This window comes from Staurois parvus, unplaced genomic scaffold (genome assembly GCF_062004578.1).
Source record: "Staurois parvus isolate SC_StPar_1 unplaced genomic scaffold, SC_StPar_1.0 ptg001192l, whole genome shotgun sequence".
NCBI classification, from domain to species: Eukaryota; Metazoa; Chordata; class Amphibia; order Anura; family Ranidae; genus Staurois; species Staurois parvus.
In genome coordinates, this window is record NW_028318988.1 from 565,836 (window position 1) to 637,924 (window position 72,089).

General features: G+C 44.2%; 3 protein-coding genes across 3 annotated transcripts; all 3 read right to left on the reverse strand.

Annotated features, from left to right (window-relative positions):
- Positions 1-2,396: 2,396 nt before the first annotated feature.
- Positions 2,397-15,287, reverse strand: LOC149438351 (olfactory receptor 6N1-like). The gene is made up of 2 exons (XM_089659904.1): positions 15,147-15,287; positions 2,397-3,386 (listed from the first exon to the last, which is right to left on the reverse strand). The coding sequence occupies exons 1-2, from the start codon at positions 15,285-15,287 to the stop codon at positions 2,430-2,432; spliced, it is 1,098 nt and encodes a 365-aa protein (XP_089516030.1). The 3' UTR covers positions 2,397-2,429.
- A 16,827-nt stretch (positions 15,288-32,114) lies between these two features.
- On the reverse strand, positions 32,115-37,446 carry LOC149438352 (olfactory receptor 6N1-like). Its single transcript, XM_089659905.1, has 2 exons — positions 37,420-37,446; positions 32,115-33,071 (listed from the first exon to the last, which is right to left on the reverse strand). Exons 1-2 carry the CDS (start codon positions 37,444-37,446, stop codon positions 32,115-32,117), a joined length of 984 nt encoding a protein of 327 aa, XP_089516031.1.
- Positions 37,447-45,918: 8,472 nt separating this feature from the next.
- LOC149438353 (olfactory receptor 6N1-like) lies at positions 45,919-57,762 on the reverse strand. The gene is made up of 5 exons (XM_089659906.1): positions 57,668-57,762; positions 54,499-54,522; positions 53,827-53,867; positions 49,418-50,331; positions 45,919-46,062 (listed from the first exon to the last, which is right to left on the reverse strand). The coding sequence occupies exons 1-5, from the start codon at positions 57,760-57,762 to the stop codon at positions 45,919-45,921; spliced, it is 1,218 nt and encodes a 405-aa protein (XP_089516032.1).
- Between the last annotated feature and the right edge of the window lie 14,327 nt (positions 57,763-72,089).

Sequence of the window (72,089 nt, forward strand, 5' to 3'; positions counted from 1 at the left end):
AGCCACTGTGATCCTGGGGATTGGACCCCCCCCCCCGCCAGGACTTGACATTTCACCCCCCGCATGGCACGGCTATTCCTGGGGATGCAGGAGGGATGAGGAGCCCCGGTACCCGAGGAGAGGATGGAGGACACTCTGCTAGGATTAATGACAGCCACGGACAGCTCTTCTTTTCATTTTGGTGTCACCCCCAGGGGCGGACTGACCATTTGGAAACTCGGGCACTGCTCGAGGGCCCGGGGTCAGTAGGGGGCCCCAGGAGATGCCCCTGGTACCTTTTTCATAGGCTTTTTTGAGTTTGGGCAAGGACACAGGGGCTCCATGATCCCCTATTGCCCGGGGGCCCCATGAGTTGTCAGTCCGTCCCTGGTCACCCCTGTGATGGTGTCACCCGGTGCGGCCCACCCCCCCCTAGTGACGCCACTGCCTATCATTCTTAATAACATCCCAATGTTTATTCAATATTTTTCAGATCTTAGAATGTTATATTGAAAAACTTGTGGAGAAAGCCCACTCACATTTACAATTATCCTGTTTCCTAGGGGTTGGATTTAAAAGGTTCTCTGTTGTAATCTGGGAAATTTGTGTTGTTTCTAAATTTAAATCCTGTTCATTCTAACCATTTACCATAGATCTTTCTTTCAACATTTCTGCTTGTAGAAGGAAATCAGAAATATTGGAGCAGTTCCTGCATAAACGCATGAACTGTCCCCTAGGGATGCAGCATAACCATGAAAGATTATGACAACTGCTAAGTGGAATGTATTCATTTTTGTTAGTCTTTTTATAAAAAATGTTTTAGTGGCTAATGATTGTTTCTCTTAAAAACAGTGAGGTCTAAGATAGTTAATCTCTGTGTTACTCAGTTCACATGACCATTTTATCTCTAAATCATAATTATTCAAAGAAATCATAAATAATCATGTAATTTCATCTGTTCCCCACCATATTAAGAGGGCCTCATCGATGAATCTTTTCCAGATGACTACCTCAGCCATGTTTTTATTATACTGTACATAGCACCTTCCTCCCAGTGGGCCATAAACATGTTGACCACACTGGGAGAAAACCTACCCTCTTACTCATAGCTACTCCCATTTTCTGTAAATTGTACTGTTCAGTAGACAAAAAAAGTCCAAGAGATCTAAAATAAACTTCTTTTGTCTATCACATATAGAATTATGATTATCAATTGTAAGTAGTTTATATACACAATATTATACTCAGGGCTTTTTTTTCAGTGGGAACATGGGGAAATGCAGTGCCGGCACCTTCAGCACTGAATGCATGTAATGGCAAGGGGTGCTGGGGTTACATAGTTACATAGTTAGTCTGGCTGAAAAAAAACAAAAGTCCATCCAGTTCAACCATAAAAAAAAAAGTTAAGTTATAATCCTACATCCACAGTTGATCCAGAGGAAGGCAAAAAAAACCCAGCAAAGCATTATCCAATTTGCTCCTGCTGGGAAAAAAATGATTTCCTGATCCCCCGAGAGGCAATCAGAGATTTCCTGGATCAATTTACTGGATGTTAGTATCCAGTTATTTTCTGTTTATCTAAGGGTATGCTGGAGGGTCTATTGATGCTGACTGCTGGGGGATCTATTGTCACTGGATGGGGATCTATTTTTGCATGGTGGTCTATTGTTGCTGGGGTGGGTCAATTGTTTCCAGAAGGGATTTAATGTTTAGGGAGGGGTCTATTGTTGCTTGTTGATGGGAGATCTTTTGTTGCTGCCTGGGGTCTATTGTTGTTGGGGTGGTATTTAGCTGTAGGGGTCCATTGTTGCTGGGGGAGTTTTTGTTGCAGGGGATGTATTTTACTGCTATTACTGCTGTTATCATCAACAAATTCCATACAAAATGATACTTGGCTCTATATGCTCTAAAAGGAGCGGTAGTGGGAGGTGGGTAGGGGGTGGAACCAAAGAACAATGCTTGGAGGTGGGTAGGGGACAGAAACAAGGGGTGAATCAGAAGGGTGTGGGGTTCCTGCACCTATTCTCTGAGAAAAAAGCCATGATTATACTACAGAGGTTTATGCTTTCTTGCTTTGCCTCAAAATAATCTTCATTATATTACCTTTTTGATCTTGTGTTTAGATACACTTTAAGGCACATATGTGGTTTAGCATCAAATTTTGGATTCCAAGTAGTGTTTATATACTAGTGTTGCCTTTTTTTATTCTAAATGGGTATGGACTTTATATTGTGGGAATCAAGCTTTTCTAAATTAAATAGGTATACCTTCTATAAACATACTGATTACTTGAAGTGCACAGGTCCCTTTGTTTTCTATTTTCTTTCTGTCAAATGTGTCAAGGGCATGGAGAACCTTAATATGAGCAAACAAGACCTTGAAGAACGTGGCGGTAAATCAGGGAACATATACCTTCATTTTGTAAAGGCTTGATTTTATTTACATATATTCTAGGTGCAACATATTTGTTTTCTGAAAGAATCCTTAATATCTTTATTCCGTAAACTATACACAATTGGGTTTAGCATTGGCGGTAATACTGTGTAGAACATAGCCACCAGAGAGTCAATATCAGCTGAGTAAGAAGCAGTTGGCCGAACATACATGAAGATTGATGGCAGAAAGTACATGTTCACCACCACGAAATGGGAAGCACAGGTGGAAAATGCTTTCTTACGCCCTTTGGATGATGCTATCTTGAGCACAGACCTGATTATTTGAACATAGGATGTCACAATTAGAGAAAAACATAATGCAATTACAATGGCACTAAGAGTGGAACCTACTGCCACATTGAGTGAGGTGTCAGCACAAGCTAACTGAAGCAATGGTGGGTGATCACAGTAATAATGGTGAATAATGTTTGGGCCACAGAAAGGCAACCTAAAAGCCAGCGTGATCATTGCAATTGGAAATACTAAGCCTAGTATCCATGATGCCATAGCTAGGATGATATATACATGTCTGACCATGATGTTATGGTAATGGAGTGGAGAACAGATGGCCACATAGCGATCATAGGCCATCGCAGCCAGAAGAAAACACTCAACTGCTTGACAAACAATAAAGAAATACATTTGGAGGAAGCACCCCACAAAAGAGATAACTTCATTGTTCATTGAGAACTTGGCAAGCATCTTGGGGATGTTTACAGTGGTGGAACTCATGTCCAAGAATGAGAGATTGCTGACAAAGAAATACATTGGAGTGTGAAGTTTTTGATCAAAAATAATGAGGAGCAATATGATGCCATTTCCAGTGATAGCGAAAAGGTAGACATAGAGAAAAAAACAAAAAAGAAGAGTGTTGAGACTTTGAAGACTTGGAAAGCCAAAAATGATAAACTCAGTCACCAGTTTTGTAGAGACATTAGAAATGTCCACATCACGATAGAATACTGTATTCACCTACACATGAACAAGATTATAATGTTTAATAGAATATTTGGTACAGTTTTTTTCAAAAAGGTTACATTCATTTAATAGCACATGGACTTATAAAACATTGTAAATTCTTTACGGAGAAAGGAGGAATCTGTTCAGGACTGAGATTCTGCAACTGTAGGAAATCAGTCTAGGGCTTAGTACACAAACTATTGGCCAGAGCAATGTGGTCTAAATGCTACATAAACTGCTTTGATGGTCTTTGGTTTTCTACTGTTTCTCAGCATGGTCCAGCCATGGTTATAGCCCTGGCCAAAAATACCATGCTATATTGTGGGATGTTTTGCATCATATATAGTATGGACTTAGACATAGAGAATTTTTTTTTCTATTAGCTGACCAGACAAGTCTAGTAGACCTTTTAAAGTTGTTACATGTACTCCAATGTAAACTTTAAGAGTTCATTCAGACCTTTCAGTTTGCTAGCATTGTGCACCTTACCTAAACACATAGCAATGCAATAGTGTACTATGGTGCTCTATATTTTCAAAAGCATCCCAATGCACTAAGGCAACACACCTTTGATACAAATGAATTACAGTTCATCTCTATCCATGGTAATACCCTGCCATGCACTGTGATATGCTGCTTTGGAAAAAAATGCTATGTGTCAGATTTTTGGTGGGTTGAAAGCCTATTTCAAATGAATGGGCTACCTTAGCACAAGCCCCATTGGGTTGAAAGCCCATTTCAAATGAATGGGCTACCTTAGCACAAGCCACATTAAGACACATGCAAAACACAATGATCTGAAACATCATACTTGCTGTAACTATGTGATTGCTTATTAAAGCTTTGGACCCATAACTGGAGATCCTTGGTGTGCTGGTGACGTTCTTCTCACCTGAGTTTTTTCGGTTCCAGACATTGGTCGCTTCAGTACCCACTTACTCATACATCTATTTTTTAATAATAATCTGGGGTGGAGCTCAAGAGAGGGGCCTACCTGTTGGCAGGAACTGGAGAGGAGGATCTCTTAGCCTCACTGTCCCCTGAGTGAGGACCACCTGTGGAGAAAGGAAGGAGCCAGCCCAGCATAAGGCCTGAAGGCAACCACCAACCCAACAACCTCACAGGAGAGGACTGAGTGAGTAATCCTACACCCCCTGGGCCAGATAAGGGGATAGAGCAGTCAGGTGGCAAACCCAACTAGCTCCTCATCTGGAGCTGCTTTGCCAAAGTTGCAGTTTCTGGATCCCTTTGCCCAGGGATACCCAATGGCAGCTGGGTGAAGAGGAGGATTCATCTGGAGTCTGAGGTACCCCAGAAGGTCTGGAGAGCTGGAAATACTTTTATTTTTTTTTTGTTCACATCTGTACATAGTTGCTAAGGAGTTTGTCCTCAGGTTTCTACAGTTCCTTGGGCATCCCATGCACCCCTCAACCCCATCCAAGTTCAATACTCTTTAATATAACATAAAACCAAGCTCAAGGACTGTTTACTGCCTCCCGTGTGCAAGTGTGGAGGAAAATGTGTGTTGCCTGGCTGCGCAGGACTATAGGGGGACCCCAAAACTCCTAAGGGGGTAGTGCTACACCTATAAAAGTCTATTTAAAAAAAATAACATTGTACTGATTGAAGTCTCCTTGTATGAAACGGACTCCATCGTCTACAAAAATAAAATCCTGAGGAGATGTGGCTAGGAAGAAATATTTAATCTCATTCTGGTTAAAGTGTAATTGTGGAAAATATTTTGAGAAATGTGCAGAGGGAAATGCTGTAAAAGGGAACTTGGAGTGATATGCCACACACATAGTGGGTTATATACTAAAACTGGCAACTGCAAAATCTGGTGCAAATGTGCATATAAACCAATCAGCTTCCAGATTTTATTGCCAAAGCTTAATTGAACAAGCGGAAGTTAAAAGCTGACTAGCTACCATGCACAGCTGCACCACATTCTAAGTGTACTAGTTTTAGTAAATCAACCCCATCGAGTGCACAGTTTACAAAATGAAATTGTGTGGGGCAGAGAATGTACAGCACAGTGTGCAGTGTTGGATGGTGTGGTGCAGATAATGTACAGCAAAGTATATAGAGTTGGGTGGTGTGGAGCAGTAATGTATGCACAGTGTATAGAGTTGGATGGCATAGAGCAGATAACCTACACCACAGTGTATAGAGTTGGATTGCATGAAGCAGATAATGTACAGCACAGTGTATGAGTTGGATGGCGTGGAGCATATAATATATAGCACATTGTATAGAATTGTATGGCATGGAGCAGATACATTATAGCACAGTGTATAGAGCTGGATGGCATGGAGCAGATACATTATAGCACAGTGTATAGAGCTGGATGGCATGGAGCAGATAATGTACAGCACAATGTATAAAGTTGGATGACATAGAGCAGATAATGCACAGCACAGTGTATAGAGTTGAATGACATGGAGCAGATAAAGTATAGCACAAGGTATAGAGTTGAATGGCATAGAGCAGATAATCTACACCACAGTGTGTAGAGTTGGATGGTGTGGAGCAGTGAATGTACAGCAGCATACATAGAGTTGGATGGTGTGGAGCAGTAAGGTACAACACAGTGTATAAAGTTGGATGACATGGAGCAGATTATGCACAGCACAGTGTGGATGTAATTCCCTATTCAGTAAGGTGTGCTCCATATTTCTTGTACAGGCTATCACAGCATTTACAGCAACATCTAGTAAGGACGGTATCTATGCAGAGACCAAGATGTGGGACAAGTAATGGACATGCTGGCATAGATCCTTACCTTCATCTTCTGCCCTCTCTACCAGGATTATAGAGTCATAGTCAAAGTAAATGATGAGTTGGCCAGTACAGATTGTGCAGAAGAAAATAGAAATTCATCTGCATGTAGGAAGAGATCTCCATACAGAGACTGGGAGGATTGGATGATGGATGGGTTAGTGTCACTGTTGTCATTTTGCCTAAAACTACAAAAATCCTTTAATACATAAAAGTAAAAAGTACAGATGAGTACAATTTTATTGAATGTAGACAGAAAATTAAAACATAAACTAATATTTCCCAAACCCATTATGTCAAAAGGCTATATATTTTTGGTAAGAAAGCAGAAGAGGTCCAGAGCCGGCAATTACTTACATTTTCTAGGTGAACTCCCATAGCCAAAATGTAGTAGAAAATTACAAATAAAAAATGAAAAGTGGTAATTGGCAAATCCGATTTATGATTTTCAGTTCCTCATTAGTAGTTAGACAGAGGCTTGGCTTACATGCCTCGTATGCTTATGGAACTCATCAAATCAGAGAATGAACTTAAATGAATTTGTTTTGATCCTCAGGGACTGATTACATATATTGTTTGCAAATAATAAAAGACCTTACTAATTAAGTATTGTATTAATTGAACAACTCTTCAGGTAAGCAGCTGACGCAAATCTCCTGGGATGATCTGTGTATATATATATATATATATATATATATATATATATATATATATATATATATATGAAAATATTATAGTGTATCTCTAGCCAATACATATATTTTTTAGTTGATCCAGAGAATTCAACCAACCGCCCCTGTGGCCCTATGAATAGCAGGGAAGTAAGATTTAGGATGAACCCCAATGGCAATGTCATTGACCAAATATTGTCATGTGGCCATATCAGGTCAATTATGTCACCAGCATCCCTGCTGCTTTGTTACGGCTGATTGGGATGGTGGCCTGCTATCATGTACCAGCTGCTTGTAGGTTCGGTCCAAACCTTAGTTCATCAATACACTGCAAAAGGGATGATCTTCAGGTTCCTGCTTACTATGAGTTTGACCTGAATCATTTGCAGTTCAAGGAAATTGCGTACTATTGTGCCCATTTGCTCCCATAACAGTCACTTGGCCTTCCTGGCTTCCAAACTGGGGTTCAGTAGCTTAGAAGAGCCAGTCATGGGGTTTTTCTCATGTGTCAGAAGTGGAGAAGTAATGGAAAGATCATGGACTGCTGGGAAAAATACTAATGTTGGTGTTAATTGCTGAAAATGCCTATCTATATATACTGTACATTGAGTCAGAGAAAGACTAAGCTGTAGGCCATTGAAATTATATGTAAATTAATTGTGTGTAAATAGAGCAAAATCAAGTGTTCTTTGGCTACATTCACTGCAAATCACAAGTTATTCATTGAGAAATAACAGTGTGAAAAGGGAAAATACCACTAGATGGTGCTGAGTATCATAGAAAATAAGTATGCCCTTCATCTCCATCCAGTGGCCATAATGTTTATGTGTGGATCCTGTTCAAAATGTGGTCTACTAAAAGTGCTTAAATACAATGCATAAAGTCAGTACAATATTTATTACAGGTACTTATATAGAGCTGTCAATTTACACAGCACTTTATTTATATATATTGTACAATTACATCAGTACCTAACACTCAAGGAGCATACGATCTGAGGTCCCTAGCTCACATTCATACATACATATACTAGGACCAATTTAGATAGAAGCCAATTAACCTACCAGTATGTATTTGGAGTGTGGGAGGAAACCCATGCAGCCACAGGGAGAACATGCAAAATCCAGGCAGGTGGTGTCATGGTTGGGATTTGAACGAATGACTCTAGGGCTTCTGGGCAGAAGTGCTAAACACTTATCCACTGTGCTGCCTTTCTAACCACTTCCAGTCCAGACACTTTTACCCCCTTCCTGTCCAGGCCAATTTTCAGCTTTCAGTGCTATCACACTTTGAATGACAATTGCGCGGTCATGCAACACTGTACCCATATGAATTTTTTAGCATTTTTTGAGACAGATAATGCTTTATTTTGGTGGTATTTATTCACCACTGGGATTTTTTTTTTTTTGCTATGTAAATGAAAAATTCCAAAAAATTTTAGATAAAAGTGTTTTTCTTTTAAAATTTTGCAAATAAATAGTACTTCATCATAAATCTTGGCCAAAACTGATTCCATCATCTTTTTAGTAAAAAAATAAATAACCCAAATTAGTTTATAACCAAAAATTATAATTTTTAAACATTTTTTTTTACATTTTTTTTATATTATTTATTTATTTTCTTTTTTTACATACTGCCACTCTAGCAGTACAGTGTCACCATGGTGACACTGTACTACTTGTGGGGGGTGATGAAGATTTTTTTTTTTTTTTTTGTACACTGATTGCTTTTACACCCATAAAGGCTGTAAAAGCAATTATTTTTCCTTCTCTCTAGCTGCATTCTTGCAGCCATTGAGAACTACTGAGTGAGCTGTGATTGGTCACAGCTTGTCACATGGTACAAGGCTGTTGTGACTAGCCTTGTACCATGTGACCTCTGTGATCATTCACAGATTTCACACGTAGCAAGCAATGATGTCACAAGTGACATCTTGCTAACTACTCTGCATGTGATCACTGATTGGCCAATCAGTGATCACATGATTGGGACCTTTCACGGAGGTCCCGTCTGACGCTCGGTGTTCCACTGTGTCTGGAGGACACAGCGGGTACCGGATCGTGTTGCTGCGTGCTCCCTGGGAGCGCGCACAAGCAGGGTGCTGGGAGGCCGTTTATAAACAGCCACCCGCCCCTGCACTGCCACCGTCCAGCCATTTATATACAACTGCTGGACTGAAGGTGGCTAAAGTGAAATAAAACACTCTAATTTTAATTTTCTGAATTTAAACCTGCCTGTTGTCTCCCTGTGAAACTGCAGCTTTCTACAACACCTCACACAATGCACATGGACTGAGCAATTTTTCTTTCTTTTTTCAATGAAATAATAAATTCTCATTTTGTTTTTGTAAATGTAAACCTGGCTGGTAAGTGCTTACTTACTGTGAAACTGCACAATATTTTTGGCTGTTGTATCTAGAAAGTAAACTATATTTATAATCCATTCTATTTTAACCATATAATTGTATTCATTTTTTTATTACTTAAATTATAACTTTTACCTGTGTGTTGATTAGTCTGCATCAGGCAATGGTTGCTGATGGTCTTGTCAAGAGCTGCATTTATTGTTCAAGCATCTCATTGCATGAATCCTTTCAAAACCCCACCTCAAAATATTGAATAACACTTCACACCCCCCAAAAGACATGCAGTCTCACCCTCTGCATCTTCTCAGTCACAAACTCACTCTACTGTGCTGAAAGCCTTTTTTGACATGACATGTCAAAGAAGGCTTTCAACAGAGGGCAGGCTAGTTCTTCAAGAGCATGTTAGGCTGCCTCCAGAAAATAGTCAAATCTAGACACAACCAATAGATCATGATTTACAAAAAAAAACCTACCCAAAATATAATGATACAAATTTAAAGCGATAAACAAACGTTAATCTTGAATCTTTATTAGATCCTTCACTTCAGTCTTCACTTTTTTAAAGCAATTTGCTACATTTGTATCATTTTCCAATGAAGAAGACTGAGTCTCCAAGCACTATCAGGGGTTGCAGGTCCATGAGAGAAGGGTAATGTCAGGGATCGCAGCCCTGGAATCCGGGATCGCGGAGTCTTCCCCCGCGCATGCGCACTGGCGGCAGATCACGCCGGGACACAGGCACTAGGTCCCGGCGAGCCGCGGCTGACAGGACGCCGCGCATGCACAGTAGGAGCCGCGGGCGCGCCTCAGGCAGCCAATGACAGCCGGGGGCGTGTCCTAGCCGGCCAATGACAGTGCAGGGCGCACTATTTAAAGATGCCCTGCACTGTCACAGATTGCCGCAAGGTCTATCTGTGATCCTGAGTTCCTGTACCCGTTCTAGTGACCCTGATTGACCCTGACTACGCTGCCTTCTCCTGTGATTGACCCGGATTGCCCTGACTACTCTGCCTTCTCCTATTCTGACCCCTGGCTTGCCTGACCATTCTACGGACTGATTACCCTGCTGATCCTGCGTGTGACCTGACTACTCTTTGCCTGCCGATTCGGTACCCCGCTGACCCCCACGGGACCACGATCCGTTACCACCCTGCTAGGGCCACCGTCCTCTTCACATCTGGCTCTCCCAGTACCTGCATACGTCCCCGGAGGCTTCCTCAGCCACTGGTGGGCCTGCTCAGAGGTCGTGACCTGGCCCGGGACTATTACAAGTCCATCCCCACCATCAGGGGCCCTGGTGAAAGCACAGCCCGGGCTTGGACCCCACGCTCTGGGTAGGTCCGTCAGTTGACAGCCTGAGGCACCACCTGGCGGATCATAACAGGTAAGCTGTAAAATTTTCTACTTAATCTTGGAATACTGTTCCAAATGAACAACATAGTATAAAAAATACTGGGGGAAGGGAACATAGGTGGACCTGGACCATCGTTTGTCTCTCAGCACTACTACTTACTGCCCTGTGTATCTCTGTTGCAGAAACTGTGGGCCTCTCACTACTTGAATTTGAAGCCATAATCTGGTTCTATCTGCACTTCAAAAGCATTCTTTTTTAACATTTCAGAAATTCCTATCTCTACTTTCACTTGCAGGGTGGGATTTACTGAAGCAAACACCTGAGCTGGCAGCATTATTTTGCAAGGGATACCTTTTTCAAATGTTTGTGTAGCACCCCTCCTGCATGGAGGAGAGGAGCTGACTCAGCTCCAGGTAGCATTTACATCAGGGTGAGTACATGGCCACAGCGGAGAGCAGTACACGACAAGGAAGAGCGGCAGTCACTTTAGCCTTTTGAGTTTTATTGCTCAGACTAACGGGGAGTGAGGGTTAGGGTTAGGACTCCAGTAGCAACCAAGCTTCCAGACTCCATTACTCCAGAGTAGCCCAGGATTCTCTGAGAGCAAACATGCCAGTCCCCTACCAGTAGACATCCATCAGCTGAGAGGTGCCAGGATTCTCTGAGGGTGGCAATCGATCCCTCTCCAGTAGATATTCATCGAGCTCTTCTATCCCATAAGCATACCTTCTGCGACTAGGCAGGGCATCTCAGTCCACCTTGTGTTTGGCCACTTAGGACTGAGGCCTACACAGCACAACACTCTGCACACATTCTCCCTAGGCCGCAGCCTGTGGGAGAGAGCTCACCAGGTCACTCCCCAAGCTTTTATAGTCTCTCCCAGCATGCACCCCTGCATAAAGGTACTAGTGGGAGCCAGAAAGGACAAGACTCGCTTCTGCCCAATAATTATGGCCCTAAGTGTCATTGACACCTAGTAGCGACAGTACGGTACTACAACAATTCCAACACATAGGGGAAAAGTCAAACAAGAAACTAACAATTGTCACAGGCAAACTACTATCTAGGAAATAGGGTTGGACTTGATGTTCGAGTTGAACATACGTTCAACTCGAACATCGGCCGTTCATGTGTTCACCGAAAGGGCATTCGGATAGCTATTTGTCCGCCGCACTCCACAATGCATTATGTCCTGACAGTGCATTGTGATTGGCCAAAGCAATGCACCTTATCGCAGGTCAGGTGCAAAGCTTTGGCCAATCACAGCACATGATGGCATCACAAGGGGGTGGAGGCACCTGGTGACATCAGCCCAGTGACCCTGCCCCCTTATGATGTCTTTACAGAATTTAAAAACTGTCAGGCCGGTGAAGCTGCAACACAGCGGGAGCCACCTTCAAGAGTGGAACTTTTTTTCCTTACTTTGGGTCGATGGTGGTGGACTTTGGGGGGGACTCCCATGCCATTTAAAAAAAAAAGTTAATTGCTGGGCAATGCTGGTAATTTTTGTTACATTCAAGCTAAAACATTAAAGAATGTTTTCACTAATAAAATACTGCATTATTTAATAGTATAGCTCATGCTGTATTTTAGTAGATGTGTGCTATCTTACCGCATACTCAGATGCGGTAAGATACCGCTTAGTGAATTGTCCCTGTTCGAAAGTACGCGGTCAAATTTTTGTTAGGTTTGAATGTTCAACCACTAACCGAACAGGGGGTTGTTTGGTCCATCACTACTAGGAAAGATATATTTATACACTACTAGAATACAGGGTGGCTACACTTGAATAAGGACAAGGTGGTGTTTGGACCTATTGTGTAGCCAATCTAGGTAAATGACTGGGCGGGTGCTCTGTTTCTCCAGGGAATTAATAGATATGTTCTCAACCTTTTGCGCCTCAGTGTGATCTGTGACTGCTGTTTCAGTTTTTTTCTACATACTGTCACCAGTCCCTGTCTCAAATTACTGCCACCCACTCACGGTGTCCCTAATCACCACCACGCCAGTTACAGTGTCACCATAAGGACTTGTCACATGTGCTATACTCTCTGAAGAGCCATTCATGTTCAGATTGCTCTTTATAGAGCCTTTGACAAGCAGTAAGGAGGCATTGTTTTGCCTCATCACCTGCTTTAACCCCTTGGACTCTGCACAAGCAACCCCATTCACTTGAATAGGTCATGATTAGAGGACCAACAGGGAATGTAATTACTGCCACACATGTGAAGTAAAGCATAGCAACCATGACATGTGTACACTCCCAGCCGCTGCCTCTGCTGCTAAAGGGGGTTGTCGTTAAGGGATGTTAAAACTGCAGCCCACCTGCGGGGTCTTACCACCCCCAACCTCACATGCGAATAAGCCCTAATAGTGCAGCCAGTCACAGTTCTCCAATCTCTACCACACCATTCACAGTTTCACCAGACCAGTGTAGCTTGAATCAGTGTTCTTGATTTTGGTTATTGACCATGTTTCTGCCTGGAGCCTGGATCAATCCTTTGCCTGTTGTCTGTTTGCGCCTCAATTGACCCATCTTCATGTCCGAGTGACTATGTTCCTGCAAGACACCAGCCCCAGCCATCACCCGTGGACACCTGCACTCCTGGAACCACAGGAACTCTTTTGATGTGCCTTTCTTTAGCTTTCTGTGCATCCTGGGTAGTGAGCATGGCATTCCTGGGGGCAGCCTTGTACCAGTAGGCTAGACTTGGAACAAGGACTACTATAGGTGATGCAGCTATAGTGGTCAGCTATATTCCCTGACCACTTGTATAGAGGTGACCATTACAGTACATTGGTTGAATTGTGTGATACACAAGATACAATGTCCAGTATATAATCAGTGCAAACAGTGAAAAAATCTCACACATGTGGTATCGCCATACTCAGAAGGAGTAGCAAAATGTGATTGGGGTGTAATTCTAAGTATTCTCATGCTGTGTGTGAGAAATATCTTAAAATATTGACCTGCTTAATTGGCATCTTGTTTTAGAGTGTTTAAACTAGAAACCTAAAAGCCTAGAAGACTGATGGCAGAAAAAAGATCAAGTGGTCCAATGAGTCTGCCCTTTATATAATATGTTTTGTTTTGTTTTTTTTTGCTGGCAAATTGACAACTACCAGATGCTTTGTTCTGTTTGTAAACAAAGGAGCTGAGGATTCCATCCACTTATAACAGACCCTTATCCTAGATGAGGGTCTGCTATAGATGTTAATGGGGGACCCTAACCAAAAAAATTCATACCAGACCCTTCCATGCAAATACCAGTACTGAAGGACCAATATTTCTATACAACATCATTGACCAAATATAGTCTTGTCCACATATGGTCAATGATGTCATTTGGGGGATCCCCTTTTATTAAAATCAGCTGTCATCTACCAGATCTATCAGAAGTGGACAAGCAGGCATTGGGTAAGATTGGTGGCATTTTTTTTTCTGTTATATTAGTGGTTTGGCGGTTATCGGGCATCGTGATTGATGGACAATGGATATACAGTACATTGTGTGACTTTTTTTTTTTTTTTTTCAATTAAAGGACTTGTCAAAACCTGTGTTTTTTTCTGGGGGCTTACATATTACAATAAGTCCTCCATCTTCAGACCCGAACAACCACTAGGCCCTTGTCTCCATAAGCATGGTACCCTACTTTACCCACATCAACAGGGTACCCTGCATGCTGAAGGCATGTGTCCTGGTATGGTTCAGGAAGGGGGTGCGCACTTTTTTTGTTGCCTGCACCCATAAAAATTATTGACAGTGAGAAGATGTCATGCATAATACAGGATGTAATACTGCTATTATACATGATGTTTGGCTCCCATCAAACAGGTTTATGTTTAGGCATTCATCCAACCACCCAAACAGCCAAGGTTCAGAGCATACCTTAAGCTCATCCCTTTTACAGACATTTCACCACCAAAGAGTTCTACTTACCTTTAACATGTACAGTATATAACCCCTAACAGATACTTTATCAAATGAAAAGAACTAAGTTAGCATTATTCCCAGTATTCTTTGTAGATGACAGATCACCAGCCATACTACCAGATATAGTATGGTAAGAACAATGCTGGGAACAGAAAATAGTATTGTCTTTCTAATTCCAAGGAGGGGGCTTTGTATTGTGGGAATCAAGTATTTTTAAAATTAATAATTATACCTTTTGTAAAAATAATACTGATTACATAAATTGCACAGAACCCTTTATTTTTCAATTTCTGTTTGTCAAACATGCTGAAGAGTTTATAGCTAAGTAAGGGAACATATACCTCAGTTGCATTAACCTCAAATTACATACATTCAAAGTACAATATATGTGTTTTCTGAAAGTTTCTTAATAACTTTTTTCTGTAAGCTTTACATGATTGGGTTTAGCATATGTGGTAATACTATGTACAACATAGCTACCAGATAGTCAATATCAGCTGAGTAAGAAGCAGTTGGCCGAACATACATGAAGATCAAAGGCAGGAAGAACATGTTCACCACCACAAAATGAGAGGCACAGGTGGAAAATGTATTTCTTCATCCTTTGCATGATGCTATCTTGGGCACAGAACAGAAATATAATGGCACCAAGAGATGAACCTATTGTTACATTGAGCGAGGCGTCAGCAGAAGCTAGCTGAAGCAAAGGTGGATCATGAGCATAGTAATAATGGTGTATGATGTTTGGGCCACAGTAAGACATCTGATAAGCCATAATGTTGCAATTAGATGAGCTAAGTCTATTGTCCATGACGTCACAGCTAGAAAATAAAGAATTATCTGACCATGATGTTGTGGTAATGGAGGGGAGAAAAGATGGCCATATATCAATCATAAGCCATGACAGTCAGGAGAAGACAATTAACTGCTTGACAAGAGAAAAAGAAATACATCTGAGATAAAGAAGTTAGCAACTTCTGAGCACTGTGCGCTTCGACATGTGCTGACCGCACTCTTTTTTTTATCACTCTATCACTTTGTGCTGCTTCCACTTTGTTATAATCCCACTAACAGTTGACCGTGCAATATTTAGTAGCCAGGAAATGTCATGGATGGACTTATTGCACAGGTGGCAATCTATCACTGTACCACGCTTGAATTCACTGAGCTCCTGAGAGCGACCCATTCTTTCACAAATGTTTGTAGAAGCAGTCTGCATGCCTAGGTGCTTGATTTTATACACCTGTGGCCATGGAGGTGATTGGAACACCTGAATCCAATGATTTGGGGGGAGGTCCCAATACTTTTGGCAATATAGTGTATGTTCAGCATCATGCTGTTAGACCACACACACACACACACATACATAGTATATATATATTTAAAAATTTCAAGTCGTGAGCTACTAGCCAGGCCTTATGAGTTACTTTCCGACACCCCTAATTCTGCTTCTAAACACGCCCTGGTCAACATTAAACCTCATGTGCCACATTGCTGCCCAATTAAACAGTGCATCAAAGTTGGCTTGTAAGTTGGAGACATGTCATCTGCAAACATTGAAATTGTACTTATAATTCCAAACTCTGTATCATTAATAAATATATTTGTGACATACAAAACCAGGACAGGGGCTTTTGGAGGAGACTGCAGGCTAGCCTCTTGCCTACTGACCATGGGCCGTGGCATTTGAGTGGGCTCTATTCTTTGGGAGGTGTGTGCCTGGGGGGACCTTTGGAGTAGTTTTACTCTGGACACAAGTCCATGTCTCCCGAAACACACAGACTCTGAGAACTGGAGGACCTGGGTTCAGATTTGGGGACTCTGTGCCTAAACCAGCTTTGACTACTTCAAACCACCTCCTAGACTCAGAGACTCAGAGCAGATGTTAATATAATCAGCTCAAAACAACCTGATGCTGAGGTCTCTTGCTGTAATCTGCTTATCAAGGTGTGATGTGTTTACCGTTGTGTATTTGTTCCATTGGTAACTAGTTGGAGTTAGTTGAGTCACCTATTGTTTCTGTCTCTAGGCTAGTCCTGCTAGAGGTTCCTACATGATGGGATTAGTCTGGTGTCAACTTTACCTCATTATCTAATCAATGTGGGATGTTTATTCCATTGTCTAATATTTGTTTTTATTGTTCATGTGCGGGCTGCCCCTATTTCTGAAGTGTATAAAACCTGTATTTTTGTTCAATAAACAGTGACAGTTTGCACCTAAGCTAGTGTCATCTGTAATACCTTGTTCCTTGTTCCTGTGTTCCAGCGGTGAGAAAGCATTTCTCTGATGGAAGCACCCAGGTGGGATATCAGGAAGTCCACCTCATTTGTTGGCAAGCAGTGGGATTTGCTTCCTTCCTTCCTTCAGAGCATTCCAAACTACCACTGGGATTATGGGTGAAATTGGACAGGAAATGGCAGCTGAATTTCAGTGGAGACTGCAGAAAGCTCTGGCCCAGTTTGATAGCCCAGTCTTGGCAGAAGGCGATCTGGACTAGAAGGATGTGACTTGAAGAACTGTGAATGAGGCCCTCAAGGACGTTTAAATTCTTTGGGGAAAATCACTTCCAACCACAGAGCAGCTATTTTGTGATCAGCTGGCATTGAGGATTCCATTTCTTAGTAGAGCATCCACCGGAGGAATGGCTGACGGAGCTGGGTAGGCTGGTCCAGACAAAAATGATGCTGGATGATGGGTATCAGGCGCTGCAACAGTATGCTACCCAAATGTGTTTGCGGCTAAAGAACAGCAATCCAATAGAAGGCTATGACATTGGTGACCCGGGATTGATATTTGAGATACTTCAGGAGGATCCACATTTCGGTAGTGCAGCAGAGTGGAGATGAGAGGACATCCAAGATATTAGGAAGTTGAATTTCCCAGTGAGCTCGGATTGAGCTGTGACTTGGACTTTATAGTTACACAAAAATGGGAGTTGGAACAAGCATATAAAAGACTATTTGATTAATTCCATGCATTATGAGTCACCCGCTGTAGTGCTGGCACTGGGCCCAAGTGCCACCAGACCGTGCCCTGGATTTTCAGTAATTCCAGAGACTGTGTATTTAATAGACTTTTCTGCTGTTCTGAGGAACAACCCAGTGAGCCTCCAGCAGAAGAGCTGGCATCAAGGCAGAGTGCTGCTGACCTCTGCCCAACACCTACAGCAACACGGGAACCTCAGGAAAAAGTAGTCAGAATTTCTTCTCCCCATCAGCAGTTCCACAGTCTGGGAAAGGAGGTGGCTGTACTCCCTACCCAGCTGCAGATCCACAGTCAGGGAATGGAAGAAGCCGCCCACCCTCCCCAAAAGTCAGCCAGAGGAGAGGAAACTGTCTTCCGTTCCCAGCAAGGATCCGTGCACCTGGGAGACAGTACCAGAGAATGTCATCCCAGAAGCCGGATAAGGTGTGGGAGATGAAGCAGCCAGTTCATCTCCCCAGTGGCAGATCTACAGTCAGGGAGAGGAGGTGGTCATCCTCCCTTCCCAGTGGCAGATTCACAGTTCAGGAGAGGAGGTGGTCATCCTCCCTTCCTAGTGGCAGATTCACAGTACGGGAGAGGAGGTTGTCATCCTCCCTTCCTAGTGGCAGTGTAGGGACTCGGGAGTACAAGTAGTTGTCCTCACTCCACAGCGGGAGTCCGGGATTCCTAGAGAAGGAGCAACTGGCTCATCTCCCCAGCGGCAGTTCCACAGTCCGGGAAAAGAGGTGGTCATCCTCCTTCTCCAGCAGCAGATCCACAGTCTGGGAGAGGAGGTGGTCATCCTCCCTCCGCAGTGGCAGATCTACAGTCCAGGAGTGGAGGAAGCCATCCTCCCTCCCCAACAGTCAGTCAGAGCAGAGGATGTAGGGTCCCTAGAAGAAGTGCTGGCAACAAGGCAGAGCAACGCTGGCCTCTGTTCAGCATCTGTGTCTTCACGGCTCCAGGGAGTTGGAGAAGTTGGTCCATCTCCACAGCAACAGATGGAGCCCCAGAATGGTAAAGACCTGATAACTGAAGCACTGGCAAAAGTGCAGAGTGCCACTGGCTTCTGCCTAGCACCTCATGTGTCTTCATGTACCCAGGGAATTGAGGCAGTCAGCCCCTTTCCCCAGCAGAAGACAGACCCGGAATGGTAAAGACCACCCAGCTGAAGCATTGGCAGCTGAACAGAGGGTCCACAACCTCTGCTCCACACCTACAGATGACAATTCTTCCCAAGATAATTTGAATTGACTATGTGGGTTCACTCTGCCTTACTAATGCATGTCCAGACCAGGTGGAGGTCTGGGACCTGGTTAGTCTACATTTGAGGAAGGAGAAATGTGACAGACCCAACCGGGACAAGGGCTTTTGGGTGGGACTGCGGGCTAGCCTCTTGCCTACTGACTATGACCCCTGGCATCTAAGTGGGCTCTATTCTTTGGGAGGTGTGAGCCTGGGGGACCTTTGGAGTAGTTATACTTCGGATTCAAATCCATGTCTCCCTGAAACACACAGACTCTGAGAACTGGAGGACCCGGATACAGGTTTGGAGCCTCTGTGCCCAAACCAGGTTTTACCACTTCACCTCCCCCTCCTAGACTCAGAGACTTAAAGCAGATGTTAATATAATCAGTTCAAAATAACCTGATGCTTAGCTCTCTTTCTGTAATCTGTTTATTAAGGTGTGATATGTTTACCGTGTGTACTGTGTATTTGTTTCATTGTTAACTGAGTTAATTGAGTCTTTTGTCAACGTTACCTCATTATTTAAGCAGTGTGGAATGTTTATCTCAATGTGTAATATTTTTTTTGTTGTTCACGTGGGGACTGCCCCTATTTCCAAAGAGTATAAAAACCTGTATTTTTGTTCCAGTTTGCACCTAAGCTAGTGTTGTCTAGTCTTGGATGCATTGACTAGATATAATATTGTGTTCCTGTATACCAGCAGTGAGGAAGCAGTTCTCTGATGGAAGCACCCAGGCAAAGTGCAAGGCGGTCCGTCACAATGTTAAAAAGTAAGGATCCCAACATTGATCCTTGGGTACACCACTAATAACCTTAGACCATTCACAGTATGGATCATTAACCATTACTCTCTGAACATGGTCTTTTAGCCAGTTTTCTAGCCATTTACAAATTTAATTTTCTAATCCTGTAGACTTTACCTTGCACGTCAGCTGTGTGTGAGGAACACAGGAGTATCAAACGCTTTGGCAAAGTCCAAGTATACTACTTGTACAGCCACCCCTTTGTCTAAGGATTTTGCTTTCCTCTTCATAAAAAGAAATCAGACAAATTGGACAACTTGGTCTTTCATGAATTCATGCTATCTGTTGCTTAAATTATTATTTTCTAGCACAAACTCTAGATGTGGTCTTTTATTAATCTCTCAAGTATCTTCCCAACTATAGAAGTTAAACTAACAGGTCTATAGTTACTTGGTAAAGATTCTGATTTTTTTAAAATATAGGCACCACATTGGCCTTATTCAATTCCTGCGGTACTATGCCAGTCATTAAAGTGTCTGAAAATTAGAAACAATGGATTAGATATAACAGAGCTGAACTGTTTGATGATCCTTAGGTGTAAGCAATCTGATCCAGGTACTTTATTCACCTTTATTTTGTCTAAACGTTTCAGAACTGTATCAATTTTGATCCATTGTTGATCATTTAGGGCTATGTCCATGCTAATGCTATCCCCATTAAGGACTTGAGCTCCATTTTTCTTCGTATACACGTAGATGAAGAAGGTATTTAATACATTTGCCTTCACTTTGAAACATTCCCAATCTGTGTTCTTCAATGATAACATTCCCTCCCAGTCTAACCCTTGAAGAACAGACCTCAGCTTTGGATTTTATTTATTTCAAGAATGTATTTGTTATTTTTTTTGTTTTTTTAATTTTTTTATAAGACAGGAAGGCTGAATAGCAACCTGGGCCTGAGTCATCAGGGGAACCATAGAAGGCCTACTATGACCTGCTGGCAATTAAAATCAAGGACTATACAAAACTCAAGAGGAAAGTCTTAGCCTACCTTGGGGCACCTGTGGCTGTCCACACACACCACACAACATCATGGAGGATATCATGCTTGCCAGTCGCCATGGTCCCAAATGCAAGACCTGTTGTAGCTGGCCATGAAGTGGTTGCAGCTTGAGAAGGTAACAGGACCACTGATCATGGACAGCACAGTGGCTAAATGGTTAGCACTTCTGCCTGGCAGTACTATGGTCATCGTTTCAAATCCCAACCACAGCACCACCTGCCTGGAGTTTGCATGTTCTTCCTGTGCCTGTGTGGGTTACCTCCAGGTACTCCGGTTTCCTCCCACACTCCAAAGACATGCTGGAAGGTTACTTGGATCCTGTCTAAATTGTCCCTAGTATGTGTATGAATATAAGGTAGGGACTTTAGATTGTATACCCCTTGAGTGATAGGGACTGATGTGAATGTAATATATATATACTGTATGTAAAGTGCTGCATATATTGACAGTGCTATATAAGTACCTGTAATAAAAAATAATCATGGCATAGGTTGTCATGGACGACTTATTAAGTACACTACCTAATGAGCTGCAGCATTAGCTCAGCCACAGGGAACCCCAGATGCTGTAGATTGTGGAGCAGTACACCATGGTGGAGGATCTACTTGGGCCTGCCATCTCCTGAGGAGCCCTGTCAGTGCATTAAACAAAGCCATTGCCAAAGCCAGGAACCAGCACTCTGACCAGGGAACATTCATTCCAGAGTTCTGCTCCAGTATGAAGGAATGTAAACAGTCTTTGTTGGTGGTGTTATACCAGGGGCCATGTCCCCTGCAGGAGGAGTCCATGGAGTGTGAAGCTATACAAAGGCTGCCTTGTTACACCCAGAGGGTCTGTGCTGCCCACTTGGATCTGATGGAGGGGCAATTTAAATGTGACATCTGAGTGAACCAGCTTAACAGCTGGGCATTACTGGCCTTAGGTAGTATGGTAACACTTGTCCATATGAGGGCAGCTGGGAGAGTGGGACCCATAACTAAAACCCCATAGATAGTGTGTACATATGGGAACACTAGAGAATACACACTGGTACCAGAGACAATAACCACTGCATGTAGTAGCGTTACCCAAGAGGTCAGAGTGGTACTAAATGGGATCCAGGATATCATAGTGGGGTGGTTCTGCCTTCTCTTTGCGGAACTATTGGACTAGGTGAGCAGAGGATTCCCTGAATAGCATGACCGTTCTGTTCCCTTTAAAGAGCAAGACTTTGTGACTATAGAAAATGCCAATAATGTTGCACCTATGGTAGAGAATCTATAGACCAAGAAGATCCCTGAGAGGGGGAAAATTTTTCTTTGCAGATCATGGTTTGGGGAGGATGTAGAGAAAACATCCTCACTACACGTTATGTCTGAAGTGGATTGGTGGAAGGTTCCTCTAGTCCAGCATATCCTGACCTGGAAGTATCAAGGGGTGCATTTGGTACCATCCAAATGCTGGATCCCACATTAAAAAAATGCCAGGAAATAAGTTACAGTGGTTAACAGTGCATCACAGGTGCCTGAGGCCAAATTAATATTTTCACACTTTGTGGTCAATAGTGATTTGCTATACCAAGTCACCAAAGTCTGGTGTGAGGCGATCAATCAGTTACTGGTCCCCCAGCCTTCTGGACACATGGCACTCAACCTACTGCAGCTCACAATGGCTTTGTCGGGACCTTTTGGTTCTTGAGTTCTGTTCTCCCATGGAATGGAATGTGAGTTTTCTGTTCTGCCACACCAATTTTTGTTTTGAATGTCATTATCATTGTTCTGCATAACTGCATTGTAGTTTCAGTGAGTCTGACCTGTATCTGATCATGTGGTCAATCAGGGTGAATGGTCAGCTTTTTAAAGCAGAACTATGGTCAAAATGAAAAATCAATATGTCATTGTCAGGGCAGGAGCGATGGAATGGGCAGGCAGGCCTATGGTAAGGTCACGCAGCGACTGACGACAGCCACTACCCACAGACCAGAGTCCCTCAGGGTGCAGAGTCTAAGCCCCAGGCTGCCCTTCACCAGGGCCCCTGATGGTGGGGATGGACTTGACACAGCCTGAGACCAGGTAGCGGCCCCCGAGTAACCCCAGCAGCAGTAACGACTGCCGCCAATGGCATACAGCTGGTGGGAGCTAGATGGGAAAACGTGTAGCGTGGTCAGACAGGCCGGGTCTATAACAACGGAGCAGACAGTACAAGACGGTAGGCAAAGAATACTCAGGTCACGGGCCGGGTTCAGCAACGGGGGGTCAGGTAAAGGGTGAAAGCAGAGAATAGTCTTCTCCAAGCCGAGTCGGTTACCAGGAGAGCAATGAGAACAGAACAAGAGCTTGCTGCAAGGGAACATGCAGGACACGATTGCAAAGAGCAAGTGCAGACAACAGGCTTAAATGTGATCAACCACACCCCTCTGGGGGATGGACCGCAGAGGCCTCAAAGCATAAAAGGCTCCCACCATGCTTTGCAGAAACCTAAGATGGATGCCAGCACATGGAGCAGCACAACCTCTGAGGAAAGGTAGGACCTTGACAGTCATGTAACCCTGTAATCTGTTAAATATCTCACTTGCTCTTGCTCAAATAACAGTAAGGATATTCAGACATTTACCTTTTCCCCCTGTAACTTCCAGGTTTTTATATAAGGGTTTACTAAAATGTGCATGATGCCTTTAGTTGTTCTTTAAGTCTTCCTGTTTCCTGTTTCCATGCCATATTATTGTGCTTTCACATAATCCTGCCTGCTCCTCTGTGATACTGCTAATTCTACTTGTTACCTTGGCTTGTGACCCCCAATGCTTATTCTCTGCTACCTGCACCAACCCTGGCTTGTAACCTTGATGCTGTTTCTCTGAAGTCTGAACTGACCCTGGTTTGTGACCCTGATGTAGGCTTTGTGACTTGTCTAAGTGAAAAGATATTGCAGTTCATGTCCCACTTGTCTTTTAACTGCTCCAGTGTCCCATTATAGGAACATCCTGGTGGTTCTTGATTATGCAACAAGGTATCAAGAAGAGGTGCCTCTGAGGAAAACGTTCTCCAAAGTAACTGCTTGACAGTTATTTGACCTGTTCTCAAAAACAGGGTTAGCTAAAGAGATCTTGACAGACCAAGGCATTCAGGCCAAAGGTGATGGCAGACTTATGCAAGTTATTCCAGATTTAACAATTGCTTACTTAAATGCTCCCTAACCTGAAGAAGGATCGGCTGGTTGAAAGGTTGAATAAAATCTATGCTCAAGAGGACTTCTGTCAAATGGTCCTGCTGGAAAGCCAGAATTTGACCAGCACATGCAGTCAATGTCTGCAGCTCTGTTCTGTGTATTCTGACTGGGGGGGAGCCCCTTCTATCAAAATACATTACCGCAGGGGGAAATTCTCACATCATTGGATACAGCAATCTGTCAGGTTTTTTTTTTTTATTTTCGCTTAACCTGCTGGTTGAATGAAAAAAAAAACTGTCCACATATACTCAGCTTTACCAGTGTAATTGAACACAACATAATGTGTGAAGGTGCAAATACTATAGAGCCATATTGTGTTCCTGAGACACACAGGAAAGCCATACTGGAGGAGGTTCAGAAAATGCTTGAACTTGATATATTTGAGAAATCAGAGTCAATGCTCAGGCCTGATTGAGTTGGCACATAGCCAAACAGAACTCTGCGGTTTTGTAATGATTTAAGAAAACTCAATGAGGGTTCAATGCATATCCGATGCCCCAAGTATAATGTAATTAGTTCATAGAGAGGTTGGAGCCAACTAGTATATGACCACCTTAGACATTACCTAGTGTTACTGGCAGATACCTTTAACTAAGGATACCAGAGAAAAGATGGCATTCTCCACTGCAGAGGGTACCTTCTAATATAAAGGAACGCCATTGAGTTGCATTCTACCATGGCTACATTTCAGAGAGCAATTAATAAAACACTATGCCCTCATCAGAAATACACCTCAGAGTATTTGGGTGACATTGTTATCTTCAGTACAGACTGGGAGTCTTCCCCGAGCTAGTGTTGATTTTGTAACGCAGGAGGGGTTTACTGTTAATTTGGAAAAGTGTGCCATTGCAATAGAAGAGACCAGGTACCTGGGGTACTTTGTGCGTAGGGGTTTGTTGAAACTTCAAATACATATGTTAGAGGCTAATCAGGCTTGGTCTCGCCTCATCACAAGTTATGCAGAGCTTATAACTATTGTTTATATAAAAGTACATCTGGGTAGCAGATGATTTCATAACCTGTAAGCAAGAAGCACATACTGGAAAGATAAAAATACAATATCAAGGTAGAAAATTTTCGAAAAGGCTGAGGACTGCTCTTCAAGACGTAGACTGGGAGGGAATGTTGGCATTGATGAGCACAGAACACAAATGAGAATGCTTCAAGTGACTGTATGTAAACATACTGCAAAAAATATTCCCATGGGCAATAAGTTTAAAAGGCTAAAGATAAAAAACGTGAATCACAGCCAGATTTAAAAAAGCTATCAATAATAAAAAAGAACATTTAAAAAAATATAAAAATTAAGAAACACTATCTTACTTTAAAAGTACAAATAGACAGCAGGACAAACCCCCAAAAATGTATTCAAATATATTAACAGTACAAAGGAAAGGTCAGTGCATGTAGGCCAGTTAAAAAATAATTTAAAGTTGGTGACTGAGGACAAAGAGAAAACACATTTATTAAGTACCTTCTTCAGCTTTGTATATGCAAAAAAAATGGGGGAGCTCAAGTCCATAATGGGGATGATATTGACATAGCCCTGAATGAACCACTATGGCTCAATAATGATATGGTCCGGAAATATTTAGACAGAATAAAGGTGAATAAAGCACCTGGACCAGATGGCTTACAGCCATGTGTTCGAAGAGTTGAGCTCTGTTATTTGAAAGCCATTGTTTCAAATTTTTAGGGACTCTTTAATGACTGTCATAGTACCACTGGATTGGTATAAGGCTATTATGGTGCCAATATTTAACCACTTGCCGCCCTGCCACTGTAGAAATACAGCGGCAGGGTGGCACGGGCAGGCAAAACCACGATTTAAAACGTGTGTTTTGTAAACAGGTAGGGGGCGTGCGCGAGGCGTGCCGCCTCCCTACCTGTCCCGCCGATCACAGCTGCGGATGTCAGTCGCCAGGTCACAGTTGGTCCTTACCGGCTATCTCCCGGCGATCGGCGGCAATCAGTGACAGAGAGCACAGCTGCAGTAGCTGTGCTTTCTGTCACTTCCCTGACAGCTCCAGGACACGGTGATCAGGATAGAAGAGTTTCACTCTCCCGATCAGCCGTGTCCCCAGCAGTACACACCCCGCCCCCTAGTAAAACACTCCCCTCACACAGATAACCCTTTCCTTCAAAATAAACTTAACCCCTTCCTCCCCAGTGCCATTAGTACAGTGTCAGTGGGTTTTTTTTGCACTGATCACTGTATTGATGTCACTGGGGATGTCAGTGACCCCAAGTCAGTACCCCCCAGTGTCAGAATGTCCGCCGCAGTCCCGCCATAAGTCGCTGATCGCCGTTATAAGTCCCTGATCGCCGCCATAAGTCGCTGATTGCCGCCATTATTAGTATAAAAAAAACCTAAAAATCCCAGTATCTTTCCCGCCATTTGTAAACGCTATAACTTTCACGTAAACCAATTAGTTTACACGTATTGGGTTTTTTTTTAGCAAAGACATGTCGCAGAATGCATTTTGGCAGAAATTTATGACTACATTTGATTTTTAGTTTTTTTTTTTACTGGACATGTTTTATAGCAAAAAGTCCAAAATATTGTTTTTTTCCTCAAAATTGTCAGCCTTTTTTTTTATAGCGCAAAAAATAAAAACTGCACAGGCGATCAAATACCATCGAAAGAAAGCTCAATTTGTGGGGAAAAAAAGGACATAAATTTTATTTATGTACCGTATTGCATGACCGCGCAATTGTCCGTTAAACTAGCGCAGCGCTGTATAGCAAAAAAATGGCATAAATTGCAGTTTCTATACCATAGTTTGTAGACTCTATAACTTCCACACAAAGCAATCAATATACACTTATTGGGATTTTTTTACCAAAAACATGGAGCAGAATACATTTTAGCCTAAATTTATAACCAACTTTGAGTTTACTATATATTTTTTATAGCTGAGAGTAAAAAATATAATTTTTCTTCAAAATTTTTGGTCTTTTTTTGTTTATAGCGTGAAAAATAAAAAGCGTACAGGTGATCAAATACCACCGAAAGAAAGCTCTATTTGTGTGAAAAAAAAGACGTAAATTTCGTTTGGGTGCAGCATTGCATGACCGCGCAATTATCAGTTGAATTAGTGCAGCGCCGAGTAGCAGAAAGAGGCCTGGTCATTAAGGGGAGTAAATCCTCTGGAGGTCAAGTGGTTAAAAAGAGAACAAAGTCTTTACTAAGTAACTACAGACCGGTCACTTTAACTTCTTTAGTTGGTGAGATACTGGGGCACTTAACAAAAGACCACATAGATGAGTTTTTGCTATAAAAAATATTTGAAGCAATAGACACCATGATTAACAACTTCCCTCCTGGCCTATAGCAGATTGACGGCTGGGCGAGACACTCTTCGTTGTGACTGGGCATCATATGACGTCCTGTCAAAAGGAGCCATTCATGCGGCCACGGGGCCATGCAGCATTGTGATGTGTCACCAGCTGTGTCCACGGGATAAAGTTATGCACTTGGGGGATAAAAACATGCATGCATCATATATTCCATGAAGAGAACAGCTGAGGGAGTCAATGGTGGAGAAGGATCTAGGTGTTCTGGTAGATCATAGACTAAATAACAGGATGTGATGCCAAGCTGCAGCTTCTAAAGTGAACAAAATCCTTTCTTGTAATAAAAGAGGTATGGACTGCAGAGAAATTTTACCCCTGTACAAATCATTAGTAAAACCTCATCTAGAATATGACGATCAGTTTTGTGCACCACAATTATAATGGGGAGCTAGAGAAAGTGAAAAGAAGGGCAACCTAACTGATAACTGATAAAGAACAGGGAGAAGCTCATCTAGAAGGTAAGATTAGAGGATTTATTCTCTTTTGAGAAGTGGAGATTAACAGGGAATATGATCACCATGTATAATACACAAGTAGCCCATATTGTGAACTTGGTTTAAAGTTATTCACTTTAGGATTATCACAAAGGACAAGGAGCAACTCTTTACATCTGGAGGAAAATAGATTTAAACTCCACATATGGAATTGCTTCTTCACAGTAAGAGTTGTGAAAATGTGGAATAGATTCCCTTCTGGCCAGCTCAGTAGATTGTTTTAAAAAAGGACTGGCCAGAAAGGGAAAAAAAATATTCTGAACCAATGGACTGCAGACATAGTACAGGAGATGACCAGAGACTGCGGACACAGTACAGGAGATGACCAGAGACTGCGGACATAGTACAGGAGATGACCAGAGACTGCGAACATAGTACAGGAGATGACCAGAGACTGCGGACATAGTGCAGGAGATGACCAGAGACTACAGACACAGTACAGGAGATGATCAGAGACTGCGGACATAGTACAGGAGATGACCAGAGACTGCAGACATAGTGCAGGAGATGACCAGAGACAACAGACACAGTACAGGAGATGACCAGAGACTGCGGACAGCACAGGAGATGACCAGAGACTGCGGACAGTACAGAGGATGACTGACCAGAGACTGCGGACAGTACAGGAGATGACCAGAGACTGCAGACAGTACAGAGATGACCAGAGACCACGGAGAGTACAAAGGATGACCAGAGATGTCCGCTCTGCAGTGGGACCTTACCTGTTCCTCTATCCAGCGGCGCGCTGTCTTCCCAGCTTCTGCAGTGTGGGCGCTCAGCTTGACAGCCAGGTGCCAACTGCGCATGAGCGAGAAGCGCTGCGCTTTGTGATTGGTCCAGCGGCTTCTGGGACCTGCCATGTGTCCCAGGTGCCGCCTTACCATTCACAAAGCGCAGCGCTTCTCGCTCATGCGCAGTTGGCACCCGGCTGTCAAGCCGAGCGCCCACACTATAGAAGCCGGGAAGACAGCTGGATAGAGGAACAGGTAAGGTGCCGCTTCAGAGCTGAGCGGCCGGCCCGGTATTCTGACACGGCGGCGGTGGAAATACCGGACCAGTCGCTCCATATTCACTCCATAAGACGCACTGACATTTTTTTGGGGGAAAAAAGTGCGTCTTATGAGGCGAAAAATACGGTACTTTGATACAGTTGGCAAGCTTAAACATGTATTGTAATACATGTGAACTAAAAATCCTGAGATTGTTGTTAAGTGCACCAATGCTCAAAGGGCCTCAATGATAGCTGGCAGAAGAACATCTCAAAAGACTGCTCTTCCTATATTAATTATTCTGCAAGTCCCCTTTGTTCCCTTGGCCCCTCCACTACCATCCTCCTCGCACCCGGTAGATTAAACTTTACTACTTCTCACTGCTGCACTTGAGGTGGCCTTGCTACTGTTTATGATGAACTGGATGCCAACTATCATTATATGCCTAGTCCTTACTGTTAATCACGTTGCTTGAATAATTGTGTTATTACCATTGTTATTCCTTTTTATGCTTGCCTGGTTACCAACCATTTTGGGTGACAATATGTTACGTTTGCCTTTACTACCTGGTTTGGTGCCTGATTTCTGTGTAATACCTATGGTAGTGAGCTCTATAGATCCACAGCTTGGGGTTCCCCAGGGCACGGAGTCTAAGCCCCAGCCTGCTTGTTCACCAGGGCCCCTGATGGTGGGGATGGACTTGCAGCAGGCTGGGACCAGGTCTCGGCCCCCAGGTACACCCAGCTGAGGTGGAGGAGAACACTAGCGGGAGCAGGGTACAACGGGAGAAGACACAGGGAATCCAATGGGCAAGCCGAGGTCAGGACAGGTGGAAAACAAGCAAAATCAGGATTGAAGCCGGGGTCGGTACACAAGTAGACAACACAGGATTCATAGAGGAAACACGCAGGAGCTCCAACAACACAAAGTTGATCAGGCAATGTGGCCTAGTCTCAGCATATCTTATATAGACAAGCAGACAAGGAGGCGGGACAGGAAGTGATGGAAGGGAAGGAAATGAAACCCAGAAGACAGCAGATGACGCCCATAGAAGAGCACAGACAAACACACATGTGAAGGAATCAGAAGCTGCAAGGAGGTGAGAATAATTAAACAAGAGGCTGCAGGCTAACTTGTAACAAATAGCACTACTATTCGGTAAGTATTACTCTGAATGAAATTCTGTGATGTTGTATGTTTGTACACTCAACCTAGTGTGTCAGAGGGGCTGAGGTTCTTGAGAAGGTCGAAGCAAAGAACAGAGGACCCATTTTATTCAGCAGCTCCTACGGGGGGAACGGTAAGCTGACATTTCAGCCACCAAACAGTTCTGCATGATATTAATACATATATAAACCCTAATGGTTGATTTATCAAAAAGGAAATAGTGTGTAAACTGGTTTGTACATGTCAGGGACCATCGCAACGCATGGGTCTGCACATGCGTAGGTGTCTGTCAAGACATGCAGGCAGCAGGGCACTAGGACCCAGGCGCACCCTGTCGTCTATGACAGTGCTGGGCAGGCACTAGGACCTAGGCTGCACCTGTCAGGTGCAGGGCGGGCTACTTAAACCAGCCCTGCACAGACACTTGTTGCCGAATGGTCTTTCTGCGATTCCTGTTATCTGATACCTGTGTTGTGAGTACTATTGATCCGGATTGGCTGACCTTGCTGCTTTCTCCTATCCTGACCCCCTGGCTTGCCTGATTTCGCTCCTTGATGTTCCCCTTTAGATCTGATCTCCTGTTCTTCACCTGACGTGTGACCCGACAATTCTTTGCCTACTGTTTTGTACCGCACCGACCCCCCGGCTACCAACTCGGCTTGTTTGACTTAGCTTTCGCTCCTCCGTCCATCCATCCCTCTAGGACCCCCTGGTCCCCTCACATCAGACTCTCACCCTGCAGGAGCCCCTGGCGGACTCCTCTACCACTGGTGGGTATATCCAGTAGTCGCGACCTGGTCTCGGAGCGCTCCAAGTCCATCCCCACCATCAAGGGCTCTGGTGAACAAGTGCTCCGGAACTTAGACTCCGCGCTCTGGGAAAGCCCGACCAGTGGGTTCCTAGAGGTGCTGTCAGGTGTTCCCTTACAGTACAACATACAATTAAAAGTATTTTGTTACAATAAATTTTAATTTTAGAAATGTAGTGAGATACCTTTCTGTGCTTTCTGCCTGTAATGATTATTATCACCTAGAATTGTTCCCAGTTCTCTTTGTGGATGACAGATTTTCTCCCCTATCATGTTATGGAGAAGATGTCGGTGTGTTCGGTAGTCCAAACATACCTCTGGCCTTTGGTGACAAGTCTGTTCTTTCTTTTACCATTGAATACAAGGTTTCCTCGAAATGGCCAAGGTGGAAAGATGGACAGATGGCATCACAATTTCCATCTCAGCGGAAGCCTTGTATTCAATGATAGAAATAGACGACTTCTTCTGAATGATGTAGAATCACTCAGTCTAACTCTTTTTAATTCTGAGAGCAGGCGGGAAGTTGCCTGTACTGCTGCCAGAAAACAACATGGATTTCTATATGTAGCTAAGACTAGTACAGTATATTACAGCACAGCTAGCCACATTCGTAAGTCATGGAAATAGTTTAGAAACTCTAATAGCAATATCTCTGCTGAAACACAGTAACATCAATTAAAGCCTGTCCAAGTTCCATGTGTAGTGGATAAAACCATGTAAGCTTGTAAAATAAAAACTTCAAATGTTCAATTCAGCGTAAAATCCTGAAGATTCCTATAAACTTATGCGCTTACCACAAGAACATACAAACTGAGCATTGTATGTATGTCATCAGGTGTACCATCAACGGAAAAGGAGGCCTGGTTCCTACTGCGGGCAGCATCCGGTCACTAAGGTAGGGGATGTCAGCACTCACTCAGTGGTCACATCTGGCTCACCGGTAGGTCCAACGACGTCCAGCCTCCTGGTAGGTACTTCTCCTACGATGGTCCACCTTTCATGGCTCGCAAAATAACAAGCCACAAGGCAAAATGATATTGATAGTGAAGAACGTCTTTATTATATGATTCCAAAGAAAGGTAAAAAACTCACATTTTGAGCCTGCATCAGCCAGGTTAGCTTGCAACATTCCTGGTGGTTAATGGCTCCCTGGTGGTTAGTGGCGTCAGCTGGGTGAATCCCCTAACGTGTTTCGAGCAGACAAGCTCGTTATCAAGCTATCAAGCAGAGATATTGCTATTAGAGTTCCTAAATGACATTTATTTAGCACTGCATACCTTTTTGATTTGTTTGTTTAGTTCAGAGGTGTTGAGGATTGCCCTGTATGCTATGCGCTCACTTACCTTATCATTTTTTGCATAATGGAAATAGTTTGTTTGGGAAAGCTTGTACAAAATAAACAATTTAAATTGACATGAAACCTGGAATTTTACTTTAAGGGACATATGGTTTAGCATCAAATTTTGAATGCCAAATTGTGTTTATATAAATTGAATAGGTAAAACGTCTATATAACATGCACAATGTGCCGACGAGATTATGGATAGGTTAGGGATGGAATATGTACCTCCATTGTGTGGGCTTGAATTTATTTATGTACATTTAGTTACAACATATTTGTTTTCCAAAAGCACTCTTAATATCTTTATTCCGTAAGCTATACACAACTGGGTTTAGCATAGGTGTTAATACTGTGTAGCACATAGCCACCAGAGAGTCGATATCAGCTGAGTAAGAAGCAGTTGGCCGAACATACATGAAGATCAAAGGCAGGAAGTACATGTTCACCACCACAAAATGTGATGCACAGGTAGAAAACATTTTCTTACGCCCTTTGAATGATGCTATCTTGAGCACAGAACTGATGATATGAACATAGGACGTCACGATTAGAGAGAAGCAGAACACAAGTACAATGGCACTAAGAGAAGAACCTATTACCACATTGAGTGAGGTTTCAGCACAAGCTAATTGAATTATTGGTGGGTGATCACAGTAATAATGGTGAATGATGTTTGAGCCACAAAAGGGCAACCTAAAAGCCAGTATGGCTGTTGCAATTGGGCATGCTAAGCCTATTATCCAAGACATCATAGCTAGGATGATATACAGCTGTTTGACCATGATGTTATGGTAATGGAGGGGAGAACAGATGGCTACATAGCGATCATAGGCCATGGCAGTCAGGAGAAAACACTCAACCCCTTGACAACCAATAAAGAAATACAGCTGGAGGAAACACCCCACATAAGAGATGACATCATTGTGCATGGAGAATTTGGCCAGCATCTTGGGGACAGTCACAGTGGTGGAACTTATGTCCAAGAACGAAAGGTTGCTGACAAAAAAATACATTGGTGTGTGAAGTTTGCGGTCCAGAATAATGAGTAGAAATATAATGGCATTTCCGGTGACAGCAAAAAGGTAGATAAAGAAAAAAACACAAAAAAGAAGAGTGCTGAAACTTTGAAGACTCGGAAAGCCATAGATGATAAACTCTGTCACCAATTTCCTTGAGAGATTGGTGGAATCCACATCATGAGGAACTTCTGTATTCACCTACACATGAATGGGATTATTATTATTATACAGGAGTTATATAGCGCCAACAGTTTGCTCAGCACTGTACATTATAATGGGAGACAGTACACGAGACAGTACAGTAACAACACGATTCAATACACGAGGGGTTCGAGGGCCTGCTCCTTGGAGCTTACAATCTAGGAGGGAGGGGATAGCTGTGGGGAATGGAGTGGTAGGAAGAGTGGAGGAGTTCAGTAATTAGCTGAGGGCGGGGTAGGCTTCCCTGTAGAGATACTGTAGGTTTTCAGAGTGTGCCTAAAGGCAAGTAGAATAGGTAATAGTCTGATGGAATGGGGTAGGGAGTTCCAGAGGATGGGAGAAGCTCTGGTGAAGTCCTGGAAACGAGTATGGGAGGAGGAGACCAGGGAACTAGAGAGTAGGAGGTCTTGTGAGGAGTGGAGAGTACGTTTGGGTGGTATTTGGATACCAGATCAGTGATATAGTTTGGGGCAGTATTATGAACAGCTTTATAAGTCAATGTTAACATTTTGAATTTTATCCGTTGGGCAATCAGGAGCCAGTGGAGGGATTGGCAGAGAGGGATGGCAGATACGGAGCGATTAGTAAGGTGGATGAGTCTGGCCGCAGCGTTCAAGATAGACTGAAGCTGGGATAGCCTGCGGTGGGGTAAGCCAATGAGAAGGGAGTTTACAGTAGTCAAGGCGTGATATAATGAGGGAGTGAATGAGTTGCTTAGTGATGTCCGGGGTTAGGAACAGACGTATTTTGGAGATTTTGCGGAGGTGAAGTCTACATGAGTTTGTCAGTTAATGGACCTGGGGCTGGAAGGATCATAATATGTTTGATAGAACATTTTATTCTGTTTTGTTCAAAATAGTTAAAGTAATTTCTTATAACATGGACTTTATATTGAATTATGAGACCAAAAATTGATTTTTAAAGTGCAGGAAATTAGTTGGCAGCCCATTCAAATGAATGTGCATGCAGAGCTGCAGAGCTCATAGATCTTAATTTTCATAGGTCTTACCTGTCCGTAATGCACAAAAAGGGAAAGTCCTTTGTAATGCTGAGTTCAATGTTTGGTTAAATACATGGTATAAAGCCAAAGGTTTTGGTTATGTTAATCATGATGTTAGCAGGTAGTCTGATATTGAGATGTACACAAAGAGATGGTCTGAATCCCTCACACAAGGACAATGAACTACGTTGTGCTTAGTATGAAATTCAGGAGTTTTTTGGAAACGCATTTAAACTGAAAAGTAGGAGTAGTGATTTAATTGATGAGGAGCAATTCTGTTCCCAACAGGTAAAAAACAGGTAAAAAAACATGAGGATTTGTATTGCTGATGGTGGGGTAGTTAATGTAATTAAAGATTCTAGTACCAAAAATCAAACATTAGATAGATGTGTAGAAGTGTTTTTCAGGTAGTGCGCACTATTGCTAGTAGTCTAGGCAACAAGTTCATGTATAGATATAACTAGGATTTTGTTGTCTCTGCAGAGACTTGATTCAGGGATTCAAATGAATGGGAAATATCTATACTAGGGTATGCACTATATGAGAAAAACACAGTAGGGAAAAGGGGAGGTGGAGTTGTCATTTATATAAAAAATAGCACACGGCTAATGTTAATTAAAAAAAAAACAAATGAACTAGAAACCTTCTAAAGCTGACCATAGATGGATTGAATCTCGACTGTTTCAGCATGGACTGGCCAAGATTCAAACCATCTTTGGACAACCTGGGTATACCCAAGTCGATCCACCTGGGTACAACCAGTTTGTTGGATTTTTACATGCGATTACTACATGCAGCTGTAGCCACTAGTAGTAATCATTGTATTCTGCTTGCCAGGAAGGCTCTCCAACTGCAGAACACAATAGTGCTGTGGGAGAGATTCCCACATCAACACAATTCTCTTTCTTGCAGCTCGTGGTGGAAAGGAAAGAAAGTTGCATAAGCTATAAGCTGCTTGAGTCTACCTGCAAACCAGAGAGAGATTTTCTCTTAGAATTGGTGTAGTATACAGATCCCCACAAGAGTCTAAAGATTATTATAACCTGTTGATTGGTAGGATAACTCAAATGGCAAAGAAGCAACAGGCTTTACTTATGGATTACATCAGCTTACCCGACACTAACTGGAATTTTCAAACTTCACTTACAAACAGGAGCAGGTTTTGTAATGGAGACACTGAATGGGTTTTTTCTGAAACATTTAGTAAAAATCTCAACCTGGGGATGGCTGCCATTAGAAATCATGGTCCCCATACAGCATACCTGAGAACCAGGGCCTGAGCTCGACCACCCCTTCCATTCATACAGCCAGCAGAAAAGCAGGAGGTGGCGTGCACTGTGGCAAAATTGTGCCAACATTCGGAGGAGTTTAATACTTGTTCCGAGAATGGGGGACAACAGTATACAACATGCAGAGTGCAAAGAGTCTAGAGTATGTAATGGACATAGTGCAGGTTTCAGTAGTATGTACCATACAATGTGCAAGAGTCAAGAGTGATTAGCGTATATAGTCCGGAGTGTTTCATATACAGATTGCATGGGTCAGGAGTGGGTAATGTACAGGGGTCAGGAGTATAGGTCCTAATGGTATGCATCCCAAAGTTCTAAGAGAACTTGATATATTGTTGCAGGACCATTAACTGACCTTTTAATCAGTTTCTCCTGTTCTATAAGCGTGCACCACACCCCCTGGAGGTTGCCATTATAAAGGATTCCACAACATATCGGATGAGCGTTTATCCCACTTGATGTCTGGTGATGCCATAATTGGAGAGGACGCAGATGATTCTGGTGACTGCAGCAGAGACGACCACCACTCTGGCAGGGTTCCTGATCCAGTGACCAGGAGTAGGTCATTTTACTCCAATGCGCTACTTTTTGCGCTATCTGGTTAGTGCACTCTACAGCCACACTTCCTACCACAGATGTCACAGATTTCCTTATGTCACTCCACTGATATATTGACTTTGACACCAATGTCACCATGTACACCTTTTTGACCATGAGAATGTTGTAGTATTGGTTGTATACACCATCACTTATATGTTAGCTGTGTTGCATTGTGAGATATACCTCAATATCCTAGCGCTGCATGTTTTCCTTTTGTGACTGTTACCCCATGAGGCATTTTTGAGGTTTGCCTTTCATGCCAGCTGCTTTTATATTTTGTTCCAACACCATCCAGCGCTCGTTTTACCCCCTTTTTATCTATATAATCCAGTGAGTGAACCACACAAACATCCAGAGTTCAAGGTTTTTAATGATAAAATCGATTCATAGCAGAAACATTTTGGAGGCCAAACACACTTCCCCTTCATCAAGGCTTAGGAGTTTTGACCTAAATTGACATAGGCAAGCAGATACCAAATAGATATGCACTGTGATTTACTGCTCAGGACAGTTGTAGGAGGGCAAGCTAGGCCAGTGTTAGTGAATTTAACAAAGTCGTGACTGTTTTCTGTTGAGAATCAATTTGATCACTAAAAACCTTGGACTCTTGGACATTTGTTGGATGCTGTCATTGGATTATATTTAGGTGGTTTCACAACATCGGGTTCTCTCTTTATACCTAAAGGGAGTTTTCGTTTTGTGGAGTGTTGCCAAACCAGAGCCCAGTGACAATTTCAGTGACCTTGAGAGAATCCGAATTCAGTGCCCCATTTGCTCTTGTGTTAGGGACAACAAGGGAAAGATGAGGGTACATGAGCCAGGTAGCAAAAACCCATCACTCGCCTAGAGCCCCAGGTAGGTACTGCTCAAACAAAGAACTGAAGTGGTGCAGCCAAACATAGGGGAAGGCAAAAGAACAAACAACTTCAAACCACTGACCAGCAAAAAGGACACCTGCTACTGTTGGCCATTGAAAGCGTAGGGGGGATACTATTAGTGCATGGAATATTGTCCAGTGATTGGTGAAACTCAGGCTGGAGGAGGAAGCAGCTGTGCAGTGGCTTCAAAAACAGTGGCAGAAGAAGTGGCTTTATCTGTGAAATGAAAGAGGCAGAGGGAACGGCTGGAGTAGGAGCTTGTCTCATGTCCCTAACAGTGGGGAAGCATGTGAGGCACAAATGAAGGAGGATTTAGCTTAGTCAGGGATGGCACAATAAGTTTTTGGATTTACGAGGCTTGTGCATCATGTAGTGCCTAGAATTAGGACTCGTTTGGACTGTCATTTAGGAGCCTTTATTTGCCTTTGAAGCTAAGTCCAACCAGACAATAATAAATAAATGATCATAAGATAACACACCTGTTATAAAAGTGTATCTTAAGTTTTGTATAAAATGGTGAGGGGTTAGGATCTTTCCAGGTGTATTTTGCTGTATATGTCCCAGTTAAGTAGGCTTACCCCTTCTCTATTGGTCCTGGTAACCATTGTCATGACTGACTGAAAGCGGGGAAAATCCCAAATTTTAAGTTGACGTTAGTTGTCAAAAAAATGGCAGGGATGTTTACCAATTTTCTGCAGAAAGAGAAGCTGGAGAATAGGTGCAATATAGATTAACATTCTCATAGGACGGGGAGCTGTGTCTGAGTACATTCATCTACAAATTGTAGATGTCAAGTTGTGAGAAGAGAAGTGTATCACTGTCGACACTGGGGACTTTGCACTGGAAATTACCATTGCCATTCTCCAGTGGCTGATCACACCAGTAAAACAAATATCCAACCTATGATGACTCCATATGATTTGCATGTAGCCAAATACCTTTAATGTGGTCTGTAGTGCCACAGACCATACCTGCAGGACCTTTATACCTCAGGCCAATGACCCTGTAAAGGAAAAATTGACTGATTTGTCCCATCTCCAACAAATGAAGAAATCTGGAAAGCCCATGGCTTCAGACTACGGAACACCATGGCCTGTGTGTTAAGGTCATCAGTTGAATTGGACACCCCCTGCACAATGCCTAGAAAAGTCTGTAGAAAATACCCAACATGGTGTTGCTTGATTGCTCCTTGTTAGAGGCTAACTCCAACTGCCCCCCGGTAGAAAGTCTGGAGGAGTTTTTGCTAGGTGAAGACATTTAATCTCTCTCATGGAAAGGTATAATTGTGGAAACTAATTTGAGAAATGTGCAGTGAAATGCTGTAATAAAATGTGCAGTTCAGAACAGTAGGCCTTACACCGACACACTATACATATAGAGTGTATCACTGAAAATAGGAATATGTTAGCAGAGACATGACTGTATTTTTCAATGCCTATCACAAGATACTGTTAGAGACCATAAACATGGTACAGCACATCTTTGATGAGAAACAAGAGACTGACAATGAAGTTTATAGAGGACCAACACACAGGTGTGGACTGAACATTTGGAAACTCGGGCACTGCCCAAGGGCCCAGGGTCAGTAGGGGGCCCTATGAGATGACCCTGGTGCCTTTTTCATAGGCTTTTTTGAGTTTGGGCAAGGACACAGGGGCCCCATGATCCCCTATTGCCCGGGGGCCCCATGAGTTGTCAGTCCGCCCCTGCCAACACATCACAATAGACAAAGTACACCAGATGATGTAAAGCAGAATGTGCAATTCAACGAACAGTGTGGGAGAGTGTGAAGCTGAGAACGTACACCACAGTTAACAGAATTAAATAGTGTAGGGGGAAGAATGTACTTGCCTACTTAGGCAGCCAGCAGCAACAGTCCTGATCCATTCCACTCTGTACACTCTAGGGCCTCCCATGTCGGTCGTTGCAGTGCACAGGTTTAAAGGAGGTCCATCTTTCTCACCAGGTTTCATATTACACTTATATATAAGGTGCCATTAAGGTATGGAACATAGAATGTTCAGCACAGGGTATAAAGTCTGATGGCATCAGCAGAGATTATACAGTAAAGTGGGGTAGTTAATGTATAGCACAGTATACACAGTGGACTGGAGTGGGGCAAAGTATGAAGGACACAGTGTTTAGAGTTGGATGTTGTTGAGCAAATAATAATGTACAACAAAGTGGATAGAGTTGGATGGCGTGGAACAGATAATGTACAGCACAGTGCAGAGTTGGATGGCGTGGAACAGATAATGTACAGCACAGTGTGCAGAGTTGGATGGTGTGGAGCAGATAATGAACAGCACAGTGTAAGGAGTTGGATGGTATGGAGCAGACAGTGAACAGCACAGTGTATGGAGTTGGACAGTGTGGAACAGATAATGTACAGCACAGTGTGTAGAGTTGAATGGTGTGGAGCAGATAATGTACAGCACAGTGCAGAGTTTGATGGTGTGGAGCAGACAGTGAACAGCACAGTGTGCAGAGTTGGATGGTGTGGAGCAGACAGTGAACAGCACAGTGTGCAGAGTTGGGTGATGTGGAACAGATAATGCACAGCACAGTGTGTAGAGCTGGATGATGTGGAGCAGATAATGTACAGCACAGTGTGCAGAGTTGGATGGTGTGGAGCAGATAATGTACAGCACAGTGTATGGAGTTGGATGGTGTGGAGCAGATAATGAACAGCAAAGTAAATGTGATCCCCTACTTGCATTCAGCATAGTGTTCCCTCCATGGCTTTTGTTCAGGCTGGCACAGCATTATAGAAATCTCTGGTTGGGGTTGGCATCTCTGCAGGGACCAGGACATGGGACAGAGTCTGTGTTGACATGCTTTATGACAGCTAATGGACATGCTGGCACAGACCCTTACCTTTATCTACCTGAACTTTAGAGAGTCAGAGCCAGAGCCATTGAGTCAACCTGTACAGGCTGTTTAGAATAAAGTAAAAATTAAACTGCTTGCAGGAAGAGGTCTCCATATAGTGACTGGAAGGATAGAATGTAGGATGGGTCAGTGTCACTGCTGCAATTTTGTCTAAATCTACAGAAAATCTGTAAGTATTGATTTAGGACTGATGTGTATAAGTTTATTGAACATAGACATACAACTAAAATATGAAAAGACATTTCATAAAACCCATTGTGTCACAGGGCTATATATTTCCTAAAACAGAGCAGAAGGCCCAGAGCAGTCATCTACTTACATTTTCTAGGATAGCTCCCATAGCCAAAGTATAGCAGAAAATCACAAATAAAACATGAGAAGTAACAAATAGGCAAACCGTAATTAAATGTTTTGGTTGCTCATGAGCAGTTAGAAGAGCACTTGGCTTACAAGCCTTGTGTGCTTATATGTTGAACCTCATTAAATCAGTGAGATACTTTTGATATTTTTTTTTTAATCCTCAGAGAACTATTAAAACTGTTTGTAAATAATAAAATACTTTACTAATTAAGAGTTTGTAATAATTGCACATAACATCAAGTAAACAGCTGCAGAACATCTCCTGGGACAATATGTATATTGCTGAAAATATTATAGTGTACCTCTAACTGAAATTTATTGATCCAGAGAATTCATCCAACTGCCCTTGTGGCCTCAAAACAATGCTTAGCCTGTATAGCAAAAATAGTCCCAGTCCAAGGTACTTTGTGAACTACAGCTCTACTGGTCAGACTGTCACTATAGTGTCACACATACTGCAGCAATTCACACATAGTCAGTGCTGCATCTGTTCTTCCTCTCCTGGGCTTCCAATGAGTAGAGGAAGAGGAAGAGAGGGCAGAGAGAAACAGAGCACTGGCCTTTTGTAGGACTGTATGCAGTCACAGAGACAGCCACCACCCAGGGAAAACAGACTAGGAAACTAAACTGCTTTGGATTTTGGAAAGGACAGAGCTTGCTCGGTGCAACCATGACTTGTGGGGAATGTAGTCCTCAGGGGCAACGTGCCTGTATTACAGACGGCTTTAGGATTACATATCTCAGCATTACTAGAGCTCCGTGGGGAGAGAAACTGTTGGGGATGTAACAGCATGTACTATATACAGTATTGTGTGTTAATATCACTTGACCAGTAGATGGCACTGTACACTAAGGTTACCAGTTGTGCATATCTGTAAAACTTGTTGGTTCTCTTTTTTTTCTTCTCTCTCTCTCTCTTTATAGCCAAGATGTCTGCTGTTACAGTTTGCTGAAATGTTTTGTATGTTTGCAACTTAAGCCACACAAGTAAACCAAATTCTGCCTCATCACAAGCTTCTAGTGTCTTCTCTAACACATAACCAACAGAAACATGATGGACATGGTAGAACAAACACACAGTTTAGCAGGCTGCTGTTGGGTAATTTCCCACAGTATCTGGGACACAAAGAGGCTGAGCAGTGGGCATTTCTTGGTTTGTGGGAACACCACTGTCAGCTTGGTATCACAACCTGCTGTCACTGCAAATGTCATCACTGACTGGACAGGGAGTGGGAGAAGACAGTTTTTCACAGTAGGAGTTAGTGAAAGACTGGTGGCTATACCCTACCAGACCCTGCTTAAAGAAACAGTACTGCTTACTGGGGCCACTGCTTAGCCACCTACAGCCAGGTTCAGAGGGACTTAACGTTTAGCACTTCAACACCAAATTTGGGCCCCAATGCACTGGCCAGCAGTGGAGGGTTTGCTAAAGACTGCTGCAGCATTGTCCTAGTATAGTCCCTTAGACAGGACCTTCCTTTAAAAAGGAATAGATACTGCAGGGTATAAATCAAACCTAAATGAAAAAGATCCAGAGTGGAGTCCTATACTCCAACCCAGTCTGGATCCAGCTGAAGACTTCAGAAAAACAAACGTTGATAAGGCATCCTGAACTCTTTATTGTAATGAGAGAAGAGGAAGCTGTTTAAGGCCAGGACAGTCATGGCTGGAAGAGGATGAGATGGTTGGCTGGAGTTGGGTCAGTAGAAGACAATCTGGAAATGGCAACCCTGAAGAGAGATGGAAATGATGGTTCTACTGCCCGCCAAAATTACCACATCTCTTTGAAAGAGTGTTTCAAGGTCTGATTAGTACTTGCAGCTGTTACTGCTGAAAAGTCAGTGAGTTGAGTGATTTGCTTTAACTCTGGAGGAATGAGACACTACCAATGCAACTGTACAAGCCCGCAAAAGGCCAAAAGCCAGCACCAGAAGGCAACCGGCTGCCCACCTACAATAGCCAGCTCCAATTCTAAAGAAATTAAGAAATGACAGTGGAGGTCTAAAGCCTTCAATAGGACCCCCTTCTGTTTCTGAGAGACTATTCAACTCAACAAGGTTCTTTTGACCTTGCATATTTTACCCAGAGGGAAGGATGCACACCAACCTCCTAAAACACAGTTGCTGTGTCGACAAAGGCATTGGCAAGTGAGAAGAGTACAATACACTGAATATGCAGCTCTAGCTTCCTCAAGTAAGATCCACAACAGCATTGTGCCAGTCCAGGTAAAAGGTAGGAGGGCCATCATATTTTCTCTGACCATTAACCTGTACAAGATTAATATTACACTTTTCCATCCACTTCAGAAGGGAAGCTTTATTGTCTTTATTGTCATTATACATGTATATGTATTGTGGTTGCTGCATGAAAGTCCCTCATGGGGGTGTTATTTTGTATAGCTTTATTGTCTTTATTCAGAGAATTAGTCCAAGCCTCACTCTCAGCATTCATCACATTGATGTTCATCATTAGAGAATGATCTGTTCTTTCCATGAGATTCGTGGGCCATAATCAGTGGGTAGAAGGCTAACCCCTATTCCCCTCAAAAAGCCCCTGTTCCCATTGGATTTGTCACAGACAGTAAGAGACATCTGACACCTTATTCATTGTGTGTCCTTGTCCCCTTGGAGCCACCAGGATGTCCCCAATAGTGGGGATGAATGCTGATCTTGTCAGAAGATTATTCACTCCTGTCATCTCAGAGAGTGACCCAACAAAGGAAGGTATACACCCCATGCTACTGAAGTTGTATCAGTACCTGGTTTAAGAACAGAAAGCCCCAGCTGAAGGAGTGGGAACATTGTGGAGAATGGACAAGGGCAAGAAGATACTGCAGCCAGGAGAAGTAGCAATTCTACACGCTTCAGTCAAATGGAGATGGGACCAGCCAGGGCCTTTTGTTGTCCTTGAAGCACAAGGAAAGAACATTGGAGTAGAACTGATCCCTAAAGTAATTTAAACTAGGGTTTTAAAATAATGAAACAATTCCCAACAGTGTTTGCAATGTTACTGACTCTCCAGTAAAGATAATGGCCCAAGTGCTGATAGGGCAGGTGAATCCAACAACCCTAGTCTCATCACGTGATTTAGCAGGGGAGCAGAGGAGGAAATTCCAGTAGAGATGTTTTACCCAACGAATACCTGGATCACGCCTGACTGGATAGACAGGGCCAAATCTCAACACTTGAGATCGTGGGAGATATTCTCCAAGAATGATTTCAACATGGAATGTGTGAAGAGTGCCCAGCACTGAATTCACCTTTAGGAAGACAAGCCCTTTGGGGAAAAATCTCAACGGATTCCTCTGGGCAATTTGGAATATCTCCAAGAAAAGTTGGCAGAGTTGAAGAGGGCAGGAATTTTGTGAGAGTCATGGGGGAGATTTAGTAAAACTAGAGCACTCAGAGTCTCAGAAGCCAATCAGCCTTTAACTTCAGCTTGTTCAATTAAGTTTTGACAATAAAACTTGGAGCCTGATTGGTTTCTATACAGAGCTGCACCAAATTTTGCACTTTACCGTTCCCTCCTGGAATCCTTATGCTTCTCCCATAGTACAGGTTTGGAAAAAGATTGATTCCCTGAGGATGTGCATTGACTACCGCATCCTCAAATGGAAAACAATTCCTGATCATTACAACACAATATGGATAGAGGATGCTCTACATTGCCTGTTGGGGGTGAAGTGGTTTAGTGTGTTGGGCCTAAGGAGTGGATATTAACAGATCACCATGCACCCAGAAGATCAATAGAAGACTGCCGTTATCTGACCTCTGGGATTCTATGAATTTTACAAGGTCTGTTGGGAGCTGATGGAGTGGATGGTGGGAGACAGGAAGGTGATCTGAGTACTTGCAAAATGTCTAGAAGAGATATAATGTGCAATTCCTTTAGGCTCCATTCACATACAGTATATGCATTTTGCGTTTGATGCTTTCTCCAGTGCTTTTTGAAGTTTGTTTTGCGTTTTCCTACACACGATTTTGACGCATTTTTGATTAATTGTTTACGCGTTTTTACCGTATTTTGTGTTTTGTTCAGCTCTTTTTTTTTTTTTAAAGTGGAATTTTTTTTGTTGCTGGACTAATAAAAATTCAAAATGCAAAACGCGGAAAAAAACACGTTACCTTGCATTTCAGCAGCTTCTCTATTGAACTCTATTGTAGCAAAAATGTTGCTTTTCGCTGGCCAAGACCAAGCACCATGACTAAATAAGATCATTTCTGGGATTGAATGATGGAATGGATGAATGGAATGGGAAGTAAAAATGATTAGTGTGAACAGGCCTTTCATCAGCTAAAAATAAGTTTTACCTGCAGAATTTTGGCCTACGCTGATCCAATCAACCCTATGAGTTGCATGTTGATGCCATGATGGGCTAGGTGGTGTGTTGTACCAGGACTACAACAGACACCTACAACCTGTTCTGCATGTGATCCCCTAAAAATAACTATCCCATACACCAGCTTCAATTCCTTAGCTTGAAGTGGGTTGTGGTGGACAAGTTAATAGATTATCTGTATGGTGTGAACTTTGAGGTCAAGATAGATAATAATCTTCCTACGAGCATACTCACCACAGTCCAGTTGGACACCAAGACACATCAATAGTTGGCTGCCCTATCTAGTTTCTGCTTCAACCTGAAGTATTGTCCAGTAGTCATAAACAGAGATGCCGACAACCTGTCAAGGAGACCCAATGACCCTAAGACTCCCCCTAAAGAGTAGACCCAGTGTTGGAAGGGTCCAAACCTTATGTCAAGGTGTTGAGCATCACATCAAGTGAGCTAACAGAGCCAAAGCCATTGGAGTCTCTGCTGCAGGAGTTCTCAAGCTCTACTGTCACTTTACTGAAGTAAGCGGTAAAGACCTGCCTACTATTTCAATGGAAGCCCTGGGGAGTGGATGTTCAGTGCTCTTGCTAGTGAGCTCTCCAAAAAAGTATGTCTGGTCTACAAAGTCCACAGAGTAGAGTCAACTACAGTTGCATGATGGGGGCAGTCTACTAAAGAGGCCCATTGTGTTGCTATGGCTGTTTTAATGGTTTTTTTAACATAAATATATGGAAATTAAATGTTAAGACCATGTATTGTTTTTAGAAGCTAGGCTTCCCCTAATCATATGCTAATGAACGTCTTGGACTGGTTCACTGAGTTCATGTTACAGGAAGAGATATTGGCAGGAAATAGGGGGAGGGAAAAGAGGACTTGAATACAGCCATGTGCTGGACACAAAGGAAGTAGTTCTCAAGAACTTCAGAGAAGCAAGCAGTCTGGAAGGAGACCTGGGGATAACACTAGGACAACTGAGAGAAAGAAACTTCACTATAGTCACTATAACCCAAGTAACTTTTAATGTATCCATTTTTCATATATAGTCCATGTGCATTTGTTAGGAAGGATAGAAAGCATGTGTATACTGTATGCATATTTTGTGAGTATAGCATTTTTGTTTAGTAAAGCAAATTCATATACACTACAGAGGTTTTTATACTTCCTTGTTTTTTTGCAAAGAGCCTTAATCTACACAAAGCAAACACCCCTCGGACAATCCTGAAGACAAGTGGTAATTGTTTCTGCCAGAGAATACCACTGAAGGTCAGTCCCCATAATCATCTTCCACCTCTGAGATAAGCTGTTTGAATGCCTCCACAGGCTTATTCATCCAAGTGTCCTCTTTAAGGCAGAGACCAGTAACACAATCATAATCTTTACCACCAGTCATGGAGGAGGAGGAAGGCAGTGAAAAAGGAGACATCTGCATGGATTGGTTGTGGCCATCCAGATGCCACTCCATATACCTCAGCTACTGAGACTAATCTGTGGACCTTTAGGTCCAAAGCCCCTGAATTTGAACTTCAGACCCATGAAACAGAAAGACAGGAGGTGCTTTCTGTTTTGCCAGTTGAAGAAGAAACTGAAGCCCCTCAGCTACCCTCTGAACCTGATGAAGAGTCCTCAAGAGAAGGATCATCTGAGCCAAAGGAAGAAAGAGCCAAAAGATCAATACATCCACCAAAATAAATTACCTATGACTCTCTAGGGCAAAGTCTAGATGAGATTGTGTCCACAGTCTGACAGTCCCAATAATAGCAAGTATTTTTCACTATGGCTTTGATGGATAACAACTCTGGCCCATTTCCTGACACCTTGAGAGAGGTTGCATTGGCTGAAATGTCTGATAGAAAATTGGCAGATACATTCATTTTCCAATAGACCTGTTAATAGAATGTTAGAGCATTGTTTACTTATACTGTATATTGAGCTCCCATTTGTGTATTTAATGGTTTCCTTGGCTATGTTTAATTGTATATCAAGCTCCCATTTGTGTATTTAATGGTTTCCTTGGCTATGTTTAATTGTATATCAAGCTCCCATTTGTGTATTTAATGGTTTCCCTGGTGCTTTTTTGGGGACCAAAGACTTTTGATGGGGGGAGTGTGTAGCCCCAGTCCAAGGCACTCCCTGGACTACAGCTGCATAAGACCAGGTTGTCACTGCAGTGTCAAACATAATGCCGCAATTCACACATAACCAGCATTGCAGCTATTCTCCCTTTCCTGGGCTGCCAGTGAGAAGAGGAGAAAAGAGGGCAGCAGAGCACTGACCATTTTCAGGATTGCATGCAGAAAGAGCGGGAGGAAAACCCTTCCCCTCACTCGGGGGAAACAGAAAAAGAGGAAACTGAGCTCCTGTGGATTCTGGGAAGGACAGAGCTTGCTGGGAGCAATTATGACTTTAATCGTAGAGAGGACTCACTGCAGCTGACATCATTAACCCCCGCATGGGGAGTGGGAGGAGACAGGTCATCACCCCAGGAGTTGGTGAGAGATTGATGGCCATACCCCACCACACCCTACTTAAAGGAACAGTTTTGTTTATGGTGGAGGCACCAGACACTTACACTTGGGTTTGGAGTGACTTAATTTTGAGTGCTCCAAAGCAGGATTTGGGCCTCAATTTGCTAGCAAGTAGTATACATTTTTCTAATGATTGCTGGACCATCGTCCTAGCATTTACCCTTAGACAGGACCTCTTATAGAATAGGGATAAGGATCTTGTCACTGGTCTATTTGTTTACTTCTGGGTGTATATTATTTTGTAGCCTTTTCACATTGTTGATGAGGTGTTTATTACTATTTTCCATTCTTTAATTGCTGACATGTTTGTGCAGTGTTGCAATAAATTTCCACCCTTTAGCCCTGGGGTGTCAGAGGGCATGGTGCTGTTTGGAGAGTTGTGATCGCTGGGAATAAGCGACCCAATAAAACAGGGGCCCATTCAAGGGTAAGTGCTACACAAATTTAACAGCAGTTGCCTTGGGATTTTTGCCTTCTTCTGGATAAAAACTTGGGGGCATGAGAGACTTGCAGACTTGAGTTTTTTTTACACACAGCATCGATTGAATCCCTGCTTAGCAGGTCATATGCATTAAACCTTTGTCCTCCAATTCACATTACTGTAATACTAAAATGTTTAAGAAGATTGTTAATTAATCTTCTGGATACCACTCCTGTACATTTGAAGTAACCTTTCATAGCAGAGGGTTGGGGAGAGCACTAGTGCTTAGTGAGGTGAACAATAGTGCCCAGTGGGAGGTGGGGGAACAATAGTGCCCAGTGGTGGTGTAAGGGAAACAATAGTGACCAGTGGAGGGGGAAGTGTGCAATTGGGGGGTGGAGGGGAACAATAGCACCCAGTGAAGGGTGGGGGAAACAATGGGGCTTAGCAAAGGAAACAATAGTACCCACTGGGAGATGGGGGGACAATAGTGCCCAGCAGGGATGAGGAGGAAGGTATTGTCCAAATATAAATATTTTTCCTTCTTTTGGTGTGTAAACCCTACAACCCTACAACCCTAAAACCACAACTGCCCCTTGCCCTATATCTTATTCATATGTCAAAATTGAGCAGGTATACTTATTCCTTCACCTAATACAGCACATAGAAAAAATAAAAATAAATATAAAATAAAAAAAATAAAAATAAAAGAGTCATGTATACGGTATAATACCAGTATAATAACTTTCATTGATGGTATTCCTATTCACTTCTAAAGCTTCCAAGCAATAGGCTATGTACATCTCTTATGTTGGGGTCACTCTGTACAGTAAAACAATTCCATATGACACTAAAAGTTATCATGTTGTAAGGAGTCAACCTACTCCATGGCAATTTGAGCATTGATGTGGTTTGTTGTTTTTATCCCTCCTATTCAAACACATTGGTTATTGTCATGTAACTTTAATTCTTGCCATGTCTGTAAAGGTTATCATTTATACAGGGCCTGTACGGCAATGTTGAAGACATTGAACTTGGACAATCAGATCTGTCTGTATATGTTGTGCTATGTGTCCACATGAGGGACTGATATACTATAAGTTACAGTCAACTGCATGGGGAGAATGACTACATCTGCCAGCAAGCCCAGCAAGCCCAGCAAGCCATGGATGAGAATCTGAGCTTCCTGTGCGGAAGAACAACGCTTCCAAATTAAACAATAGCAACTGCTGTTCCAGTGTTGAGGACTGCAGAGGGAGAGAGGAACATGACCCAATTCATCATCGGCTTGAGAAGGGGGATCCCCATACCTCTTGCAAAATCTCTGGAGGGCACGCCTATCATCAGGAGTGATGAGTGGTCTTGTGGCCTCCAAACCTTTTGAACTTTAGTTGAGCACTCAACATGTGGATTCAGGGTCCCAATGCCAGCCAACTATATGTAGAATCAACTGGCCAGTGGAATAGGGAGGGACTAAACACTGTTTAGTCTTCTCTTTATTACTGTTTAGAATTATCTCACCAAATGTAAGATTCTGCTTGAATATTGCATATCTCTGTGCTTTAACCCTTAAAAGCATCAGACCAACCAGTACTCTCTGCTGTGTTTTGGTTTAGCATTCTGGTTACTATTGCTATAGTGACTATTCTTTGAAATTGTATAAACTGTGTCTGCCAGGCAGGCTTGTCCAATAAAACTGATAACAGTCCAAAGGTGTGTTGCTGAGCTCAGGCACTACTCAAGCGTATCATTGTCTCCAGGAGCAGAAGAACCCAATCAATCAGCGGCAGTGTTTATATTATAGTGTTGCCTTTTTCTTCTAAACGGAAATGGGAATCAAGTATTTTTAAATTGAATAGTTATATATTCTGTAAACATTATACTCATCATTTATTTTCCATTTTCTTTAAGCCAAATGTGTCAAAGGCATGGAGAACTTTAATATGAACACACAAGATCGTAAAGATCTTAGGGGTAAGTTAGGAAACATATACTTCAATTGTTTTGATTTTAATTTATTTACACACATTAGGTACAATACAACATACTTTTTTTCTAAAAGCATCCTTAATATCTTTATTCCGTAAGCTATATACAATGGGGTTTAGCATAGGTGTCAATACCGTGTAGAACATAGCCACCAGAGAGTCTATATCAGCTGAGTAAGAAGCAGTTGGCCGAACATACATGAAAATCAAAGGTAAGTAGAACATGTTCACCACCACAAAATGAGAGGCACAGGTGGAAAACGTTTTCCTACGTCCTTTGGATGATGCTATGTTGAGCACAGACCTGATAATCTGAACATAGGACATCACAATTAAGGAGAAGCATAACAAAAGTATAACGGCACTAAGTGAGGAACCTACTACCACATTGAGCGAGGTGTCAGCACAAGCTAACTGAAGCAATGGTGGGTGGTCACAATAGTAATGGTGAATGATATTTGGACCACAAAAAGGTAACCTAATAGCCAGTATGATCATTGCAATTGGACTTGCAAAGCCTAATATCCATGATGTCAAAGCTAGGCTAATATACAGCTGTCTGACCATGATGTTATGGTAATGGAGGGGAGAACAAATGGCCACATAGCGATCATAGGCCATAACAGTCAGGAGAAAACACGCAGATGCTTGACAAACAACAAAGAAATACATCTGAAGGAAGCAGCCCAGAAAAGAGATCACATCATTGTGCATTGAGAATTTGCTAAGCATCTTGGGGATGGTCACTGTGGTGGAACTCATGTCCAAGAATGAGAGATTGCTGACAAAGAAATACATTGGAGTGTGAAGTTTTTGATCCAGAATAATGAGGAGAAATATGGTGCAATTTCCAGTGACAGTGAAAAGGTAGATAAAGAGAAATACACAGAAAAGGATAGTACTGAAACTTTGAAGACTCGGAAAGCCAAAGATAATAAACTCCATCACTAATTTTGTGGATACATTAGTGGAATCTACATTACGATGAAATACTGTATTTACCTACACATGAACAGGAAGAACATGAACACATTAACTTTTTTTATTGTTTCGTTTAAAACAGGTAATTAATTTCATAGCACATGAATCTTATGGGTTTGACTTACTAAAACTAGAGAGTTCAATATATGGTGGTGCTCTGCATAAAAACCAATCAGCTTCCAGGTTTTCTTTTTCTTGTCAAAGCCTAATTGAACAAGCTGAAGATAAAAGCATATGGGCTACCATGCACAGCTGCACCAGATTTTGCAATCTCCAGTTTTAGTAAATTAACCCCTATGTGTCATTTTGTATTGAGAAAGGAGGAATCTGTTACAGTACAGAGACCAAAAATAAGCTGATTTTGAAAGTTCAGAGAATCATTTTGTGGCTGTTGAAGCATTGTGGCATGAAAGCTGCATGCACGGTTGAGCTGTGCCTGTTTGTGACTTACTGCTTCTTCTCAGAGTGGTCCATTCATGGGTGAATCATTGCCCAAAAACATATCATGGTTAATGTGCTGCATTCTATAAAGTGTGGACATAGATTAAGAGAGTATTTTTATTGGTTGACCAGATATGCCTGGGTGACCTTTCTAAGTTGCCACACATACCTCAATTTAAACTTTAAGGGCCGATTCACATTTACCCCTTGAGGAGTATTGTGCACGTTACCACACCACATAGCAAAGCACTTGCATGTGTTGGTACATTGTGGTGCCATATATTTTCAATATCATCTCAATGTAGGGCGGCACAGTGGCTTAGTGGTTAGCATGTCTGCCTTGCAATAAATGGGCCATGGGTTAGATTCCCAACCATGGCGCCTCCTGCATGGAGTTTGCATGTTGTCCCTGTGTGGGTTTCCTCCGGGTGCTCCAGTTTCCTCCCACACTCCAAAGACATGCTGGTAGGTTAATTGGATGATGTCTAAATTGGCCCTATTATGTGTATGTATGAATGTGAGTTAGGGACCTTAGATTGTACACCCCTTGAGGATTAGGGACTGATGTGAATGTACAATATATATATGTAAAGTGCTGTGTAAATTGACAGTGTTATATAAGTACCTGAAATAAATAAATGTACTACGGCAACATACCTCCAATGCACATCTGTGCACTGCACCCAAGCATTGTGGGGTGGGAGGCAGTGGAGTGAATGGGAATACTAATTTTTGTTTATCTGATTGCTTGAGATTCCTATCTCCATCTTTCTGGTATTCTCACATAGGCATGAATGACATACCCCCAGCTCTCTGCAGCCTCCTAAGATTTTCACATCATGCATCCCAGGAGGTTTCAAGTTCATCTACAGAATATGCCTCGCCAGCTGCAACAACCATGAAGAGACAGCCAGCTCTTGAGCACATAAAAAGGAAGATGTTGGTGTGGGACTGGGTGGATAGCAATGGAATGGGGACCTTAACTTTAAAACTGTCCTAATCTGTCCAAGACTTTTGAAGACTATCTCAAACATCTTGGTTTTCAGAAGGTTCACTAAATATGGACTCAAGCTGAAGGCCAATAAGTACCATTTGATGCAGAAATGGATACCGTACTGGACATTGTCATAGAAGCCAGAGGGGCATCTTTTAATTTCACCAAAACCCAGGTGGTAGAGGATTGCTGATTCCAAAAACAGTAACTGAACTGTAATCCTTTGTGGGACTCAAGGTGTATTACCAGTGTTTCATCTTTGATTTTGCCAAAATTGTGCCATCCCTTACACCAGTGGTTCTCAACCTGTGGGTCGCGACCCCTTTGGGGGTCGACTGACCCTTTCACAGGGGTCCCCTAAGACCATCAGAAAACACATATTTCCGATGTGTAAAGAGCAGCTACTGTGTAGAAAGCAGCTGCTGTGCTGAAAGCAGTAATATTGGAGGTAAAACACTTCATGAATTCTAATTACTGGGTAAATAATTTTATGGTTGGGGGTCACCACAACATGAGGAACTGTATTAAAGGGTCTCGGCATTAGGAAGGTTGAGAACCACTGCCTTACACCGTTGTTGTGTGACCACCCCTACCCACTCGGAAAGCTAAACATCTCCTTCCATTCAGTCTAGCTGGCAGTCAGGCTAGGCAGAAGTCTTTAAGGCTATCACTACTTCTGGTGTATGCTGACCACTACAAACCCTTTCACATATATATTGATGGCAGTGTCCAAGAACTTAGGGCTGTTCTTGCCCAAGAGCAGGAAAGAGCTGAATGTATCATTGCTTACACCAGTTGATGCTTATAGCTGGCTGAGTATAACTCACATAACTTTACCTCCTTCAAACCTTTGAGGCTCTTAAGGAATGACTAACTTGCACACCGCTTCTGGCATAAGCCTACTACACCAGACTCTGCTTTGTATATATTAGTGGAAGTTTCCAAGGACTTAGGTTATTGCCTATTCCAATCAATGTTTATGGTTGACTGAGAGTAACCCACATAAAATGTAGCTTCTTCAAGCTGAAACTGCTGGCGCTAGTATGGCTGGAAATACCTGTTTGTAAAATACTTCTTGGGAGATAGGGTAGACATTTACGCCAACAATAATCCATTGACATACCCTATGTTTACCCTAGCAGAATGGAATGAATTGCAAAATGATCCCAACATTTCTCAGGTATGAAATTTCCTGTTAAGCAGCCAAAATCCAACTTATTGTTAATAACTCTGGCTTACTTATTCTGTGGCAATTGTTCCGCCCTAACTATGAGTCACGAGTTGTTTTCTGAACTATGGCAGCAGAGTGGTATCCATAAATCGCATACCAACCCATATCACCTATCAGGAAATAGAGTATGCAAGCATTTCAACTGGACGTTATTAGGAATGATTAGAACCCTGGCACAAGAACATTGATTCTGAAGAGATTGTTGGCGACAAAACATAGGTGTTGTGGTTTGAGCCTTCAACCAGACAGTCCACAAATTGTCAAGGTATACACCTTTCTTCCTAAAGTTCAGACAAAGTAGCTGGCTATTGATTAATTTGCTTTTAGATGTGCCTGAATGGGTGTCAAAAATGAACTCCAGATTAATGGATTCAGAAACAATTAGCACTGCCTAACAGAGCTAACAGTTGGTGGTGGTACTACACCAAAATCTAGCAGTAGAGAGTGTAATTGACTTTTTGCCATTATGTCCTAAGGATGGGGTCCTACAGCATGACCCTAAACATAATCTGGACAATTAGCTGGAGCCCAAATTGGAGCCCCAACTATGCCACATTGAAAAACAGCCTTTTTTGACCATCATGTGTATGATGAAGTGCCTAATAAACAGGCTCAGCTGCATAAACAGACACATCACAATCTACTGCATCCTTGTACACTGACTCCTGCCATCTTCCATGGCTCTTGTGGATCCAGAAATAAAAGGTTTGCCCTAAATTCTGGAGGCTCCTTTAAAATGGTACCTAGAGACTCAATCTGCAGGTCCGGAGGCTCAGCATGTGCAGCCTTCCTCTTCTTCAGGAACTACAGATCTGATCCTACTGTCGATGATGTTCCTTGAGTGGGTAATGAAGCCCATCTGCCTGCAAGGGCCATTAGAGGACTCATGACAGTCATATATTCTGACTATGTTTTGTAAAACACTATTTTCATTCTGTACACACATTTATATCACTGTAGTTGTTTTTATATCATGTTGTGGTTATTTGATATGCCGAGGACTGCAACTCTTAAAAGAGGGAAAGTGTAGGCAGTCGATGCTGCAGTATGTCTGCCAACCCTGAAGAAGACACTGTGTCACTTCTCAGGCTGAAAGATAAAGGCCCACAGTTTTCCCCTGTCATGGGCTCCAGGCAGACATCTTGGAGAGGCTGGTGTCTTTGAATTGAATGCAAATTGAATACAAAATCCCATGAGATATTGGCAGCCATCTTGATAGTGCTTAAACAGTGCTTTCTGAACCATTCAGTGCATTTGCAGTGTAGGAACAGATCATGGACAGAGCCCAGCTTGATGGGGAGAGAGCAGGAGTGATGGTATGGCAAGGAACCTGGCAACAGAACCCATATCTCTATGACTAATCACAGTTGATCAGAGGGTACACAGTGACACAGAGTGCACAGTGACTGTGAATGGAGACACCAGAGGACAAGCTTGGTGGTTGCCTGGCAGTGCTTTATTTGGTGCTGTTTATAAAGAGCATGGGGTACATACCTATCCACCTCCACCTTTTGAATTCTAATGATAGAAAAGCACAAATTATACATAATTTAATAACTTTTTAAATACTACATGGCCTAAAATTGAACCCCACAAAAGTGTATTTAAAGCCTGTGAAGCAATGTTATGTATGAGCATGGCTTTTTTTTCTCAGAAAATAGGTGTGGGGAATCATCACGGCCTCCCAATGCACCCCTCACACACACATACCCTTCAAACCACATCAAATAGTGGGTGTGGTCAAATTTCACTAACAGTGGGAGGGTCTTAAAGGAATACTAATTATCAGGAGTGTATTACATAAAGAGTGCAGACTTAGGGGGGGGGGGGCTACATAAAGGGGTGCACAGCATACAGAGTGCAAAGTTCATGGGTGTGCTAAACACAGAGTGCAGAGTTCAGGGGTGCTCTGCATACAGAGTTATTTCTTCCACAGCTGCTTACTTATGCATCCCCCATCCACATCTCACTTTCACCCCTCTTTATTTCTGACATCTACATGCAACCCTCACTCAACTGCTTCCATCTTTTCCCCCCTTCTTTAAAAGTTCTACCATCTACAAGTCCTACCTGCTGCTGTATTAAGCTGAAGCACCCAGCTGGCTCCAGTACCTACCCGAACACTGTAGGTGGCTCCACCTCTCTCACATGCAAAGCAACCATTAAATGGGGGGAGTTGGAGCCGCTCAGAAGATCATATTTATGGCAGATGTCGGGAGACATGTTGTCACTCGTAAACATAGAAGCTGGACTTTTGGGTTTACAAGTGATAGTGGTAAACAAGGAGCAGAGGACCTGAGCCAGAGGTGGTAGAACTAAGTTTCACCAAGTTCCAGCTGAAAAAAGCTCAGTATATGACTATATCATTACGCAATGTCATATATGAGGTCTGTACTGTACATACCTAAATTATTGCATCACCACTGCATATAAATGTAATTTATGGCAATTACTTGAATATAAATTTGATGTTAAATAAAGTGAAGTCAAATAAATAGTCCAACTCTGAGCTATTTTTTTTAATGCTCATAGTTGTTTAAAATAGGGAAAAAATTTGTAACTACCGTATTTTTCACTCCATAAGACGCACTTTTCCCCCCCCAAAAAATGGGGGGAAATGTCTGGGCGTCTTAAGGAGTGAATAGGGAGCGTCCGGCCCGGTGTTCCCGCCTCAGCCGTGTTAGAATACCAGGTTGGCCGCTTAGCTCTTCTGTGCAGCAGAACCTGCTCCTCGGTCCTACCTGTTCGTCAGTTCATCGGTGTCCTCACCATCTTCTCTCCCATCTTTAGTGTGGGCACCCGGCTGTGACAGCTTGCGGCTTTGCAGCCGGGTGCCCACTGCGCATGCACGAGAAGCGCTGCGCTTTGCGAATGGCCCGGCAGTCTTCTGGAACCTGTCACGTGTCTCAGAAGACAGGGAGGGAGGACAACTCCGCAGAAGTGGGAGCGAGTCCCTGTCAAATTCGGGTACCCGCTCCCCCTCCTTCCCCTCCCTAAAGGTCTGCAGTCTCTGTTCATCTCCTGTACTGTGTCCGCAGTCTCTGTTCATCTCTGTAGTATGTCCGCAGTCTCTGGTCATCTCCTGTAGTATGTCTGCAGTCTCTGGTCATCTCCTGTAGTATGTCTGCAGTCTCTGGTCATCTCCTGTAGTATGTCTGCAGTCTCTGGTCATCTCCTGTACTATGTCCGCAGTCTCTGGTCATCTCCTGTAGTATGTCCGCAGGCTCTGGTCATCTCCTGTACTATGTCCGCAGGCTCTGGTCATCTCCTGTACTATGTCCGCAGACTCTGGTCATCTCCTGTACTATGTCCACAGACTCTGGTCATCTTCTGTACTATGTCCGCAGTCTCTGGTCATCTCCTGTACTGTCTGCAGTCTCTGGTCATTTCCTGTACGATGTCTGCAGTCCATTTGTTCAGAATATTTTTTTTCTTGTTTTTGTCCTCAAAAACCTAGGTGCATCTTATGGACCGAAAAATACGGTAATTATAACAGGCAGATTCTAGAACAGTTACAGCGTAGATTAACATTCTCAAAACACAGGTACAAAGTTGAACAAAATGTCAACCTGGTTATGACGAACAAGAAAAAAAGCACAATGTCATGGTTTCAGAGGTAATAGCTAAAGTTTTCACACGGTAGCTGGAGAACATGTAAGCAGTTCGATTGTGGCCCAAGGCATCAATGTACAGGTGAAACTCGAAAAATTAGAATATCGTGCAAAAGTTCATTGGTAGCCAATTAGTTTCTAGCTTCAGCTTGTTCAATTAAGCTTTGGCAGTAACACCTATGGAATGGAATAAAAAGATGGAACCTAATTGATTTCTATGCGGAGCATCACCAGATTGTGCAGTCTCCAGTTTTAGTAAGCAACCCCCTTAGTATCCATAAAAGAAAATTGTCTTTCTTTGGACACTGATAATGGGAATATACAGTTGCACCCAGGGGAGGACTGACCATTTGGAAACTCGGGCACTGTAGGGGGCCCCATGAGATGTCCCTGGTACCTTTTTCATAGGCTTTTCTGAGTTTGGGCAAGGACACAGGGGCCCCATGATCCCCTATTGCCCGGGGGCCCATGGGTTGTCAGTCTGCCCCTGGTTGCACCACATCTAGAAAGCCTGTTTGGAATGGCCACAATTTCTTGAAGGCATGTAGATTCCATAACAAAAAAAACATGTATTTTTTTGGACACTAATGATGAAAACAAAAGCCTCTTTGAAGAGGTTGCAATTTCTAAGCAACTGAGTTGACATGTAACATATGAAAAGATTTTTGTGACACTAATGGTGGAAGCAGCATACAGGTTTGCACCACAGCTAAAAAGCCTGTTTGGACAAGTCACAATTTCTAAGCAATTGAGAAGGCATTTAGCATCCATAAAATAAAAAAAATGTGTCTTTTTTAGACAATACAAATATCAAAAAGGACTTTTTAGGCACATAAACTCAGTTTCTCAGAAATCACAGCCTGTCCAACTTGGCTCTATAGCTGTGGTGTAAAACCATGTAATATTTCCATTGTCAAGGTAAAAAAAAACATTAATTTTTATGGATGCTAAATGCTTTCTCAATTGCGTAAAAATTGTGACCTGTCCAAAGAGGCTTTCTAGCTGTTGTGCAAACCTATATGCTATTTCCATCATCAGTAAGAGAAACTCACTTTTTATTTGAAGATGCTAAATGCCTGTTCAGGCTCTCTGAACAGGCAGCAGGTTCTCCAGCTGTAGTGCAAACCTGTGTGCTATTTTCATCCATGGTGTCTAAAAAAGACAAATGAAAGAGGTTAAGCAACCATGGGGTGGTAAGAGGTCACAACCAAGGAAATGCCATAGTGCCACGTTCCAACTGGAGGATAAATATATCAGAAATTGCTAATGGACTTTTTAGGCACATAAACTCAGTACACAGAAAATAAAAGCAATTATTACTTTATTAACATATCATATCTAAAATATATTTTGTGTATTTAAAATTGCATTACACATTGAATCATAGCATGTTTCCCCCCATCTATTAGAGAAATTGTAGGCTTTCTTATTGTGAGGTTCAGTAAAGATGGTAGACACAATCCACATCCTTCAAAAGGAAGGGAATTTTCAAGCTGTGTAGATGAAGTCTAACATGTTTTGCGGCTGAAGTTGCTTCTTCAGGGACAAGCAACGCATCTAAGAGATGAACAAACTTGACAGTAATCATTGTAAAATTAAACAGTGAATACAAATACAACATGTGTACCGCCTATCAGGCACTTACATGAAAGGTAGACAGTGTGTATTGTATGATAAAGGACTCCTCAATGCAGCAACACAAGTCTCCCCATCTTTATATCCATGAAAACATCAGTCCGCTGGGTCTAAGGGTCCAACTCTATCCCAGTATCAAAAACATATCCCAGTCTTCATGGGAACAAGTGCTTACTAAATGTAGCATAGAGCTTATAAATATATTGAATACTTACTATAAAACAGAATTAAACATGGCAGATCAGGAATCAATATCATTACATTCACAATACGAAACAGTGAAAAATAACCCCCTGTATAATAATAAATGGCAGGATTTGAACGACTATCTAACTAAGATCAATAAGGATATCATAATTTAGAAACAAGATAACATTTCCAAAGATAGAGTTGACTTTGCAGAGGGGTTTGCTTACAAATGGGTCACCCTCTTTAGTGGGAGAAGGGGTAATTATAAAAGAAAATCAGCTCTAGCAACCAGTAGCTATTATATACAAGATGACGAGACCAAATCTGATTCATCTGTTTCTTCTTCTCTCCTATAGTCTCAAAGGCCCAACACATCTGCGCCCCCTTCTAACACACTGATGGGACCACATAAGCAACATTATTTTGGTGGTGGATATACTCACAACCTTAATGTCCCCAAAATACGTACAAATACATTTCCCACATTCATTTCAGATAAGGGATCACTGTCACAAAGTACACATAACCCAACAGACTTTGGGAATAGTCACTTCAATAGTATACCCAATATGGGCTCTGTAGCAGCACAGGCCCTTCATATTATGCATACACCTGTCACCACTTCACAAGATCACCAACAAGCACCTTCATTAAGAAACACGTTGCCAAGGCAGTCATCTCAATCACAGACTTTGATGCTTCTGAACACAAACAATTTTTTATTACCCAGCCAGTCAGCTCTAGGAGACAGACAGGGTACACTCCTCACTTATACACACAGCCATTTTTAACACAGGAACATGTGCGTTTGGATTGTACACTTGCAGGTAGGGAACACTCGACGCGTATGTAGTATAAACAGCACCACCACCAAGACTAATCTCACTTCACAATATGCCCATGACAACACACTAAACATTGTTAACCTGACTACCGAACAACTTTCTGAGGATTAATTAGCAGTATTGAGTATGGGGCTTAGTTTTTGCCCCACAGCTAAATTTGACAAATTTAAAACTATTAAGGATCTATACTTGTTTGCGAGAAAATTTACTTACAAGTATATATTCGACACAGATAGAACCAGAGCCAGACAAGAAAAAGAACTTATGGAACAAATTAAACATTTGACAATACAAGACTTTAGGACCTTATGGGACCTTATGTTATTACTAGATGAGAATGACCCAACCAGCAATACTGAGAATGTAGACAATTCTGTTGAACCCACTGACCATCCAACTCTCCCTACACATTTTAAACCTAAATCTCAAAAATTTCCTGAGCTAACTACTAATCCACGAGTGTGGGCATTTTTGGTTGTGACGATTAGTGAGGTCAAGCGCAGGACTTTAAAAACAAAGGATACCAACATCACATTTGCACACAAGCCTTAAATCAATTAAAAAGCAGAACCAATTTAATTATCAAACTGTCTGATAAGGGGGGTAACATTGTTGTTATGTCACAAGATCAATATGAACAGATGTGCTTCAAAATCCTTAATAACACTCAGTGGTATAAAGAAATTCCAGCGAGTACAACTAACCAATATAGCACTGAGTACAAAAACCTCATTAATAAGTGTCAGGGACTGCCGCGGCGCCTTCCCCGGCGCACGCGCACTAGCGGCGGTTCGCGCCGGGATACAAGCACCAGGTCCCGGCGGGCCGCGGCTGACAGGAATCCGCGTCCTGGGCGGCCAATGACAGCCAGGGGCATGTTCTGGGCGGCCAATGACAGTGCAGGGCGCGATATTTAAAGATGCCCTGCACTGTCACAGGTTGCCGCAAGGTCTGATCTGTAACCTGAGTTCCTGTGCCCTGTGATTGTTGACCCGGATTGTTTGACCTCTCTGCCTGCTCCAGCTCTGACCCGGATTGTTTTGACTATGCTGCCTTCTCCTGAGTTTGACCCGGATTGCCCCTGACTACGCTGCCTTCTCCTATCCTGACCCCCAGCTTGTTTGACCATTCTGCGGACTGACTACATTACTGACCCTGCGTGTGACCTGACAACTCTCTGCCTGCCGATTCTGTACCTCGCCGTCCCCCACGGTGACAACCGCCTGTTTATCCTGCCTGGTCCTGGCGGCCTCCTCACATCTGGCTCTCTTCTGGTGTACACATATCCCCGGAGGTTCCCTCTGCCACTGGTGGGATTGCTCGGAGGTCGTGACCTGGTCCTGGTTCTGCTCCAAGTCCATTCCCACCATCAGGGGCCCTGGTGAAAATGCAGACCGGGACTTAGACTCCACGCTTCGGGTAATCCTGTCAAGTGGGCTGCCAGAGGCACCACCTGGCGGATCCGTAACAATAAGGCATATCTTGATGTCCTAATTGATAAAGACACATACGATTTTTTGAATATTCAATTCCTTAGAGTAGCCACATTCTATTCTTTTCCCAAGATCCATAAGAATATACACACTACACCGGGAAGACCCATCATATTGGGTATTGGTTCTTTAACTGAGAACGCAAGTAGGTTTGTTGACTCTTTTCTCATGCCACATGTTACACGACTTCAATCTTATGTGAAGGATATCTTAGATCTACTCAAACACATTGATGGCCTATCTATACCCCCCAACGCTGTGCTTGGGATCATTGACGTGGAAGCTCTTTATTCTGGCATACCTCATGAGCAGGGGGTGGAAGTAGTGCAATTTTTTCTGCATGAGTAGAATCAAATGCAATGTAAGTTTTGTGACTTTATTTTAGACCTATTATACTACATTTTGACACACAATTGGTTTACTTTCATGGGTTCCCACTACCTCTAGGTGCAGGGTATAGCTACTGGCACATGTTGTGTCCCGGCAAACGCCAGTCTGTAGCTGGGGGTGGAAACGCCACATATTTTCAGATGACACCCTTGCCAAATATCTGGACCATGCCTTGTGCTGTTTCAGGTATATTGATGATGTGTTTTTCATCTGGACTAGTACCCCTGAAAGTTTGGAAGAGTTTATGCAGTTACTTAACAGGTATCCATTCAATTTGAAATTTACAATGATTTGGCATACAGAGACTATTGCCTTTCTTGATTTACACATTTTTTAAGTTGTCACCAACTGTTTGACTACTAAACTGTTTCACAGAGAAACAGCTACAAATACTATATTCTTCAAGAACAAATTTCTTAACCCCCAGCACTAGTTAAAAGTATACCTTTTGCACAGTACATTCGCCTACGGCAAAACTGCACACATTTAGAGGATTTTAAAAATCAAGCTACTCTTCTACGCCAACATCTTCTCTCACATGGCTACAGTAAAATCTTCTATGTAAGGCCTATAATAACGCATTGGCAAAGGATAGGACATCACTACTATACTCTATATCTAAATCTGAGGCGAAACATTAAACAGTAAGATTTATAACAAAATACTTGAAGCAACATCAGGAATTACGTAATATGTTACAACATCATTGGCATCTCCTTCAGGAGGATGCCATATTAAACAAACATATTGAGGATTACCCTGAGCTAGTGTTTTGGAAAGCAGCCTCTATTAAAGATAAATTAACATCGAGTCATTGTGTACCTAGAATTAATTTTTCTACACTCTCCAATGGCATTTTTGCCTGTGGCAGGTGTACATACTGCCCATAGGTGCAGACTGGTCAACAATTTATTTTACCTAATGGAGAGATTTTTAAACCCAAATTTCATGCCAACTGTAGAACTAGGGGAGTAGTATACCTTATGACATGCATTTGTGGAGCCTATTATGTGATTAAAACCATACGTCAGTTTAGCCAAAGAATACATGATCATGTTTATTAGTCATATAATGCCAAAATACTTAGCTCCATTAGTCAACACCTGGGACTATATCACAAATTTGATAATACAAATGCTAGGTTTATTGTGTTGGAGGCAATTGGAATGAAAAAATTCATTGTAAAGAAACCATGTGGATCAAACATTTAAATGCCGTAAATCCACCAGGCCTTAATGAAATCCTATCATATAAATCTTTTTTATGATTGGATGGTATAGACTCACAAACAACATTATGTATGATTTTTTAACATTGAAAAGAAAACTTTATTGAAAGGAAAAAGCAGAGATAGGACATAAAACGTATACAAAGAAAAAAAACGATACAGGGAAAGAAGCACAATCATCATGATACATCAAGAGTAGAGATGAGCGAATTATTCAAAAATTTGATTCGGCTGATTCGCCGAATTCGCGGAATAAATTCGATTCGAGGCGAATATATTCGCTGCGAATTTAACTTATAAAAAGGGTGTTTCTAGGCTTCAGAGAGCCTTTATATTAGTGCAGAACACTGTACCTTTAATTTAAATGCCCTTGGAGTCTGCTGGGGAAGAGAAATAATACTGTCAGTCAGTATGACATGCAGATGAGTGCCGTCGATCTTAGAATCACCGCACACTTCACTCATTTGGGCAGTCACGGGGCCAAAACCAGAGTGTGGAGCCACAGTGTGGCGGTGGAGGCAGCAGCAATGGGAGGCCATACAGCACCCTATGACAAAATGGAACCCACCAGCAGTGTGAGGAGACCTGAAAGTGGCACATGGCAGAGTGTGGCGATGGAGACAGCAGCAATGGGAGGCCGTACAGGGACCCATGACACACTCTGGACCTGGCAGCAGCATGAGGAGGCGGTACAGGGGCCCATGACAGATTACGGGCCTGGCAGCAGCATGAGGAGTCGGTACGGGGGCCCATGGCAGATTACGGGCCTGGCAGCAGCATGAGGAGGCGGTACAGGGGCCCATGGCAGAGTGGCGGAGCGTAAGCAGCTAAAATTGAAGGCCATACAGAGGCCTAGGTTAAAAAGTCCCCCCAGCAGCAGCGTGGGGAGACGACTATCAAGAGTCCAATGGCAGAGTGGCGGAGAAGAAGCAGGTTCAATTGAAGGCCATACACAGGCCTAGGTTAAAAAGCGGAAGCCGTCAGCAGCGTGAGCAGACGACAGAGGCACATGGCGCAGGGTGGCGGTGGAGGCAGCAGCAATGGAAGGCCATACAGCACCCTATCACAAAATGGAACCCACCAACAGTGTAAGGAGACCTGAAAGTGGCACATGGCGCAGGGTGGCGGTGGAGGCAGCAGTATTCGGAAGACATACACAGGACTAGTTTAAAAAGCGGAAGCCGTCAGCAGCGTGAGCAGACGACAGAGGCACATGGCACAGGGTGGCGGTGGAGGCAGCAGTATTCGGAAGCCATACACAGGTCTAGGTTAAAAAGCGGAAGCCGTCAGCAGCATGAGCAGATGACAGAGACACATGGCGCAGGGTGGCGGTGGATGCAGCAGTATTCGGAAGCCATACACAGGCCTAGGTTAAAAAGCGGAAGCCATCAGCAGCGTGAGCAGACGACAGAGGCACATGGCGCAGGGTGGCGGTGGAGGCAGCAGTATTCGGAAGACATACACAGGACTAGTTTAAAGAGTGGAAGCCGTAGGAAACAGCGTGAGCAGACGACAGAGGCACATGGCGCAGGGTGGCGGTGGATGCAGCAGTATTCGGAAGCCAAAAACAGGCCTCGGTTAAAAAGCGGAAGCCGTCAGCAGCGTGAGCAGACGACAGAGGCACATGGCGCAGGGTGGCGGTGGAGGCAGCAGCAATGGAAGGCCATACAGCACCCTATCACAAAATGGAACCCACCAACAGTGTAAGGAGACCTGAAAGTGGCACATGGCGCAGGGTGGCGGTGGAGGCAGCAGTATTCGGAAGACATACACAGGACTATATTAAAGAGTGGAAGCCGTCAGCAGCGTGAGCAGACGACAGAGGCACATGGCGCAGGGTGGCGGTGGAGGCAGCAGTATTCGGAAGCCAAACACAGGCCTCGGTTAAAAAGTGGAAGCCGTCAGCAGCGTGAGCAGACGACAGAGACACATGGCGCAGGGTGGCGGTGGAGGCAGCAGTATTCGGAAGCCATACACAGGCCTCGGTTAAAAAGCGGAAGCCGTCAGCAGCGTGAGCAGACGACAGAGGCACATGGCGCAGGGTGGCGGTGGATGCAGCAGTATTCGGAAGCCAAACACAGGCCTCGGTTAAAAAGCGGAAGCCGTCAGCAGCGTGAGCAGACGACAGAGGCACATGGCGCAGAGTGGCGGTGGAGGCAGCAGTATTCGGAAGCCATACACAGGCCTCGGTTAAAAAGCGGAAGCCGTCAGCAGCGTGAGCAGACGACAGAGGCACATGGCGCAGGGTGGCGGTGGAGGCAGCAGTATTCGGAAGCCAAACACAGGCCTCGGTTAAAAAGCGGAAGCCGTCAGCAGCGTGAGCAGACGACAGAGGCACATGGCGCAGAGTGGCGGTGGAGGCAGCAGTATTCGGAAGCCAAACACAGGCCTCGGTTAAAAAGCGGAAGCCGTCAGCAGCGTGAGCAGACGACAGAGGCACATGGTGCAGGGTGGCGGTGGAGGCAGCAGCAATGGAAGGCCATACAGCACCCTATCACAAAATGGAACCCACCAACAGTGTAAGGAGACCTGAAAGTGGCACATGGCGCAGGGTGGCGGTGGAGGCAACAGTATTCGGAAGACATACACAGGACTAGTTTAAAGAGTGGAAGCCGTCAGCAGCGTGAACAGATGACAGAGGCACATGGCGCAGGGTGGTGGTGGAGGCAGCAGTATTCGGAAGCCAAACACAGGCCTCGGTTAAAAAGCGGAAGCCGTCAGCAGCGTGAGCAGACGACAGAGGCACATGGCGCAGGGTGGCGGTGGAGGCAGCAGCAAAGGAAGGCCATACAGCACCCTATCACAAAATGGAACCCACCAACAGTGTAACGAGACCTGAAAGTGGCACATGGCGCAGGGTGGCGGTGGATGCAGCAGTATTCGGAAGCCAAACACAGGCCTCGGTTAAAAAGCGGAAGCCGTCAGCAGCGTGAGCAGACGACAGAGGCACATGGCGCAGGGTGGCGGTGGAGGCAGCAGTATTCGGAAGCCATACACAGGCCTCGGTTAAAAAGCGGAAGCCGTCAGCAGCGTGAGCAGACGACAGAGGCACATGGCGCAGGGTGGCGGTGGAGGCAGCAGCAATGGAAGGCCATACAGCACCCTATCACAAAATGGAACCCACCAACAGTGTAAGGAGACCTGAAAGTGGCACATGGCGCAGGGTGGCGGTGGAGGCAGCAGTATTCGGAAGACAAACACAGGACTAGTTTAAAGAGTGGAAGCCGTCAGCAGCGTGAGCAGACGACAGAGACACATGGCGCAGGGTGGCGGTGGAGGCAGCAGTATTCGGAAGCCAAACACAGGCATCGGTTAAAAAGCGGAAGCCATCAGCAGCGTGAGCAGACGACAGAGGCACATGGCGCAGGGTGGCGGTGGAGGGAGCAGCAATGGAAGGCCATACAGCACCCTATCACAAAATGGAACCCACCAACAGTGTAAGGAGACCTGAAAGTGGCACATGGCGCAGGGTGGCGGTGGATGCAGCAGTATTCGGAAGCCAAACACAGGCCTCGGTTAAAAAGCGGAAGCCGTCAGTAGCGTGAGCAGACGACAGAGGCACATGGCGCAGGGTGGCGGTGGAGGCAGCAGTATTCGGAAGCCATACACAGGCCTCGGTTAAAAAGCGGAAGCCGTCAGCAGCGTGAGCAGATGACAGAGACACATGGCGCAGGGTGGCGATGGATGCAGCAGTATTCGGAAGCCAAACACAGGCCTCGGTTAAAAAGCGGAAGCCGTCAGCAGCGTGAGCAGACGACAGAGGCACATGGCGCAGGGTGGCGGTGGAGGCAGCAGCAATGGAAGGCCATACAGCACCCTATCACAAAATGGAACCCACCAACAGTGTAAGGAGACCTGAAAGTGGCACATGGCGCAGGGTGGCGGTGGAGACAGCAGTATTCGGAAGACATACACAGGACTAGTTTAAAGAGTGGAAGCCGTCAGCAGCGTGAGCAGACGACAGAGGCACATGGCGCAGGGTGTCGGTGGATGCAGCAGTATTCGGAAGCCAAACAAAGGCCTCGGTTAAAAAGCAGAAGCCATCAGCAGCGTGAGCAGACGACAGAGGCACATGGCGCAGGGTGGTGGTGGAGGCAGCAGTATTCGGAAGCCAAACACAGGCCTCGGTTAAAAAGCGGAAGCTGTCAGCAGCGTGAGCAGACGACAGAGGCACATGGCGCATGGTGGCGGTGGAGGCAGCAGCAATGGAAGGCCATACAGCACCCTATCACAAAATGGAACCCACCAACAGTGTAAGGAGACCTGAAAGTGGCACATGGCGCAGGGTGGCGGTGGAGGCAGCAGTATTTGGAAGACATACACAGGACTAGTTTAAAGAGTGGAAGCCGTCAGCAGCGTGAGCAGACGACAGAGGCACATGGCGCAGGGTGGTGGTGGAGGCAGCAGTATTCGGAAGCCAAACACAGGCCTCGGTTAAAAAGCGGAAGCCGTCAGCAGCGTGAGCAGACGACAGAGGCACATGGCGCAGGGTGGCGGTGGAGGCAGCAGCAATGGAAGGCCATACAGCACCCTATCACAAAATGGAACCCACCAACAGTGTAAGGAGACCTGAAAGTGGCACATGGCGCAGGGTGGCGGTGGAGGCAGCAGTATTCGGAAGACATACACAGGACTAGTTTAAAGAGTGGAAGCCGTCAGCAGCGTGAGCAGATGACAGAGGCACATGGCGCAGGGTGGCGGTGGAGGCAGCAGTATTCGGAAGCCATACACAGGCCTAGGTTTAAAACTGGAACCCAGCAGCGTGAGCAGACGACAAAGACGCACATGGCAGAGGATGGATCTGGCAGCAGTATGAGAAGGCGGTACAGGGGCCCGTGGCACAGTGTGGTGATGGGGTCTACAGCAACTGGATGCCAGAAAGTGGCCGATAGGGCTATATACTGCATGGAATTATAAAGTTGTAAAGACAGCGGCCTATTTGTCCCTAATAACATGTTTGGGGCATGATTCATGGCGGATTTAGTCAGTTGTGTCAGGAACTGGTGGTTTGAAATCCAGACTAATCCACGCCTGATTCATTTTCACAAACGTGAGTCTCTCCACACTTTGGGTGGACAGTCGTGTCCTCCGCGGAGTTACAATACCTCCTGCCGCACTAAACACGCGCTCCGATGCCACGCTACTGGCCGGGCATGACAGCCTTTCAAGGGCAAATTCAGCTAGTTGGGGCCAAAGGTCAAGTTTCGTTGCCCAGTAGTCAAGGGGATTGTCTACCTCGGTTGGCAGGGTGCTGTCCAAGTAGGCCTGAGCCTGTTGTTTGAGGTCCTGCTCCAGGTCCACCTGATGCTGCTGCTGCTGCGGCTGGTTAGTAGTTTCCTCACTGCGCTGGTGAAGAAAGCTACTCATCATCGACTGCAGACTGAGGCAGCCGCTGCTGGTGGAGCTGCCACTGCTCCTACCACCCCACCCCTCCCCTGCTGCCATGGCAGCGGAACGCGAGCGCACAGGGTCCACAGTGTCTGAGGATGGACGTTGGCGCAGAAAGGCAGAGACCAACTGACTACATAGGTGGTTTTTATAGTACTTTATTTTGGCCTCCCTCTCAGCAGGTGTGAAAAAGGCCACCATTTTTGAACGGTAGCGAGGGTCCAACAAGGTGGACAGCCAAAAGTCATCCCTCTGTCTGATGGTTATTATTCGGCTGTCGCTACGCAAGCAACCGAGCATGCTATGGGCCATTTGTGCCAAGGAATGCGAGGGACTCCCTGCCTCCATCTCCACAGCATACTGCCACGGTGCGTCTGGGTCCTCTGTCTCCTCCTCCTCCTCCTCTACCAGATGCTCCTGCTCCTCCACTCCTGTCCGCTGAGTGGAAAAACCACCCATTTCACTCAATAATTCCTGAGCACCAATGTCCTCCTCTACCTCCTCCTCTTCTTCCTGTCCTGCCCCCACAGGGGTCATGTGGCGTTGAGATCTGTGCGCCATGTCTACCGCACCCTGACCAGCCATTGTTAACAGCATTTGTTCCAGGACGTGCAACAGAGGAATGACGTCGTTCATCCCATAGTCCTGCCGACTCACGAATAGCGTGGCCTCCTCAAAGGGCCTGAGCAAGCGGCAGGTGTCACGCATGAGCTGCCAATGGCTGACATCGAAGTTACACAGGGGAGTACCTTTATCCGCTTGTAACATCAGGAAATCGGTGATGGCCTTTCGCTGTTCGTAAAGGCGGTCTAACATGTGTAGGGTTGAATTCCACCTTGTTGCAACGTCACAGATCAGGCGATGCTGTGAAATTCCGTTCTGCCGCTGCAGCTCAAGGAGGGTGTGCTTTGCGGTGTAGGAATGGCTGAAATGCATGCAAAGTTTACGTGACATTTTAAGGATGTCTTGCAGTGGGATGGTGGATTTTAGGAACCGCTTGACAACCAGATTGAACACGTGAGCCATGCATAGCGCATGGCACAACCTTCCTTGACGCAGAGCAGACACCATGTTCTTTCCGTTGTCGGTCAACATGGTTCCGATTTTCAGTCTGCGCGGAGACAGCCATCTGTCAATTTCTCTGTTCATTACACTCAGAAGTTCCTCCCCTGTGTGACTACGTTCGCCAAGGCATACCAGGTGCAGCACAGCGTGACACTGTTGCGCCCTGCACATGTGATATGCCGGTCGGGTAATGGGACTTGGCACGGGGGTGGCGGCTGAGGACACGGCGGAAGAAGAGGTGGTGGAGGCGGACATCTTTGCTGGACCAAGGACGTGCAAACGTTTAGGCAAAAGCGGCGTGACCTGTCCAAGTTGCTGGTGCGGCTGTGCCGGCACCACGTTCACCCAGTGGGCCGTAAATGACATGTACTGTCCCTGACCGTAGTTACAGCTCCACACGTCGGCGCTGCCGTGCACTTTGGCAGAGACCGACATGCTCAAAGACTGGCCCACCATCTCTTCTACATGTGAATGCAGGGCTGGCACTGCCTTTTTGGCGAATAAATGCCGGCTTGGCACTCTCCACCGCGGCGCGGCACAAGCCATCATTTCTCGGAAAGGTGCTGAGTCCACCACTTGGAAAGGGAGGGACTGCAGCACCAGCAACTTGGACAGGAGGACGTTCAGCTTCTGCACCGTCGGGTGCGTGCTCGCAAACTGTTGTCTCTTGGAAACGGATTCCAAGAAAGACTGCTGACGGAATCCGTGAAGAGGAGTAGCAGGAGAAGGAGCATCTGAACGAGCGGAAGATGCCAACGAGCGACAACTCCCCTCAGCAGAGGTGTTGGAGCCTTGACTGGCTGATAGAGGGCGATTGACGTCGGGTGACGGAGCAAGTAACGGAGCGGGTGATGGAGCGGGGGCTGGGGCAGGCAGAACCGCCGTATCTTTATCACGGTTTTCCCAGGCCACCGAATGGCGACGCTGCATATGCTGACGCAACGCTGTAGTCCCAACATGGGCCCCCTGGCCACGCTTGACTTTCTGGCCACATAGTCGACATACGGCTACGTTTACTTCCTCGGGCGGCTTGACGAAAAATTGCCACACCGCCGAGTAGGAAACTTTGCCCCCGCTACTCCTCACTGGCTGACTGCTACTTCCTCCGTGCACACCGGCACCACTACTGGCCGTGGTGGTAGGCTGCAGTGGAGCTGGTGCAGTACTCCGTGGCCGTTTGCCTCCACTGACACTGCTGCGACCCTGCTGCCTCCTGGGCAACCCACCGACTGTTTTGCTCCCTGGCAAGCTGGCACCCTCTTCTCCTGATGATGCTGAAGCAATAGCCTGATGACGACGAGGCTGCCAAGTGTGATCAGCCTCATCATCATCAATTAGGGTCTCCGCGTCACTACTAGCCCCCTCGGCTGCGTGTTGGTCAGGAGACAGACCTGTCTCTAGACCGGCTACCGAGCCACTCTCCTTGCCAGTACTTCTTCGCCTGGCTGCTGAAGAGGCGGATGTCTCCCCCCGTTCCTGACCGCCCTCTGTTAGCTCTTCCTCACTGTACAGTGGGGCTGAGCACACAGCATGCGATACTTCGCTTGGTGAGGGAACACCAAAGGACAGGGGCAGGTAGAGGACACGTGATTTCAGTGGGCTTGCTCCCGGGCCATGCCAACTAACGGTTGTGTCTGACGTACCCACCGACCGTTGGCTGTAGGTGTCAGAGGTGACCTGGGAAGAGGAAGACGACCGAGTCAACCAATCGATGACGGCAGGGTTGTCGGTGGAGACACGACCGCTGGATGACACCGGGAGCACTGGCCTCTGGCTGCGACTAGTGCTGCCTTGACCCCTTCCTTTGCTGCCACATCTGCTCGCTCCTGAAACATTGCCTCCTCTGCCACTCCTCTGCGTGTTGTCTGACATACTCTGTAATTCAATAGTGGTTGTGAAGCAGAAAGTAACGATTCTGTGTCCCTGAGTAACAATTCTGTGTCCCTGAGTAACGATTCTGTGTCCCTGAGTAACAATTCTGTGTCCCTGAGTAACAATTCTGTGTCCCTGAGTAACGATTCTGTGTCCCTGAGTAGCGATTCTGTGTCCCCGAGTAACAATTCTGTGTCCCTGAGTAACAATTCTGTGTCCCTCAGTAACAATTCTGTGTCTCTGTGTCCCTGTGTAACAATTCTGTGTCCCTGAGTAACGATTCTGTGTACCTCAGTAATGATTCTGTGTCCCTGAGTAACAATTCTGTGTCCCTGAGTAACAATTCTGTGTCCCTCAGTAACGATTCTGTGTCCCTGAGTAACAATTCTGTGTCCCTGAGTAACAATTCTGTGTCTGTCCCTGAGTAACGATTTTGTGTCCCTGAGTAACAATTCTGTGTCCCTGAGTAACAATTCTGTGTCCCTCAGTAACGATTCTGTGTCCCTCAGTAACGATTCTGTGTCCCTGAGTAACGATTCTGTGTCCCTGAGTAACAATTCTGTGTCCCTGAGTAACAATTCTGTGTCCCTGAGTAACGATTCTGTGTCCCTCAGTAACAATTCTGTGTCCCTGAGTAACAATTCTGTGTCCCTCAGTAACGATTCTGTGTCCCTGAGTAACAATTCTGTGTCCCTGAGTAACAATTCTGTGTCTGTCCCTGAGTAACGATTCTGTGTCCCTCAGTAACAATTCTGTGTCCCTGAGTAACAATTCTGTGTCCCTGAGTAACAATTCTGTGTCCCTCAGTAACGATTCTGTGTCCCTCAGTAACAATTCTGTGTCCCTGAATAACAATTCTGTGTCCCTGAGTAACAATTCTGTGTCTGTCCCTGAGTAACGATTCTGTGTCCCTGAGTAACAATTCTGTGTCCCTGAGTAACAATTCTGTGTCCCTGAGTAACGATTCTGTGTCCCTGAGTAACGATTCTGTGTCCCTGAGTAACGATTCTGTGGCCCTAAAGTCTCTGTGGCCCTAACTCTGTCCCTAATACAGACAGGTCTGTCTCTCTTGAATGACCGGAGGCTAATGGAGAATTCTAAGATGGCCGCGATTTATAGCTCCACCATTACACAGTGCTGGCTGGCTGACTGCTGATTGGCTAATGCGATCACATGTCATGAATGAATGCATTATGGGTCAGCGCGCCTTGTCTGTGCGCCTTCCCAGAGATCCCCGCTCCGTCGCCACACATGTCGCCGCCATTTTTGGGAAAATTTGATTCGTGCATCCGAAGTTTGCTAATTTTCGGATTCGGCGCGAATCGAATTTTTCCTAATCTTCGAAACGAATTCCACTTCGTCATGTTCG

Bases quoted from the DNA above. Each gene is read 5' to 3' on its own strand.
- LOC149438351 (XM_089659904.1), bottom strand. From the start codon at position 15,287: ATGGACAATAGACTTAGCTCATCTAATTGCAACATTATGGCTTATCAG. The intron at 3,387-15,146 runs GTAACAATAGGT...GTTCATGTGTAG, and splicing joins CTGCTGACGCCTCGCTCAAT to GTGAATACAGTATTCTATCG.
- LOC149438352 (XM_089659905.1), bottom strand. From the start codon at position 37,446: ATGGTTACCAGGACCAATAGAGAAGGG. The intron at 33,072-37,419 runs GTAAGCCTACTT...ATTCATGTGTAG, and splicing joins CCAGGACCAATAGAGAAGGG to GTGAATACAGAAGTTCCTCA.
- LOC149438353 (XM_089659906.1), bottom strand. From the start codon at position 57,762: ATGGATGAAAATAGCACACAGGTTTGCACTACAGCTGGAGAACCTGCT. The intron at 50,332-53,826 runs GTAGGATCAGAT...ATCGTAATGTAG, and splicing joins CTCAAGGAACATCATCGACA to ATTCCACTAATGTATCCACA. The intron at 46,063-49,417 runs GTATGTTGTATT...CCTTTGGCTCAG, and splicing joins AGGATGCTTTTAGAAAAAAA to ATGATCCTTCTCTTGAGGAC.